Source organism: Camellia sinensis, chromosome 10 (genome assembly GCF_055761805.1).
Source record: "Camellia sinensis isolate YWXY chromosome 10, ASM5576180v1, whole genome shotgun sequence".
Classification (NCBI taxonomy): domain Eukaryota; kingdom Viridiplantae; phylum Streptophyta; class Magnoliopsida; order Ericales; family Theaceae; genus Camellia; species Camellia sinensis.
Window position 1 is genome coordinate 164,636,155 of NC_138970.1, and position 72,089 is coordinate 164,708,243.

The 72,089-nt window shown below is 35.8% G+C and overlaps 2 protein-coding genes and 1 long non-coding RNA gene across 5 annotated transcripts; 2 read left to right on the forward strand and 1 right to left on the reverse strand.

The window, feature by feature from the left end:
- Window positions 1-22,346: 22,346 nt before the first annotated feature.
- LOC114322169 (chaperone protein dnaJ 16) lies at window positions 22,347-37,657 on the forward strand. Its single transcript, XM_028269431.2, has 12 exons — window positions 22,347-22,824; window positions 26,670-26,793; window positions 27,019-27,101; window positions 27,241-27,352; window positions 27,498-27,602; window positions 30,558-30,608; window positions 32,300-32,389; window positions 32,491-32,599; window positions 36,479-36,627; window positions 36,709-36,762; window positions 36,888-37,111; window positions 37,326-37,657. Exons 1-11 carry the CDS (start codon window positions 22,688-22,690, stop codon window positions 37,104-37,106), a joined length of 1,233 nt encoding a protein of 410 aa, XP_028125232.2. The 5' UTR covers window positions 22,347-22,687; the 3' UTR covers window positions 37,107-37,111; window positions 37,326-37,657.
- On the reverse strand, window positions 33,982-35,779 carry LOC114322170 (uncharacterized). Its single transcript, XR_003650590.2, has 2 exons — window positions 35,645-35,779; window positions 33,982-34,203 (listed from the first exon to the last, which is right to left on the reverse strand). It is a non-coding gene; the product is annotated as an uncharacterized LOC114322170 (long non-coding RNA).
- Window positions 37,658-54,891: 17,234 nt separating the features above from the next.
- LOC114301244 (uncharacterized) lies at window positions 54,892-58,599 on the forward strand. Of its 3 annotated transcripts, none has more exons than XM_028246170.2 (4): window positions 54,892-55,171; window positions 55,793-55,900; window positions 56,870-56,954; window positions 58,226-58,599. In XM_028246170.2, the coding sequence occupies exons 2-4, from the start codon at window positions 55,794-55,796 to the stop codon at window positions 58,403-58,405; spliced, it is 372 nt and encodes a 123-aa protein (XP_028101971.2). In that variant the 5' UTR covers window positions 54,892-55,171; window position 55,793; the 3' UTR covers window positions 58,406-58,599. The 3 variants fall into 3 exon arrangements, 1 of the variants encoding a protein (XP_028101971.2); XR_014342852.1 differs by having other exon boundaries at window positions 54,900-55,171; window positions 58,230-58,599; XR_014342851.1 differs by lacking the exon at window positions 54,892-55,171 and having other exon boundaries at window positions 55,776-55,900; window positions 58,230-58,599.
- Window positions 58,600-72,089: the final 13,490 nt, after the last annotated feature.

The following is a 72,089-nucleotide window of genomic DNA, read 5'->3' on the forward strand; positions in this document are numbered from 1 at the left end:
GAAGTGATGAACATGAGCATGAAGAGAAGCCTACAGATCACCACCATAGGTGGTGATGGTGTAGTTGGTGGTGGTGGTGGTTTGTTGGTGAAGAAGAGAAGGAGGCCAATAAAGTATGACTCAGATGGTAACTTGAGGCTACCATCTATATCACCACCACCACCAGGTTTTTCTTTCTCACCTCCTTTTCCATCATTATTTACACCGTGCCTTCAGGCATGGGCAGACCACCTGGTTCTGGTAACTGCCAGCTGCTTGAGATGAATAGGTGAGTTCATCAAATCAATCCTTTAAATCAACCTTTTCTCTTGCTGCAATTCAAGACTTCCTTCATCAAACACATTGAAAACAGTAGGTATGGTTTAACTTGATTTTTATTTTTTTTGAAGTACATTAGATAGTGTGATTTTTATTTTTTTGAAATACATTACTTAGTGTTATTGCACATGGTTAAATCGGAATGGAAGTGTTTATTCATTCTTTTCATGGGTTTTAGGTTCATTGAAGCGTATGTTGAAATAATTCGACAACCTTATGTATGGGGTGGAGAGCCTGAGTTGCTGATGGCATCTTATGTTCTCAAGTGAGTTCTATTCACTGTTTCAGTGAAGCATTTATGTTGTTAGTATGAAGCAATTTATGTGCAAAAAACAATATCATAGTGTTCATCAAAGTGTTTTTGCATATTGCCTCATATACAATGGTATTTGTCTATTTATTAGTTTGACAGAATGGTTTGTTTCTGGAAAGTTATATTTGACACTGTTAGTTGAATTGGATGGGCATACATAGGGACATGTGAATGTGGGATTTTTGGGTTTTTTACCGTTGGTTTATCTAAATACAAATTTACCTCTTATGGTTTGTGAGATTTTGTTCGTTCTTGGGTTTGAATCACACTTCAAATTTTTAAGTGGTTTTGTTTTAACTGTTATGATGCTGAAAATTATCTCCGATGGTAGCTCCGTTTTGGTGCAAGTATGTCATATTCTGCCATTGATTAAACTCTGAGTTATTAGTTCACAATTGGTGGCTTGCTGCAACTGAAAATGCTATTTGGTGCAAGTATGTCATATTCTGCCATTGATTAAATTCTGGGAACTCTTTGAGCTACATTATTATTAAAGCATGACAGTTTTTGAAAATATTTGGCATGCTTTTATTATTTATGTTAAAACCCAAACTTCAATTGTTCTTTCAAGTTTAATGCCCTACAACTCAGCAGGATTATATTACCCATCTATTGTTCTTTTAAGTTCAATGATCTTTTTCCATTGTTGATTATGAAAACTTACAGGGCACTTAATTGCATTTGTTGATTATGCTCTTTTTTCACATGTACTGAATCAAGTAAGTTTTTACTTCTCCTGTTGGCACACATGGGCTCCAACCAATTGCAGTTTCTTCCTAGGTTTTAAGAAAGGAAAGGTGAACACGGGTTGTTTTGTCTGACCTCCCATTTGACTGTTTAAGCTTTATATATATAATCCAACCCCCAGTTGATAGACTGGAAGAAACAGTATGAATTAGGCTTGATTATATTTTATGCTGTTTGATTATTGCATTGAAGTGCATGACTGGTTTGACTTTTATCTTGCAGTATTTACCATTATATAATTTTGAAACTTGAAACACATTTTTGGCTTCTTTTGCTAAGTCCTCAAACCCAACATTTTTGGCTTCTTTGGCTAAGTCCTCTAACCCAACTTCCCAAACATAGGCTACATAATTTATATTAGATCTGCAGCTCTTTTCCAATAAGTTTGCCTTATTGTACTTAGTGCTTAATACATGCACTATTTTTGATCCATTATTTGTAGATCTCCATGATGGATTAATGAAGAAATTAATTGTTGTAAACAAAGGTAGTGCCATAGAATTTTAGTAATTCAGTAAAGGGGAAATTGCACCAATGATAGCTATTCATCATTATTTACACCGTGCCTTCAGGCACGGGCATACGCTAGTAAATAAATATTATAAAATGGGTCCGTTCACATGGTTTTCTTTGTTGCAACCAAGATTTATAAAGCGGAGGTGATGTAGTTCAAAGAAGGCCTTAGTTTTTTTTATTGAAATAGTTATATCCATAATTCATATACTAACTTCAAACAAACTGTCCAAAAACTTCTTGCAGGAAATTGGACGGTGTTAGTATTGATGTCACATCAGTGGTTAAGCCTATTCGTGAACCACGTGTTGTTGTTTAAACTGTGAGTGAGGTTGATATACTGGATGACGGTTATAGGTGGCGTAAATACGGGCAGAAAGTGGTGAGAGGCAATCCTAATCCAAGGTATGTCTCAGTTTTCCGACCAGGTGTACAATTACTAGGAATGTTTGTTTCTGTTTTTCCAATATAATCTCTAAATTTTGCCTAGATATTTTGGAATATTGATTACAATTGACTTGGTTTCTCTTATCAGTTGTCACCTTGTCAGTTTGAAGTCTCTATATCAGAATGGGCAATTCTTCTTTTAGATATGTGGATCCATATTTGACACTTGCTGATTTCTTTGGACAATCATATAGCAACTAATTGTCATAAATCAAGTAATATTTAGATAGACAATGTAGCCATGAAGCCTGTTCTTAATTTAGGTCCATTGAGCCATTTTTATGAAGTATAAAATTAAACTTTAAGACTCAATGAGTCAATTTAATTCAAGAACAAGTTGAAGTTTATAGCCTAATTCCGGTCTGAAACCTGTGAAACAGTAACTCTAACAGATGTTTGTGATTCTCCTGGATCTACTTTGCAAATGAAAAAAGAAAAATATACATGTTCAGCTCTCAAGTTTTAAGAAAAACTATAACACTCTCAACTCCATGAGTAAGCTTTATTCATGTAGTACCTTAGTGAATTGGACTACATTGTCATTTTCTATGAGCTAGAGAGCAAATTTGGGTTTATTATGGGAAGGGAAAATGGGGCAATGATAATGGAGCTTGTATCCAAGTGATTTTACAAATTAGTGATGCCTTCTTATTAATATTGTACTGGCAAACTGCTAGCATCTAAATGCAAATTTTTTATGTTTCCTCTGTGAAAATAATGCTTGCAACTGTGTGTGTCCCCCCCTCAAATCTTCTCCTTTTATGGGCACTTAAAAGTTTTGGTCTGAAAATTGGGTGTCTTGTCTACCAATATTTATAAAATGAGCAACCAAGATCTGTCGAGAGAGAGATTGATCTGATTCAGGGGGGGAAAAACGAAGAACTTAACTAATTAAAATACCTGTTTCGGATCTCCTTGAATATTGACGACGCCCCGAGTACCGATCTCCTTGGAGACGATGGTGGTCCAGTGAAATCTCCCTTTTTGTAGTGGCTCCTTTCGAAATCTCCCCTATGGCTGAAATAGGAAGTTTGGGGCCACCACTATTGATGAAGATTGGGATGGCAGAGAGAGGGAGTGAGGAAGAGAGAAAATAAAGACAGTAATAAGGGGTTCGGGGTTGGGTCTACGACAGGGAATTGAGGAGAGAGAAAGAGAGAGAGAGAGAGAGATAATCGGAGGATGGCAGATGCGAGAGAGACAGAGAGTCACAGAGTGAGAGAAGCCCCAACTCATTTGTGTGCTTGAAATCCCTCCAAAATCCCTCTAGAGTTCCTCACCAAATTAATTTAAAAATCCCTCCAAAATTTGAAGTCCAGCCTCCAAATTTTTTAATTATAATTAGCAACCGAAATTTAATAGCTAAAAATTAAATAAATAGCAATTAAATTATTTTTAGTAGTTAAAGATTGCACATTTAGGGACCAATTTTATTTTTTGTAGTCCAAAACATTATTTTCGACTACTAAAACTCAATTAGTCGTCAAAAATAAAATAAATACTGACTAAATGTGTTTTGGTTACCACAAATGTATATTTTCTGACCAAATGAGGGAGTCACCAAATATTAAAATCAAATCATACTAGATATTTGTTCGACTGAATTTCTTTTAGTCAGCAAAAGTTAGTATATGATGACTAAAATTTATTTAGTTGTTGAAAATAAATTTTTGGTGACCAAACTTTTGGTCGCTAAAGATAAAAAATAAATTTTTATTTTTCATTCAGTGACTAAATAATTTTAGTTGCCAAAACTAACTATACAGCTGGGCTCATCCTCCTTCTCCTCCACTGGTGCCTCCGCTGAATCCGAAAGATCGTCGAGATCTAAATCAGATTTGAGTCCTCGTCTCGATTCCTGATCTCTCTCAACCTTCTCTCTACCACACCCCTCGAAACAAGCCAGCTTAAAAAACATGAACCAACTTAGATTATCCAAAGTTGTAGGAATGAGCCACGTGCTTTGGGTGTTTTTCAAAAGTGTTTTCGAAAATCTTCATCTTCTTCCTCTTCATCATTAGCTAGGGTTTCCTGGTTTTTGAGCTCTTCGAAGATGTCAATGGCGTCGCAAGAGCATCTGGACAAGATGCAGCTCTACCAGAACCACCATAACCTCTGGCACACCGATCTCATGGGCACCATTCAAGTCGACACTCCATGTACTCTCTCTCTCTCTCACTTCTGTACTCTAATATGGTATTAATTTTGGTTTGTTTTCTTTGATGTAGATTGTTGCCTTGCGTTTTGGTGGCCACTAGCAGTGAGGTGGTGGTGAAGGAGAATCTGTGTGAGAGAGAGAACAATTTGATTTGTTTAAACAGAGAACAGGCAGGGGCAATTGGTTTCCCTCTAAATTTTTCACACCTTTGGCGACAAAAGTAGTTTTTGGTCGGCAAATGTTAATAATTGGTGACTAAAATTTTTTTGTAGCCAAAACTTAATTAACGGCGACTAAAATATTAGTCGCCAAAAGTATTAATTTGGCAACTAACTTTTTTTTGGTCGGAAAAAAGAAATATACGACGACTAATTTTTTTTTAGTCGCTGAAAATAAGTTTTTTGCGACCAAAATTTTGGTCGTCAAAGATAAAAAATAATTTTTTATTTTCCATTCGGCGACTAAATAGTTTTAATAGCCGAAACTCAATATACGGCGACCAAAAATAAGTTTTTTGCGACCAAAATTTTGGTCGCCAAAGATAAAATAATAATTTTTTATTTTCCATTTGGCGACTAAATAGTTTTAGTAGCCAAAACTCAATATATGGCGACTAAATATTTTTAGTCGCTAAAAATAAGTTTTTTGGAGACCAAAATTTTGGTTGCCAAAAGATAAAAAATAATTTTTTATTTTCCATTCGGCGACTACATTGTTTTAGTAACCAAAACTCAATATATGGCGACTAAAATATTTTTAGTCGCTAAAAATAAGTTTTTTGCCACCAAAATTTTGGTCGCCAAAAGATAAAAAATAATTTTTTATTTTCTATTTGGCGACTACATTGTTTTAGTAGCCAAAACTCAATATACGGCGACTAAAATATTTTTTGTCGCTAAAAATAAGTTTTTTTACGACCAAAATTTTGGTTGCCAAAAGATAAAAAATAATTTTTTATTTTCCATTCGGCGACTACACTGTTTTAATAGCCAAAACTCAATATACGACGACTAAAATATTTGTTGTCGCTAAAAATAAGTTTTTGTGCGACCAAAATTTTGGTCGCCAATTCTACAACCAACTTATTTTTTATCTTCCGCGACCAACTTATTATTTAGTTGCCAAAATGTGACCTTCCGCGACCAAATTTGTAGTTGGTCGTCAAACCATACCACTTTCTGCGACCAACTCATTTTTTGGTCGTCAAAATATGACCTTTTGTGACCAACTCATATTTGGTCGCAAAAAATAATGATCATTCGCGACTAATTAATATTTGGTCGTCAAAAGGTAACTTTTAGCTATCAACTTTTATATTGGTCGCGGAAAGTGATCGCTAAAAGTGTTTATTCTTGTAGTGACTGCTGAGAAAGTGAACAAGAGAGAGAGAGATCTGGAAAGATTTCCACATCTAGAAAAATGAAAAAAGAAGAAGAAGAGGAAGCTAAAAGGAAAGAAGGTTACATTGGTCGGACGTGGCAAGGAAGGTGGTCGTGGGTGAAAGAGGGGCTCTGGGTTGGTTACTGGATGCAACGACAGTGGTACCAAAGATAGTGGTTAGGAGTGGGAGCTAAGGTTTGGGTTTGGAATGATAGGGATAAGTTTGATATTATTGTAAGTGTAATGGGAAATAATTAAGATTTTAAATTTGTAAAAAAGATGTAAAAAGAAAGGAAGTGTCAGGAGTTAACTTTGAGTTTGAATTTCTAGCAATTTTTCTCTCAAGTTTTTCAAAAATTTCAATACACTGTTACACTTTTATGCACTTTAGGATTGGTTTGAATTTTTGACTTTTTAATTAACATATGAGGTGGAAAAAAATAGTATATTTGAGATAATTTTTAAATTTATATTAAAAAAAGTGCAAAAAATATAGTGAAAAGGGAATTTTTGACTTTTTTATATAATTATTTGACTTTTTAAATGTTTTAAACTTTTTAACTACTATTTGATGTTACAAAGGATTGTTTAAGATGTGCTATATGAGTGCACTTTTTGAATAAAAAAATAGAGCAAAAAAAATGTATGTTTAAAATAACATTTTGATTTTTTATAAAAAAAAATTGTGTAATAAAATATTATAGATGCACAATACACTAACCAAATTATTGACTTTTGGGGTGCGCATAGATTTTTTTTTTCTTCTTAATAGGAATTCGTGACTTGGGATGTGCTATGTCTTCTTACTTTGCTAAACGTATGTGCAAAGTACACTAATTGAATCCGTCGGATATAAAAAAAATAACAATAACAATAACTTCCCCCACACGCTTATAATATGAGTTTTATGACTTTTAAAATAATTTTTTGACTTTTTAATTTTTGTAATAGATCCCAAACAAGCACTTACTTTATAAAGTGCATATCATACATTTTTATCACAAATAATTATTATGTGTTTTGAAAATTTCATAATAGTGACGTAAAAAATTATATGGCCTTTCAAACAAAGAAAAAAAATAATAAAAAAGTAAGAGGATATGATTGGATTGACATCCGTGATGATAATTTTTGGGGAAATTTAACCAAAACATCCTAAGTTGTTAGTGTATAAAAAATATTCTAAAACATTCTCCTTTCTAAATCTCCTAAGCAACAAGCACTTCCTTCATGTAGGATAAACTAAGACTCTGATCGGCAGAGCTCTAGAACGTTAGTTTCAGAACTGATTTGAACATGGCCTTTGTTTACAAATTTTAAAAATTAATTTGATACTTACTTTTGAAAACGTGATCGAAGGCAGAAAAATTTAGACTAACCGGTCGTCTCACCGGACGTCGTACCAGTTGTCCAGTCGGTTGATCGGAACAATGCAAATTTTTTTTTTTTTTTTGTAATTGACACATGTTAATTTTTATATATTCAATAAAACATAGTTACTGAATTTTTAAAAAAAATTTATGAGTTTTAATAGAATTTTGAGTTGTGTATTTGGTTATAAGTTGTAAGTTTTTGTATCAAATATCATATGTCACATCAAAAATTTCTCATTCAATTCAAAACTCTTTTTAAAACTCATTCACCAAATAAATTTTCCACGCTCAAATCATAATTCTAAAACTCACAAACTCAAAATACAACTCTATTCTTTAATCATATTTAGAAAACTCTACCAAACACAACCTAATAATTTTTTTTCATTTTTTTGGACAATCTTACCCTTAATATATATCTCAGAAATTTGTATCAAACATGTTACAATTGGCGTTGAAATTTCGTTTAATGATCATTATTAACCATTGTTTAATGATCAAATCTGGACCACAAGTAATAACTTTATCTTTGAGAATACTACTCCAAACTGTTTGGCCATTGTTGAAAACATCAAAGTGAAAGCTATTCTTTGGACCAAATCCAAAGTTCAAGATATTCATTATTGGGTTGATGATTTCCTCCACCATTTACAGTATATTGGGAATATTTAGCATCTTTCTAAGAAAATTTTTCTGATTTGTCCGCTGAATCTGTTTCTCTTGGATTGTTCTAGTTTTTTGTTTTTCCTTTTTCTAGGTGGTACTTTGTCGACTAGTTGCTCAACTTCTCTATATCTTTTGTTTTTTTGGGCTGGGCTATGTTTGTTTTTTTGTGTGTGGTTAATTATTGAATTTGTTGTTTATTGTTTGTAGAGCTTTCTTCAAATATGTTAAATTATTGTTGATTTATTTGTGAACTTGTAGTGAATGAATTCGTAGAATTTCCTTCAAATCATACTTTGTCTTTTTTACTAATGCTCTATTTAAGAAGACAGTAAAATTTTATGTGAAACAGAGTAAAATATTATTGTTTACATTAATTTTAGCTGTAATTTTTTTTATTTAAAAAATTTCATAGTCAAGATAGATCTTGTTTAATATATCTTAATGAAAGAATTCTAAAAATACCAATTTTATTAAAAATTGACATTTAGATCAAAAGTTATATCATTTTAAAGTTTAAAATATTAAGGCTTGGTCTGGAAACTTTTAAAAAATCAAAAAAATTACCAAAAAAGTTAAAAGGTTATCACTATTCACAAAAAAATATATATATATAAAAAATTAATATACATAATATTAAAATACAAATCATTTTCACGCCACTCTAGGTACTAATGTCAAAACAAATGCAGTGACAGGGAAAAAAAAATTACATGTGTATATTCACTAAGTTGGACGGTAAAGTTGGGTCTGTGGGGCCCTACCATGGGTTCGATGAGTTCGACGAGATCGACGAGAAAAACGGGACCCGTGGTGGGCTCCCACGGGTCGAACAACACCTTCCAATCAAAGCCTGAAAAGGAGGCAATCTTTTCCCATCTCCTACCCAGCTGACTGCAATGTCCAACCCGTACGGCATACTTCACTATCTTTTCCTACACACTTATTTATACAATTTTTTAATATACATTTTGCCATAAAAAGTCAAAAAATTAATCCAAACATCCGTATTTTTTTCCTCAACTTTTTAGTCCAAAAAGATAAAAAGTACACTTATTTAAGACACCCTAAACTTTATTAATCCAAACATCCATTTTTTGTACTTTAATGTATTAAAATTTTATTAGAAGGAAATTTTGACCAAAATTTTCAAATTTCTGTACTTGCACCGACTCAAGTTATGCCAAGTAGATTGCATTTTTTACCAAACACTCATACAGGTATGGGGTCTACACTCATGTAAGTCCCACACCCTGTGATTGTACAGTAAAAAAAAATTGATAAAAATCTTGGGATCTAACATTTTTCATTTGAATTTTAGGAGATGCATAAACTAATTGTGGGGACGTATTTTCTGAATACCAACACGTGGCATGGTGACGCCGACGTGTCAGCCGAGGTGCCACGTGCCCTGGTAGTTAAGCCGAGGTAATCTCGGAGAAGCCGAGGTCGTCTCCGAAGATATCGGAATCCGAAGATAAGGGACAAGAGTCCTGAAGCAAAGAGGGGATTTAAATAAGATAAGGATAAAGCTCTTAGGGAGTTTATCTCTATCTTCTAAAGAGTCCAGAGTAAGCACTAAGATTGGGGTTCATAGAAGTCATACTTCCAGTTGGACTTGGATTGAGTATATTATAAAAGAGAGGCACCCCCGTGGGTCTAAGGTATGCAATTCATACTTTGAGTATTCAGTTTAGTACTTGATTATCCTTGAGAAACATACTGACTTGATCGTCGGAGTGCCCCCGGGTGGAAGAACCACCGCTGGAGCTTTTTCTTTCTGTTACAGGTTGCTAAAGCCATCTATTCTGCCGGTGCTTTGCTGCTGATCACTAAACGGGCAGTGTGGTCAGATTTTTACCCACACAATTTGGCGCCGTCTGTGGGAACGAAGGAAGAATAGATGGCCAGTAACGGACAGCAGGGAAATATTGGGGATGATGCTCCTTCTGGGAGCAGCAGACCAATTAACCTTGACACTGAAGGAGACAATCACAATACAGAAGCCCGTGACCAGGGTCACAGGGAGAACGACGACATCCAGGAAGGCGACACAGCAAAGAGATCAAACCAAGGAAAATACTACAATGAAGACAACCTCCAGGTATGGAGGGACAGGTGCCTACGCAGAGACGAGAAAGTAAAAGAATTAGCAAACAAGTTGGCGGACCTCCAGTCGGTCGTCAACTTCATGATGTAGAATAATGTTATGCAACCACCATACCCGCTACAAGATACGCCGATACCAGCAACCAACACCCAGAAAGGTGGAGGAAAAACAATCCCCGAGGTCCCTCAACACACCAGGAGCAGAAGGCATTCTCACCGGTCTTCCAGGGAAGTCGGACGAGAAAGGCCGAGACAAGAAGAGTCCCGAAGGACGCAACACATGAAGCATCCAGACCCCAAAGAACATCGACATGTTCAGGGGCAAGTACTCCACTTTGACACAACCCATGAAGAAAGACCCAAACGGACCCACCTCGAGGCCGAAAGCAGTATACCAAAAAGACTAAAATCTAAAGACAGCCGAGCTCCAGGGAGGAGCAAAGAAGACTTAAGGGACTACCTCAAGAGGAGGCAGCAGAATGCAGAAGCCGAGGTAAACTCTCCAGTAAAACCGAAGACAGCCTTCTCGGTGGAACTGGACAAATTCGAACCGCCCAAGAGGTTCAGTATGCCGAGGTTTCAAATCTATGATGGTAAGTCAGATCCAAACTTTCATGTTGGGCTATACCTAAATTCAATGGCACTATATAGCGGGAACGAACCATTGCTCTGCAAGGTATTCCCCTCATCCTTTGGGGAAATTGCATCTGACTGGTTCCACAAGTTACCGAAAGGAAGTATAAAGACATGGGAAGGCTTGGCCGAGATGTTTGTGGCCAGGTTCGTGACCAACAAGCTGCAACCCCTGAGGGTTGATGCTTTGATGGCTCTAAGAATCACCAAGGAAGAAGGCCTTAGGGCCTATGTGAAGAGGTACTACGAGGTGTTCAACCGAATACCTGAATGCAACCAGGAAGTAGCAGTCGTGTCTTTCAAAAACGGCCTGAAAGATGACTGCCCACTACGGAAGTCTCTGGCAAAAACATTGCCAAAAAGCATGGAGGAACTCATGGCAAGAATTGAGAAATACGCCAGGGCCGAGGAAGATACATCGTGAAACAAAGAGGTAAAACAAGAAAAGGGAAACGGCTCGCCGAAGCGAGGCCGCGTGAACAATGGGCCGACCAAATAGGAAATAGAATTGAGAAATAAACAGGCGGTAACAACGGTATTTCGGATCCCAATCCATAAAATCTTGGATCGGATTCGAAATCAACCTTACTTCAGGGCTCCGGCAAGAGCACCGGGGGAATTCATGGGAAGGAACGTTGATAGACGTTGTGCCTACCACAATGAAGAAGGGCACCCAACTCAAGGTTGCAGGGCCTTAAAAGCACACTTGGAGGACCTAGTCAGACAAGGCCTTCTGAGGGACCTGGTCGATGAGGCCAGAACAAGGGAAGAGCAGGCAAGGCTGCCTCAAGCACCAGCAGCACCCCCTCCCCCAGCACAGCTACCACAAGCAGGAGAACCAAGGGTGGTTAATGTGATCCACTCAAGGGTCAACGAAAACGAAGTCAGAGGAGAAACCCAGAGGGTAAGACATTTACAGCATATCTACCAAGTTGGGGAAAAGAGACATCGGCCAGATGAATGCCAAGGGCCAATGATAGCCTTTACTGAAGCCGACCTAGAACTGGTCCAACGTCCGCATAATGATGCCTTGGTAGTATCCCTCCAGGTTGGGGAGTGCCAGGTAAAGCGCATCCTAATAGACCAAGGCAGCTCCTGTGACATCATGTACATCAGATGTTACAAAGAGCTAGGCCTTCACCCCGATGACCTAGAACAATCCAGCGGCCCGATGGTCGGCTTTAATGGAACGCCGACATGGCCACTGGGTGCAACAAGTTTAGAAGTACAAGCCGGCACTAAGAAGATCAGGACAGAATTCCTGGTAATTGACACACCCTCACCCTACAACATCATCTTGGGAAGGCCGTGGTTACATGCAATGGGGGCAGTTCCCTCGACATTGCATCAACTACTCCGGTTCCCAACAGAGAATGGGATTGAAGAAGTCAGAGGGGATCAACTACAAGCTAAAAATTGCTCCATGGCAGCAATAAAGTCCACCTGTAGTATACAGGAGCCAAAGAAAGCAGAAGTTGAAGATGGAGACATGGAAGTCCTGGAAGACGTCGGGAAAGAACCGACCGAAAAAAGCGAAGAAGCGCTAAAGAAAATCCTCGTCCAGGAGGGCGACCAAGAACGATTTTTTCTTCTCGGCTCTGGCTTAGCTAAAGAAGAAGAAAAGGAACTGGAAGATTTTTTAAGGGCAAACATAGAGGCGTTCGCCTGGACGCCCTATGAAATGCCTGGCATTGACCCCGAGGTCACTTGCCACAGTCTGAATGTCGACAGATCGGCAAAACCAGTGATTCAACGAGCCAGAAGGCCGACGTTATTGCACGTCGAAGCAGTGGAGGAAGAGGTAGACAGACTCCTTGAAGCCAGGGCCATCCGAGAAGTTCAGTACCCAACGTGGCTGTCCAACACAGTAGTAGTAAAAAAGAAGAATGGCAAGTGGAGGGTTTGTGTGGATTTTACCAGCCTCAACAAAGCTTGCCCCAAGGACAGCTTCCCTCTGCCCAAAATCGACCAACTGGTAGACGCCACTTCGGGACACGAAAGGATGAGTTTTTTAGACGCATACAGAGGGTACCACCAGATTGCTATGTACCCTCCAGATGAGGAGAAGACCGCGTTCATCACGCCGAAAGGCCTGTACTGTTACAAGGTAATGCCTTTTGGGCTGAAAAACGCAGAAGCAACCTATCAGAGGTTAGTAACAAAAATGTTTAAACATCTGATTGGCAAAACAGTAGAAGTTTACATCGATGACATGGTCGTAAAGACCAAGGAATCAAAAGGCCATCTTGCCGACCTAAAACAGGTCTTTGACATACTCAAAAGATATCGGCTCCGACTCAACGCCGTAAAGTGTGCCTTCGGAGTTGGGTCAGGTAAATTTCTAGGCTACCTGGTAACGAGAAAGGGCATTGAGGCCAGCCCAGACCAAATCAAGGCCATCCTTGAATTACAGAGTCCAACATCGGCAAAGCAAGTCCAAATGCTCACTGGAAGGGCCGCAGCCCTAAACCGATTCATCAGCAGAAGCTCAGACAAGTGCAGACCCTTCTTTAACCTGGTGAAAAAAAGCCACAGACTTCCTATGGACAGAAGAATGTGAAGCTGCCTTAGCCGACCTAAAAAAGTACCTGACCACAACCCCGGTCCTTTCTAACCCAGTCCCAGGGGAGGAATTATTTTTGTACTTAGCAGTCTCTGAACACGCAGTCAGTGCAGTGCTAATCCGAGAGGAAAAAGGAGAGCAAAAGGCTGTCTACTATGTAAGTAAGACTTTGGCAAATGCAGAAACAAGATACCTACCACTGGAAAAATTAATGCTAGCCCTGGTAATGGCTTCAAAGAAATTAAGCCATTACTTTCAGGCACACAAGATTGTGGTTCTAACAGAGCACCCACTGAAGTCCTTATTGCATCAAGGAGACTTAACAGGAAGGATAGCAAGATGGGCAGTGACACTGGGCCAGTTTGACCTGGAATTTAGACCGAGAACAGCAATAAAGGGCCAAGTTTTGGCCGACTTCGTCGCAGAACTCACACCTGAAGCCATCACACCTCGGGCTCCGTCGAGCCAAGATGAGCACCACCCCAACAAGCAAAAAGAATCCCAGTCAAAGGCAAAAAAACAAGAGGAAGAAAAACTCAGACCGTGCAGCATCTACATCGGCGATTCATTCAGACTATTCGTCGATGGAAGTTCAAACCGCCAGGGGGCAGGAGCAGGAGTACTGCTGATATCTCCAGATGGGGAAATATTAGAACAGTCCATCCGTTTGGGGTTCAAAGCCTCCAATAATGAAGCAGAATATGAAGCATTAATTGCAGGACTAAAGCTAGCAGCAGCAGCAGAGGCAGACGAGGTAATTATTTTTTGTGATTCACAATTAATTGTTAACCAGTCAACAGGAGAATTTACAGCCAGAGACGAAAGAATGTCGGCATATGCAAAGGAAGTCATCCGACTGGCAACCCTATTCCAGAACTGCAGATTACTCCAAGTTAGCCGAGATGACAACACCCACGCCGACGCGTTAGCCAACCTGGCCAGCTCAATTCAAACTGGAAAAACAAGGACAATTATGATCGACTACATGTCGGCCCCGAGTATAGACAAACAGAGCACCGAACAAGAAACAATGTGCGTGGGCCTTGGACCAAGCTGGATGGATGCAATCATTGCATTCCTAAAAGAGGGGAAGCTGCCAGAAGACCATAAAGAAGCACATAAAATTAGGCTGAAATTGGCCAGATTCAGTCTAACAGCGGAAGGCCATCTCTACAGGAGGTCCTTCACTGGACCGCTCTTAAGGTGCGTACACCCTTTGCAGGTTGAAGATTTTCTTTATGAGATTCATGAAGGAATTTGTGGAAGCCATGCTGGGGGCAGATCATTAGCCCATAGGGCCATTACCCAAGGGTATTGGTGGCCCTACATGCAAAAGGATGCCGAAGCCTATGTAAAGAAGTGTGAGCAATGTCAAAGGTTTGCACCTTTGATACATCAGCCAGCTGCCGACCTAAATCCAGTATCCAGCCCCTGGCCGTTTGCCCAATGGGGCATGGATCTGGTTGGACAACTTCCCCAAGCAACTGGACAAAGAAAATATTTACTGGTAGCAACAGACTACTTCACAAAATGGATAGAGGCAGAACCTCTTGCCAAAATCCGAGATGTGGATGTCAAGAATTTTATTTGGAGAAACATAATTACCAGATTTGGGATTCCAAGAGCAATAGTTGCCGACAACGGAACACAGTTCGACAGCAAACTTATCAAAAACTTTTGTGCGAAATTCAAGATCAAGAACTATTTCTCAACTCCAAGTTTTCCTCAAAGCAATGGGCAAGCAGAGGCGTCCAACAAAGTAATCCTGGATGGAATAAAGAAGAGGCTCCAGGCAGCAAAAGGGAAGTGGGTAGACGAACTGCCCAACGTACTTTGGGCATATCGGACTACGCCGAGAAGATCAACAGGAGAATCCCCCTTTGCCATGGCCTATGGCACAGAAGCAGTCATCCCATTGGAGATCGGCATCCCAGGGATCAGAACCCACGGAGTAGAGAATGGCACCAATGACATACTCTTAGCCCGAGACCTGGATTTACTAGAAGAACGAAGAGAGAAGGCTGCAATTCAGCTTGCAGTATACCAACAACAACTTGCCAGAGCTTACAACAAGAGAGTCAATCCAAGAGATTTTCAAGTTGGCGACCTAGTCCTAAGAAAAGTCGTCGGGAACAAGAAGGATCCCAGGGAGGGCAAGCTTGGCCCAAACTGGGAAGGACCTTACAGAATTACTTCAGTATTAGGCAATGGAGCATATCGGCTTGAGGACAATGAGGGCAAAGCATTGCCCAGACCTTGGAATACTTGTAATTTGAAATTCTTCTATCATTAGATAAACATCATTGTTTGGCCGATATCATCAATAAAGTCTTTTCAGAATTCTTTCAACAAATATGATTGATAAAGTTATGCATGGATGTTTATTGAAGACATATCAAACTCAGGCAAAGCTAGGCCGATGTTATTCCTTATCTTCACTTGTTGAAATTTGTAGCAATTTACAAGTTGAAGTTAAGCCGATGTTATTCCTTAATTCACTTGTTGAAATTTGTAGCAATTTACAAGTTGGAATTAAGCTGATTCCTTACCTTCACTTGTTGAAATTTGTAGCAATTTACAAGTTGAAGTTAAGCCGATGTTATTCCTTAATTCACTTGTTGAAATTTGTAGCAATTTACAAGTTGGAATTAAGCTGATTCCTTATCTTCACTTGTTGAAATTTGTAGCAATTTACAAGTTGAAGTTAAGCCGATGTTATTCCTTAATTCACTTGTTGAAATTTGTAGCAATTTACAAGTTGGAATTAAGCTGATTCCTTATCTTCACTTGTTGAAATTTGCAGCAATTTACAAGTTGAAGTTAAGCCGATGTTATTCCTTAATTCACTTGTTGAAATTTGTAGCAACTTACAAGTTGGAATTAAGCTGATTCCTTATCTTCACTTGTTGAAATTTGTAGCAATTTACAAGCTGAAGTTAAGCCGATGTTATTCCTTAATTCACTTGTTGAAATTTGTAGCAATTTACAAGTTGGAATTAAGCTGATTCCTTATCTCCACTTGTTAAAATTTGTAGCAATTTACAAGTCGAAGATAGGCCGATGTTGTTACTGAAGCCCTCATAGCAATATGTGGGTTGTTTAAACCCCAATAAAGATGCTTAACACTTGTTGAAATTTGTAGCAATTTACAAGTTTATGTTAAGCCGACATATGATCACCCGCAGAGGTATACAGAAAGACACAGGTTAAAATAAGGGCTAAGTATATTGTTCTTTACTTGTTGAAATTTGTAGCAATTTACATGTAGGTTAGGTTAAGCTTACAATTTAGTACTGGTTAAGAATCGAGAAGAAGCCCGCAAAGTTTACACTCCGAAATATATGTTCTATACTTGTTGAAATTTATGAAAAGTTTGCAGGTTAGTATCTTGCCGAAGTAAAAGTTTTATGGTTATACCCGAGGTATGAAACTCCGAGGAGATTGCACAAAGAAGGCAACATGAAGAAACATGCAAAAAATTTTCTAAGTACAAGACTATGCAAAAGCAGTCAACAAAATATAGCAAGATTAAAACATCCAGAGAAAGAAGTGTTGCAATTACACATTGAAGAAACCGTGTCGGCCAAAAGAAAGAATTTTTACATTACCCAGAAAGTAAGAAAGTACAAAGAAAGAAAAACAGTAAAAAGAAGGAAAAAACTACAAAGGACAATTTTTTCAAGACTCTTGAGCATCAGCCACAGCAAGAACTGGGACCTCGGACGATTCAGGTGGAATCTCCTCGGCCACCTTCTCCGCTTGTATTTCGGCATCTATCTCTGCCAATGTTGTGTTAAGACTTCTTTCAGTCAGAAGGAGGTCAGATGATGGACACCCTTGAACGGACTCCTTGGACACTTCCACAGCCTCATCACCCCCTTCATCTTGAGTTAAATCCAAAACTTGTTCAGCTGGAAGAGGGGACTTGGCCCCAGCAGCATCCTTGGGTTTCCTCACCAAGGCTTCCTCATCATTTTTCTCCTCGTCCTCACCCTCAGCCTCTACCTCGGTCTCTGATTCGTCTTCAGTCTGACTTGGAGGAGGAAATGGTAAAGGAATAGCGTCGGCCTGGCGCAATGGCGAGTCAGCAGGAAGATCAAGCTTCTTTACCAAGGACATCCAACCAAGGGAAAATCCCCTGTTGCATGCCTGCCTGACTTGAAGCTTGTAGTCTTCTGCGACGTCGGCCATGCCTTGAGCATAGGCCTTTTCATCGGCCTCTTTGACTTCGGCCTCCTTGGTGGCCAGAGCTTGTTGAAGTTCTTTTTACGCTTGGACCTTCTGAGCCTCGGCCTCCCTTTTCTCGGCTTCAGCTACTTTTTTAACGGCTTCAGCAGCTTCGGCCTTCTCAAGAGCTAAAGTTTGGACTTTCGTTGCAGCCTCAGCCTGGTCCTCCAGTTTTTTCATTTTTGCTTCAAGGGCCCTTATCTCTCTCTTCATTGAGGAAGCTTCCCTCTTCATGTCAACCAACCTTTGACGATTTTCAAAGGATTGCATTGAAAATGAATGGGCATGTTGGATAGCCTGAATAAAAACAGCAGTGTCAGAAAATTTTCTCAGAAAGAAACAGAAGGAAAAAACACAAATGTAAACAGAAATACTTACTTGAGCAGAGTGTTGGAGCATAAGAGCATAATTTTCATACTCACTAAGCTTGCCATTTCGCTCCAAGTCATTCGGCAGAAGGAGGGCAGTGCTAAGAGCGACAGCAACATTAATGTCGTCAGCACTCTCACTAGCCATAATGGGCCTATCCTCTAGGGATAGATCAGGGGCCCAGGGAACGTCGGGCTTCTTCGAAGCCGAGGTCGTCGCAGACGATGACCTTGGCCTCTTTGTTTGTGTAGATCCTGAGGGTTGACCCTTAGCAGACCTCTTGGTGGAGACAGAGGCTGATTTCCTGCTTTCTGCCAGCTTTGAAATAGGCACAGTATCCTCAGCTTCGGCATCTGTAGCCTTGGCCTTAGGCTGAGCCTTTTTAACTCTCTTTTGTTTGGGTGGGAGCATTGATTGCACTGGCGCGGCCTCGGCATCAGTTGGAAGATCGGCAAGCAGGTCTTGAACGACAGGCCGTGGACGTACCATCTCGGCAGTTTTTATTAGTCTACGTCGGCGTTTTCGTTCAGGAACTGGTATCAGGAAGGGGGCCGAGGTTGATGGAAGATCGGCAGGGTCAGATGTAGACTCTTGATCTGTTCGGGATGTAGAAGCAGTTAAGGTTGTGGCTGTGGGTGGAGAAAGACTCTTCTTCCTTTTTCTTGGGACGTCAGGTAAGGTAGATTTGTATGTAGGGACGAAGTTTAATAATACTGGGGCTTTTCGTTTAAGGATTGGAAGGCCAAGAAGTGTTCTCAAATCTGGTCCTGGGAAGAAGGATTGACGAAAATTTTTCGGTGGTTGATGAAGATCTGCAAAGAAACAGACGTCAGAAACAAAAAGTATTCAAGTCTGAAATAAAAAACTAAGTGTTGACTCAGGGCTCTTACTCTTGCCCTCTGTAAGTGTTCGAGGAAGAGGGTAGAGGTGGACATCTTCATCTGGGCCAAATTCCCAATTTCCAGAAGCAATGAGAAAATCATCTCCAGCCCCTTTGTTGGAGTCTGGGAGGTCGGCTATAATTTTGTACTGAGTGGATCTCGGCTTAAGATAATAGACAAAACCCCTATCCTTCAGATCAAGAGGACACATGATATAACAATATTGAATGTCGGCTAGGGTGATTCTAAGGTTTTCTTGCCTAGCTAAGGCTATAATACCGTTAATTACCCTATAGGAATTGATAGTAAGTTGCATGGGGTTCAGCTTATAGAAATGGAGAACCTGACGAAAAAGGGGATCAAGTGGAAGCCGAAGTCCACATTCGATAAAAGCAACTACAGGAAAAGGCATTGTATGGTCTGTGGGGACGATGGTATCATTATCCCCAGCCAGCTTGAGATGAACGTCGGCTGGGATAGAGAATTCCTGCCTGAAGTATTCAAGACTTGTTGGGGTATTTACCCTATGCCTCCACATACCCATTATGACGGCCTAAACTAAGAGGAATATGTTTCAGAAGATGGGCGTTTTTCAGGTTTCCCTAAAGATTAAGGGTTCTACAGACAAATCCCAAATCTACGAACTATGAAGATAAAGATTGAGGGCACAGATCTGGGGCAGATACAAAAAAGAGAAAACAAAGACGAAGTTTCAGATTCAAGAACAGAGGTATAGTTCTCAGAAACAATAGAGATACAGAAAAAAATCAAGAACAGCGGCAAAGAGAATGATGAAAAAGCATAAAAATTCAAGGTATAGCCACAAATCCAAGACCTCGAACAAAATCAGTAATGGCAACAGACAAACAATAGCACATAAAGAGAATGAAAGAATTAAAGGAAGGGGTCTTACCAGGACAAATGAAGCCGAGGCAATACTCGTCGAGCCTAGAAACCAGTTGCGACTGCAGAAGGCTTTGCAAGAATACGGGACTAAGAACAGTTCCAGAAGAGAAATTGAAGCAATGGCGGATTCGAAGAAGAAGAACGAGCTTTCGGAAAGAGAAAGAGCAAGAAGATGGAATGAAAAAGTGAAGAGAAAATAGAGGCAAAAGAAGTTTTGTCAAAAATGTGAAACGGCGGCAAAATTAGGGCAATCATTACGCCTAGGGTAACGCACGCGTCAAACGGCGCAGACGAACGAACAGACAGCTTCCAGGCGCGTCACTGACACACTCCAATAAAGACGAAACACGTGAAAGAAACAGTTAGATATGCATGACAGCTCATGCGCGTGGGAAAGTACGACCGAAGCCTCGTTCTCCGAAGAGAACACGTCGGCTGAAAGAAGATAATCTTGGCAAAACAGTTTTTCTTGAGCCATTACTCAGAAAAGAAGTGACAAAATTTCGAAATAGGTTCCATCACCTCAGAATGCCGAGGTAATAGAACCTAGGGGGCAGTTGTGGGGACGTATTTTCTGAATACCAACACGTGGCATGGTGACGCCGACGTGTCAGCCGAGGTGCCACGTGCCCTGGTAGTTAAGCCGAGGTAATCTCGGAGAAGCCGAGGTCGTCTCCGAAGATATCGGAATCCGAAAATAAGGGACAAGAGTCCTGAAGCAAAGAGGGGACTTAAATAAGATAAGGATAAAGCTCTTAGGGAGTTTATCTCTATCTTCTAAAGAGTCCAGAGTAAGCACTAAGATTGGGGTTCATAGAAGTCATACTTCCAGTTGGACTTGGATTGAGTATATTATAAAAGAGAGGCACCCCCGTGGGTCTAAGGTATGCAATTCATACTTTGAGTATTCAGTTTAGTACTTGATTATCCTTGAGAAACATACTGACTTGATCGTCGGAGTGCCCCCGGGTGGAAGAACCACCGCCGGAGCTTTTTCTTTCTGTTACAGGTTGCTAAAGCCATCTATTCTGCCGGTGCTTTGCTGCTGATCACTAAACGGGCAGTGTGGTCAGATTTTTACCCACACACTAATAATAATAATAATAAAGAAGAGAGCAGCTTGCTCTAGTCCTTAATCAGACTGGACGATGATATTCGGTCAGTGGAGGCCTACCACGGTTCCGTTTTGATAATCCGAATCGTTCAATGTGTAGAACTCGTCGAGTATTATATGTTTGTAAAAAATCACATTTATCGGATATCGATAGCTATGTGATCTTATCAATTTTTTGTCAACCGTTAATTTGTTCACCATCCATTTTTTTATACAAAACTGATTTGATCACATAGTTATCAGTATTCAATCAACGTGATTTTTTACAAACATATAGTATTCGACGAGTTCTACATATTGCACGGTTTAGATTATTAAAACAGGACCTGTGGTGGGCCTCCATAGGCCGAACAACACCGTCTAGTCCGATTAAGGACTAGAGACAAGCTGCTCCCATAATAAATACACTCCTTAAAGTTGGCTTAAAATTCAAATTACATTTTGTCTTTGGAAGTTTATAATTTTATAATAAATAACCCATTTTATTAATAAATCATTAAATCAATCAATAAATTTTTATGATGTTAGAAATTTATTTCATTTAAAATTAGATAATTTTATTATTGTATAAAAAAATATTTATAAATTTTATTTTTTTAATTAATTTTGTTCAATAAATTTTTTTTGACAAGAAGATAAAAAAATAAGTGATTGTTTGAGATAATTTAAATAAATGTGCTTTTTAATTTTTTTAAAAAAAAGATGTTAAAAAAATAAAGAAATAAGAGACCCAAAAAATATAAAAAAATAAGTGTAAATTATAGTGACACCCCTTGAGGTTTCTGTTTAATACAGATCCTTCCATCTCATTTAAAAAATTATACTTATCCTCTTATCAGATTAAAATGACATATTTATCCCTTAGCCTTATATATATAAAATAATAAAATAATACGTTTATTTTGTTCATGTCATTTTAGGAAAAATAACAATCATTTTCTTTGATTTAACTCACACAAAAAATTATATATATATTTTTAATTTTCTTTAATTTTCTTTATTTTTTTAATATTTAAGCAAATTTTTTATTTTTTAGATGTACTTAATCTAAATATATTTAAGAAGAATAATATTTTTTTATTTTTTTTAAATTCACCAAATACAAAAAAATTAATAAATAAAAAATTTAGTACATTATCTTATTTTCTTGTATTCAATAGATTTTTTTTAAAAAATTTTTTGTATAAATTTTATACTTTCAAAATGTATTTAGATTAAATTGATCTAATCTAAATATAATGATGGAAATAAAAAAAAATTATAATAATATATAAAAAAATATCATAAAAAGGGTAAGAGGGTTATTTAAAAAAATTAAGGGTAAGATATTAGCAATCCATGAAGTAATTTGTAAAGAGATTACAAATCTCTGAGAGAAAAATGTAATTTTTTCAATGTGAGGAGAGAATCTATATTAAAAGAAACGTCAAAGGATGTCAGTGTAATTTATCCAAATAAATAAATAAATAAAACAAAACAAAAAAACACTTTTATAGTGCACCAAACAAGCTGAAGGGCCTTGTTTGACAATTTAAAATTTTAGTTAAAAATTTTAAAAAATCGCTATAAATGGTCATGCCTTATATTTTTTTATATACCAATTTATAAAAAATTTATAAAAAATTAAAAAAAATCATTAAAATAGCGTCTTAAAAGCCAAGCCTAAAATTCCACACCTAAATCCCCTCCAATTTATCGCGCAGCCCTCTTATTTTCTCTCTCCTTTCTTTCTCTACATCCTATCTCTATCTCTGTCTCCTCAAAGCTGGGAGCTTTGAGATCCCATGAACTCTTTGTCGAATAACTTATCATTTCAGGGTTTTTAATTTTCTTCCAAACAACAAACTTTCCCGGAAAGTTTCTGAAAAAATCGACTTTTATAGTTTGTGTCAGATTCGACAATTCATTTGAGATTTGTAACTAACTTGGTGAGTAATTTCTAGGGTTTTGGGTTCGTCAGCTGTGAAACAAAAATGCCGGCTCACCGATCGAAATCGGAACGGCACGGTTCGTCGAAGCAGCTCCTGCGAGACCCCTATGAGGTTCTCGGCGTTTCAAAGAACTCTACAGATCAGGAAATCAAAAGCGCGTATCGTAAATTGGCTCTCAAGTATGTTTTGTTCCTTGTGGAGTTTTCCAACTTTGAAAGTGTGTTTTTTTTATTTTTATTTTTGTGTTATTCAAATTTGAAATTCATGTTCAAGTTATTTGTGAAATTTGTATAAATCATAATTAGAAATTAAGGATTTTGATAAGCATCTTCACATTGTATCTGATTCTGATAGTTGGTGTCTGTAAATCAAAGTATAAAATGCAGTGGATGAAAAATTTCCTAGTCATACCTTTTAGTAGAGCCTGAAGCGAAGAATCTCATGGGTAAATCACGTACTTTCAGAATCTGAACAACGAATCCAGCAGTGGAGTGATACTACAAAATGAGTATCACCCACGCAAGTCACAGTACAAAATGACTTGACCGTTGTTTAATGGGAGAGAGTCAGAGAGAGAGAGTCTGGGAAAAAAGGTTATGGGTAAAAATCACATGATATATCAATATTTTATCTAAAATATATAATCATATATATAATCACCAATATCTATCTATCCATCTATTCATATCTATTGATATGATAGATATAAATATGCTGAATGGTTATCCAAATAAGTTTTGAATTCAAATTCAAACTTACATGGATAACGTTCAAAAGGTTCAGGTTCAAAATGTTCAAAGGGTCATGTCTCATGGGCACCCAATTTCTAACATCTTCCACTCGCACATGAGTTGGCATGACACTGTCACATCTCTATCTCAATCTCCCAAAAAATGAGCAATTTCATACTAGCCAATGCACCGTGCGACTGCTGAGAACACCTGCATGTGGGAGCTCTGCATGTGGGAGCTCTGATACCAATGTAAATCAAAGTATAAAACGCAGCAGATGAAAAATTTCATAGTCATACCTTTTAATAGGGCCTGAAGCGAAGAATCTCGTGGGTAAATCACGTACTTCCAGAATCTGAACAACGAACTCAGCAGTGGAGTGATACTACAAAATGAGTATCACCCACACAAGTCACATTGCAAAATGGCTTAATCATTGTTTAATGGGAGAGAGTTAGAGAGAGTCTGGGAAAAAAAAGTTATGGGTAAACACCACATAACGTATCTGATATACGTATTTGATATATCAATATTTTATCTAAAATATATAATCACATATATAACCACCGATATCTATCTATACATCTATCCATATCTATTGATATGATAGATATAGATATCCTGAATGGTTATCTAAATAATGGTTATCTAAATAAGTTTTGAATTTGAATTCAAATTCAAACTTACATGGATAAGGTTCAAAAGGTTCAGGTTCAAAAGGTTCAAAGGGTCATGCCTCATGGGCGCCCAATTTCTAACAGTGTCAAATTTAGTTCTTGCTATCTTTGTGAGAATATATCCAAAGAAAATAAAGAGAAAAAAGAAACTTCAAAGATTGAATTGAGGGAACAACTCCAACACTACGAGGCATTTTGTCTATCGAAACTACACGAAAAAAAAGAAAAAAGTATACATTTTTATTTTTACCTAATCACTTTAGCTGATGTGTACTCCAACGCTTAGTTGCATGAATCGTCCTAACAGGTGACGAATCTTCCTAAGAAACGCGATTCCGCGTTCTTAGAAAGAAACGTGTAGGAATCGCGTTTCCGTAAAGAGAGAAACGCGATCCTAGCCAAGATGGGATCGTTGGTGAAGAACAAAAACCCTAGCTTGTTGGTGTCAGATACGGCGAGGAGAGAGAGACAGATGCGTCGTCTTCCCCCTCCCGTTTCTAACATATAATAAATATAATAAATAATATAATTTGTTATATAATAATATAATAAATCTAATTAAATCAAATATAATAAAAAAAAATCTAATAAGATTTATAAAATAAATCATTATTTTATTATTTTTTATTATTTTACTATTTTTTAACATATTTTATTATTTTACTGTTTTTTATTTATAATATATATCAATTAAAAATTAAAAATATATATAAATAAATTAAAAATATTATCTATAAAAATAATATCTAAGATAAAAATAATAAATATATTTAAAAATAATTATTTAACTCACCTTTATATAATAAATATATTTTAGAAATAACTATTAAAAATATATATATATATATATTATCGCTTCCCGAGGCGCTCCCAACTTAAGAAACTTCTATCAGCTCACGCTTCCCCGCTCCCGCTCCCGCTCCCGCTTCGTGCAACTAAGCTCCAACGATACTCTTTATAGTTGGCCATGTAGACACTTAAAAGAGAGAAATCATTTGCCTAACCTCTCTTGGCTCTCCAATTGTAGCTGGTCCCCTTGTAGATGAGGCATAATGCCTAGTGTATTGCCTAGCCTATTGGAGCATTGAAATTGTGGTTTGATTAGGTAAAATGCCTAACAAGCACAGTATAGAGTCTGGCGGAATTGCTCTAACATTTATTGTTTGATATGGTTTTGGTTCCCAAATGAAGAACAAAGTGATGTGAGTACTGTATTGTTTGACATTATTGTGGTCTTCAAATGAAGAATAAATTAATGTGGATAGTGTATTTTTCTATTTATCTGAGCTGAAGTTTTTTGTTTCCTCACTTAAGCCCTAGATGATGTAAAAGCTAGTGTTTGAAAAACTTTTTTACTTGCCTTTTTTAATAGCTACGGAATCTTGATAGAAAAAGAACAACGAAACAGTCTCCCAGTTGTCTGACAAATTCTTTTCTAATCTAGTTAGTTTTTCAAAAAAAAAAAAAAAACTTTTGTAGAAGTTGGTGTTTACCAATGTGTTTATGTTTGTGTTTGTGTGTGGAATAAATTTCCTACAAAGAAAAATTTAACAAAGGGCCGTAAAACTGGCCCAAGAAATTTTAAGCAGGGGAATGTGTTGACTCTGATTTAGCCTCAATGAAGAAGGCTGCACATTCACGAACTGTGCTAGAAACAACAAACTTTAATGCAATTGCACAAGAAAATAAATGAATTCACTCACCTCGTGTTGTGGCAAATGAATTTCAAATGAGTTAATCTAAATTACAGTACTCCTATTCCTTTTGAAGGGAAAATATATGGTACTGCTCACTCCTACATCTACGTCTAAGGAATACAAAAAGGATAGAATTTGATGCGTGTGTGTGAGCGCGCGCGCGCACGCACACTAGCTTGCATTGCATTCATAATTAACTCCCCATTGTGTGGTAGCTCTTGTCTGCATGTATTACTTCTGTACAGAAGCACATTAAGGCATGTGAGATCACTTTAATAGTGAAACTTACATGTTTCTGCCTAGGTGGAGGTCTCAAGGAAATGAGGCACAAATAGGGGCATCAAAGCACAGTTTAAGCCAAAATGAACTGTAACAAGCTTAATTTTTTTCAATTTTGGAGTTTTATGTGAAACTAATATGCATGCACACACATGCACATACATGTAAAAATATATTTATGTTATGAGAAGGTTAAGTCATATACTTGGAAGGCGAACACAAAACCTTGCCTTATGGCTGGTTAATTATTTACTTTGAGGAAATTGTTTAACAATGAAAGTGAAAGAAAGATATCTCATGGTGAAGTTGTTTACTAAGTCGAGTTGTAGGTTTGTCTCTTTCGGTTTTTGTGTATTAACAATTGGAAAACTCCACAACATTTAGGGCAGGGCCTGTGTATTAGGAATCTAGGATGAGCCGCCCAAACCCAGCCTGTTGACCGATCAAAGCCCATGGACTTGGGCCTGAGCCTTAAATTTCAAGCTCGGCCTGTTGCTTAGGCCTACTTCACATCTTAAATTGCATTGGAGATGTTCACTCTCTCTCTATCTCTTTGCACAAGCATGCTCACATGTGGAGACTGGTTATTTTTTGGTGCGGCAGATTAATTATTGATGATGCTAATATCATACAATTTCAGGTACCATCCTGATAAGAATGCAAATGACCCTCAAGCAGCTGATATGTTTAAGGAGGCTACTTTTTCCTATAATATTTTGTCTGATCCAGACAAACGGCGTCAGTATGACACAGCTGGGTTTAAGGTAAGATATTTAGGAAGATGTTTAATTAGACCATTTGGGATTCAATATGGTCATTTTTGTTGTTCCCTCTAAATTACTTTGTTCATGCCGTAATTAAAAACTGTTTCAGTATTTTAGATATTCCGTTAATAGAAATTACTTCTGATTTTATTTTATTTGATACCTTTTTTTAATAGTTAATGCAAAGATAAAGTGCTAAATGTGACATGATTGTCCTCTGCTCAGGCTGTTGAATCAGAAAGCCAAGACTTGGAGCTAGATCTTTCTAGTTTGGGTGCTGTTAACACCATGTTTGCTGCACTTTTTAGGTAAGTTAATATTATTACTGTTTCTTTGTCATTTTCAATTTTTTTCTTTTGTTTGTAGAACCATTCTTTCATATAAGTATGAGCCCTGTGCTATGTATAGATAAAAGTTCCTGTTCTGTTCTTCTTGTACAACATTTAGCAAACTTGGCGTGCCAATCAAAACAGCAGTATCAGCAACTGTCTTAGAGGAGGCACTGAATGGTGCAGTGTTAATTCACCCGCTTCCACTGGAACAACCAGTGCGTAGAAAGGTAGGCTAGCTGCTGCTGTTTTTTTTTTTCTTTTTTTTTAATTTAATTTTTTGGGTGATGTTGGACAGGTAAGTTATTTGTTATTTATGATACACGTCCTGTTAAACGGTGTTTGCTTATATGGGTTTTTGGCATTGTTTAACAGGTTGATAAACAATGCGCTCATTTCTATTCTGTTAGCATAACAGAGGAGGAAGCACGATCTGGATTTGTGTGCCGGGTGCAATCATCAGACAAAAACAAATTTAAGGTTTGTAGAAGTGTGTGGCTCATGAGCGTTCAGGAATCTTTATATCTATCAACTGTGGAATGTGCTGCTATAGAGTTATCAATTTAGGCATGCAAGACTTGACTTATTAGCTCTACTTTCAAATCGTGAGCTACAATTGTTCTTCTATCAAACTAGAATTGGTAATTCCTCCATGTTAGTCAAAGCACAGATAGAGTGAAATAGTTGTTTTACTCTAAAATTTAGGATTATGGAAGTCATTAATATGATTTACAGACTACACTGTGGGAGTTTTGGTTTCAATTCTAAGTTCTCTTTCTCCATTTCTCCCATCCCTGGAACATGGGAAACAACCAAAGCACAAAACAGAAAATGATAAAACTGTATGATATTTGCGCTCAAAACTTATGCCTGCTGACAGTTCATTTGACCTCATACCATAAGATAGATTTTATCATCTTTATACCCTATTATTGTAGGAAACTTATAAGATGAATTAGGTAACTAGAAGAGGTATTATTTAATCCCTTCTGATGATTTCATAGTTATGTGACATGTCAATTTTTGGGGTTTGATGTGCACATGTAAAAATGAGTAAAGTTCCTCACTATGACAATCTGGTGGATGTTTTGCGCAAAGCTGCCTTAGTCATTCTCTCTTTCAGCCTCGATGCCACTGAGTGTCGAGGAATTGAAATATCCAATTCCTCAGCGAGAAATCGAGCAGTCCACCTTGTGCAATACCCGGACTGGCCCCAACATACATTGTTTGCACTCATACTAGCCTAAAAGTTTAAGCCTTTAAGGGATGAATCCATCCAATGTGTATTAAGACCCTTTCCTTTGTACCTTTTTTTTTCCTTCAATGTGAGACTCTTTTCCTTCACACATGTACCAATAATATTCCCCTCATTTGTGAACCATATCTCAAGCCAAGCTCTCCATAGAGCATGATTTACAAACTACTACTTGCCATCAATTGAGCCACCGTCTCCATCAAGAGCGACTATGTCATGGGGACTTGGATTTTTCTTGCTACATCGAGAATCACTACGCTATTGAGAGCCATTGTTTTTGTGCACTTGGAGGTTTTTTGGTCTATCAAGAGTTATTTTGCGAGCTCACAACAAAGCAATATGGCCCAATTCATTGGGAGAGAAACTAAGAAGTTCACCTTGTGCAACATCCGAGCTCAACATATGTTGTTTGGAACTCATAGCCATTTAAAAAATTAAGCTCGTAAGTTGTGAATCCATTATGTACATTATTTAAGATCCTTTCTTCTTCACTTTTCTTTTGATGTGGGACGTTTTTTCTTCACACATGTACCAACACTTAGGCTTGTTATTCTAGAACTTTTCCTTTGGCCCTACAACAAAACATTACTAAAACTTGGACATTATACATTTTTGAGTTAAGAAGCACAGACGCTTCTATTCATATGTTTGATATATAAAACATGTCCTAGTCTACTACGTGCAAGGTTTTAAAAAGCGGTTGCAACCGTTACGTAACGGTTGTGGTTGTTATTGCCACCTGTTACGGTCGCTATAGCGGTGTGACAAAAATTCACACGTGTAACAGTCATTTCGGTGTTACGTAACGGCCGTAGCAGTACCATAACGGCGCGTTACACACCGTTACACCCTTTTACAATATTCTGAATAACTTTTTTTTAAAAAAAAAAAAAAAAAAAACTTACAAAAAAGAACAAATAATCAAGTGATCCAAGACCAAAGAAAAAATCTTATATGAATTTTTTTTCTTTATAATTTTTTTTTATAAAATTTATGGCTCAAATTTTATTTTATAATCATTTCCTTTAATAATTGTGAATATTTTTTATTTAGTTAGTTTAGGCATTGGTAAAATATAATTTGTAGACATTTAAAATCAATTATTCTTAAAATCATTAACTATTGAAATAAAATGCAAAAAGTTCCTTTTATAGTGATTTAAAAATATGAAATATATTAGATCATACTTAAAAATTAACAAAATTGATCAAAATTTATTTTAAACCCCAATAAATGTGATTCTAAAAAAAAAAAGAAAAAGAAAAAGAAAAAATGTGTATCGATAAGTTTTCTTCAAATTGTGCGGGAAAAAAAAAAAATCACGGTTTCGGTTACCGCAACCGTTACACTACGGTCTTTACACCTCCGCAACCACTATCGTGTCACCGCAATCATTACGGCTAACGCAATTGCTTTTCAAAACCTTGATTTTACAGTTTTTGAAAATCGCTATGTTGGCAGGTCCGTGTTGTTTCACATGTCCATGTTTGTGCTACTTAGTTCTTGATTGTTGTTAGTTATTGCTACTATTACATGCTTTTGCTGCTTGATGTTAGGTTGTTGATTGTAACATCAGTATCAGTAGTGTATATGTTTGTTATTTGCCGTTTTGGGAACACAATAAAAAGCCACGTTTTTGGACGAAATGTCCAAAAACGCAAGTGCCAAAAACACAACAAAATTGGTTTGGCAAGTGCCAAAAACGCAAGTGTAAAATTACAAATTAGGGCCTATGACAAAAAAATAAAAAAATAAATTTCTTATATTGGGTAAGGGTATTTTGGTCATTTTAATTTGATTTGACACCATAAATAAACATTAAACTAAAAAGCAAAAAGTCAGCTTTTTATCAACTTCCCAAATAACTTTTCAAAAAGCTAAAAAGCCTGGTAAAAAGCCAAAAGCCAACTTTTTACCAACTTCCCAAAACACCTGTTCCAATTGTAATTTGAATTGATTTCAGACATTGTCATTCACAGTATTAAACATGCATCATAAATTTCTTTTTTCTTTAATTTCTTAAAAATCCAAATCTCTTACATGTCAAGTTCCTACAAACATTTTTTTCTTCTTGATTTTCTTACAGATTTCAAAATCGTGTGATGAAGCTATTGTTTTATTTTAGACATCTTAGCAAGTTGGTACCATTGATTTTACTAATAGGCTGGGGGTTTGTGCAGCTATTGTACTTTGATCAGGTAGAAAACGGTGGATACAGTCTTGCACTTCAGGTATAAAGTGTCCTTTTGGCAATTGTGGATTGTTGTTAATGTGGAAATTATTGATGTAATTTAGTTTATTCCCCTTTGATTATCTCACTAAATGTCTGACCAATATTTGGACTAGTTAAATGTTAAAAATAAAGTTAAATATTATATGCTAGATTATAGGCATCTATCATGTTAATCTTGATGATAATACACGAAAAGAGAGTTTGTAAACCAATCTTTTTTATTATAAGTGGTATAGTTACATGTTAAAAATAAAGTAAAAAATATCGTGTGCTAGATCATAGGCATCTGTCATGTTAATCTTTATGATAATGGTAGTGCATGAAAAGAGAGTTTGTAAATCAATTTCTTTTTCTGTCTTTTTATTATAAACTTGGTTTTATTTGAAACCAACTATCAAGCTACTTCTTGTTGTTGGTGACTTGGTGAGATGGCAAGTACTCTCTGGATTCAGCATTGTGGTGTGAGTTCAAGTGGCATGGGTTTGAGTAACGGAAATCAACCTCTCCACAAAAACTGGGGTTAAGTTGCTTGGCTATCACCTCTCCCAGACCTTGCTATAGGTGGGAGCCTATGATGTTGATATTATCGCGAAAAGTTTGTGAATCTCTTTAGAAGCCAAAGAGCTATCGATTGAATTTTGGCATGATGATGGATGTGCATGATGGAGCCTTGACTAGCAAAAAACGATATATGGGAAGAAGTAAGGTTTAAAAAATCAGTTGCAACTGTTAGGTAACGCCATTACGTAATAGTTTCGGTGGTTACTGCCACCCGTTATGGCTGTTATAGCGGTGTGACAGAAAAATTCACAGCCGTAATGGTTGTTATGCTTCTACTTGCTACTGATTTTTTATGCAAGTCCATTTCTCATTTTCTTTTTTTCAACTGTTAAAATCATAAAAAATGAGACACAGAATTTATGGGAAGATCTTAAATGTACATGATTTGAATGTGTAATCTTCAAACTCTCTCTTTTTTCTCCCCAAAACTTACATTAGTTTTTTTTTTTTTTTAAGACAAACTTTTATGGCTTTCTCATTTGATTCCTTGATTATTAATTTATATCTATTTGGTTTTGAGTTAAATTTGATGAACAAGACTTGGATATCATGTTCTGAACTTCTACATTAATATGAGGGTATTTTGCGTTATGAACTTATGATTATCATTTTAAATGTTAAAAATTCTTTTTGATTTTCTATTGGTTTTTTTTTTGTATACATCATGTATACATGTTCCTTTTTGTGATGTTTGATTTTTGACAAATCTTAATTATTAAAAAATAAATAATAAAGGGTTTGGTTCACGAGTGCCCTAAGGGCATTGATTAACAATGTTTAAATTGATTGTACATTGCATGTTGCACGCACTCTCATGCATTATGTACAAGCATTTCAAGCTTCTTATCAAGTGCCCTAAGGGCACTCATTAACAAAACCCATAAATAAATAAAAGAAAAAATTATGGGGTTTTCCTGTCCTATTCTTACAAGCTGTGGATGGGGAAAGCTAATGAAGCATATCTCCTAATTCTTTGGGACATTAGATGACCACATTTTGAGCCTGTTGAGGTTCTTCTCATTCAGATATGATGCAATAGGGTTCCAGAATGTAATGTATTGACATGTGATTGACTTTAGAACTGAAGCATCTGTTTCAGTAACTTATATCTAACTGCCACTGCTGTAGGAGGATAGTGCAAAAACAGGAAAGCTTACATCTTCTGGGATGTATTTTCTTGGTTTTCCTGTCTATCGATTGGATCAAGCATCTAACTCTGTGAGTTGATCATTCCATTTATGATCTTATTAATTTTTTCTTTTTTAAACTTATTTTTATTCATCCTTCTTACCTTTGGTTTCTTGCTATGATGGTTTTAGATGGCAGCAGCAAAGGATCCAGACATGGCCTTTTTCAAAAAATTGGAGGCCTTTCAGCCATGTGAAGTATCTGAATTAAAAGCTGGGACCCATGTGTTTGCAGTTTATGGTAAGCTCGTTGACTTGCATCAAGTTATGGCCGTGTTTGGTTTGAATTTGTGAAACAATTTTGAAAAATAATTTTCTGGAAAGAGTTTACAAAATTTGAAAATTTGTTTGGTTGTATATTTTGAAAATAGTTTTGGAGTTTGGAATGATTTAATTTTTTTATTTTTTATTTTTTTATTTTTTTGTAGTTGAATAGATGGGTGTAAGAGAAAAAGTGATTGATTGATGTGTAAGATGTGAGAGATGGAGAGATGGAGAGAAGGAGAGAGGAGAGAGAAAAAGTGATTGATTGATGTATAGTAGAGAAAAAAGTGATTTTGGATTTTTTTTTTCAAAAATTTTCAACTAAACAAATTTTTGAAATTTTTTCTCAAAAGACAAACCAAATATATTTCTTAAATTCTTGACAAGGCAGTTGGATGCATAGATGTCAATGTTGTACCATACCGGCAAGAAAATGGTAAAGGGCTTGATTTTTATCGTGCTTATGTTTTTAGGCTATACCGAATTGTAGTGATTGGGTTACACTTGGCTATATCGGGCTGCACCAGCCAAGAGAATTAATATTTAGTCGGTTGTGATTTTTTTTTTTCAAACACAAAAAGAAGTAGTTAAAGTTTAAAAATATTAAAATTCAAGTAAACGTTTGAAAAATAAAAAATGATTGATATCTTTGAATATCTTAACTTATGTCACTTGGAATGCAGATCATTCCAATAAAAATAACAAAATTGTGAACATGGTAAGTCCATATACTCTAATATGTGGTATGATGAGGGCAGACTTGTATAGTTACACTGTTGCAATTTAAATTACTTCTAAATGTGAGAGCTATTTCTATTTTACAAATGGATAGTTATTGAATAAAATAGTCTATTATTCTTTTAATTGATTATGTAATAACACATTTTTTGGGAGCATTATGGCCCATTTTTTACATTTTGTCCCATCAAAACTCTACTCTATTATTTAGTTCATTTATATTGTCTTTTGTTTTCCTCCTAAAGAAAAATTGAATGAAACAAATTAGTAAAAAATTGGGATCACTAAAATCACCATTTTGGAATGAAAGTGTACTATATGTTTCAGAACTTGCATTCCAAAACATAAACGCTGGGGTCTTAGCATTTTTTGGTAACACTAGCCTTGACCATTTATTCAAAATGTACCAAGTGTACAAATTGTATTTGTTCTATGTTGAGTACTAAAAGCTATTAATTCTATATTATGTTAAAAATTATATTATCTTTTGCATGTATGTTTATTTTTCTAGGAGTGTTGCATTTTGTAAAAATTGGTAAATTGCACTTAATAGGTAACTAATTGTCACGCCCCAAAATTCATGACCGTGAAAAAAAAAAAATACAACTAAAACATGATAGATAACCAAAACATCTTAATATACACATATAAGCATAGTTAATACCATAGTTAATTCATTTGTGTTCTGCACTAGGATTACAAAATACTGTCACACCAAAAGTCAAAGAAAAAAAACTACTAGTCTAAGTCTTCAAGTGAACCACGGCTCCAACACTTTATCTTGGTTGCCTTCGAGATAACCTTCACCATTGTAAACTTCTTCCTTGTAAACTGCTTCCTCACCTGGCATGACACGCCATGAGTTTGGAATGCCCAGTAAAAACACACGCACTCTCATACATTCTATCAATCAATCAACCATACACAGAACAAACTGGGTAACATAGCATATAACAATACAATTAGGTTCTGTGAATTAGTAGTTTGACTAAACATCTAAAATCCCCCAAAGAGATCCTTCTATCCAACCATAAGGTTGAACACTGGATTATTCAGAACTCCCCCTTTTGCTGCTTTGCTGACCTTACCACCTATGTCCACCTCCCAGTTGTTTACCAGTCAACAACATTGGTGGATCTCAAAAGGGACGGCCAAACAAGTGGGCTCGCTTACACACAAATCGTGCCTAGGTTTCGCTTACGCCCTGCACATACCAAATCGTGCCTAGGGCTCGCTTACACCCTGAAACCACCGCATAGAGTCTGAATACATTTGTGTCAACCTAGGGGCTCGCTTAGACCACTTGCTCAAGACTTAGGTCATTTGGTATTAATCCCACTACAATTCATCCCATTCACATGCATATTACATAAATCATTCTGAAACACGAGTGAACGTCATCTATTGCCAACCCCTTATCATTTCCCGTTTATTAGTTCTTTTAGTAAATAAGTTAATCACATTTGGTAATATAAAAGAGCATGAGCCAACGTAAGAGAGGAAATATAACCCATGATAAGCATACATAAGTATGGTAAAGCAAGCAAACAACATTAGGAATGCTTTGAAACACTTAGAGACAAGTAACCCAATAAAACATCATTTCCAGCACTGTTCTGTTCTGCAGGGCTAACAATACCGCTTTGGTAAAAATGCTTCTAGGTCAAATTAGGGGCTGAAATTGCACAGAAACAATAATCAATCTGTCTAGTTTCAGTTCTAATTCTCAGAATTTGCACAGCACCTCTAGAAATTTATCTACAAGCTATATTAGAAAATCTATCCAGATTTTTCACCCTTTGGGAAAACTAGCTTTCCTCTCAATCTACCTGATGATTTTCACCCAAATAAATTCTATTGGAAAGTGGACTCAGAATTCTAAATTTTGACGGAAGAACCAACAATTTAATGATTTTTCTGGGATTTTATAAAATTGTAAGAAGTGGACTGTTTTTCAGAAACTCAGGACCAGATTTTAAAACAAAATATCCAAGTCTTAAAAACACACAATGAGGGGCTAATAAAATTATCACAAGCTCTAAACACACCAAATATTCTACATTAAATTCAAATTTGAGAAATAAATAGGTTTGATATTTCTTTTAAATTAGAGAAGTTGCAGCAGTGCATAATTTGACAAATTTGTAAGGCAAAGTCACTAAATCAAATCTACACTTTCACACACTTCAAAAACCCTATTTACCATTAATATACAAGGGCATCTAGACAATAGGATGAGATGGGTGAAAGAATTGGAGAAGACATGGGAGGGGTGTGTTCTTACCTTCTTGAGTCACCTTTTCTTCCTTTTTTTTTTTTTTTTTTTTCTTTTTTTTTTTTTACCCTAATCACACTTTCCCTCTCTCACTCTCTCCTTGGGCTGGTGAAATGTGAGAGTGGAAATTGAGACAATGCTTCTCAATTTATAGGCCAAGATTTGGGTTAAAAAGACCATTCTACCATTCTAGCTTAATGACTAAGAAAACTTATAAATATCTAGATATTTTATTTATTTTCTTTTCAACCAATTTTCCACCAATATATATATATATATATTTATAATACCTATGTACATATCCAAATAAATAATGATATTCAATTCAAATAATGATTAAATATTCAAATAAATAATAAATGAAGGAATAACAAAACTAAAATAGAAATAAAAATAAAATGTATGAATTAATTTATAAACTACAAGGTAAATAAATAAAAATCAAGTTTTAGGGTATTTCCAATTATAAAGTGGTGTTCTAGGATTTAATTATGATAATATATAGGAAAATTATTCTTTATTGGGCCATTTTGCAGACTTTTACGAAACTAGGGGCTAAAATGCTATTAATCTAAGGCTCAGGGTTTCATGTGTAATTACCAAAAATTAGGATCTCTACACTAATAGGTTTGGAAATGTTGATTTTATCAAATAGTTACAAGTACAGAGCAATTGTTAAATTTGTAACATTTTATAGCAATAAGTCCAAAATGGCAAGATAAAATGTACTGGTATGTATTATAATGATGGCAAAAATAGTGTGCTGATCTGTATGGGATTGGCTTCTATGTTTTGGTGGCCTTAACTGCCATTTTCTGACGATGTTCTGGCACATTTCTTTAGGCGACAATTTTTTCAAAAGGGCAAGCTACACCATAGAGGCTCTTTGTGCTTCACAGTTTACAGCGGAGAAGGAGAATCTTAGAGCTGTGGAAACTCAGATTTTGTCTAAGAGGGTGGAACTCTCAAAGTTTGAAACTGAATACAGAGAGGTTTAGATATCAATATTTGCAGTATGCATCAGCTTTACAAATTGCTTTCCTTTTGTTTATTTTTCTTGTGGATGTTAACAGGTCCTCCAACAGTTTACAGAGATGACCAGTAGATACGCACAAGAAATGCGAGCAGTGAGTTAAATGCTTACCGAACTAGATTATGAACTTTATAGGGGGTGTTATTGTTGGAGCGCGTTGGTAGTTCTAAAACTCACTGAATTGTATGTTTGACCCTTGTTCTATGTTTGATTTTGCAGATTGATGAACTTCTCAAGCAAAGGAATGAAATTCATGCTTCTTACGCAGTTGCTCCTCCAATGAAAAGGAGTGGTAGTAGAAGCAAGAATAGAAGTGCATCCAAGGATGCCAAAGATGATGACCAAGTAAGAGAGAAGAAATCTTCAACAAGAGATAGGCCAAAGAAGAAAAAATGGTATAATATTCACTTAAAGGTGGATAAGAGGAAACCTTGCTAAAGCCGGTGAGAATTTTGAAAAATGCTCTTGGTCTATTAACATTTTGTGTTACACACAAAAACCAATCACAGAATTAGATACAAACCCTCTCACATGGGTGGTGTGAAACCCACAAAAAGGTGAAACTCACTTCATGTGATAGGTTGTGTCCAGTTCTATGATCAGTTTCTATGTTTCTAGACTTCTTCTGGTGACAATGGGTGTTATCATGCTCTGCAGGAGTTTAGTCTCTTCGAAAAAGTATGGGGAATCTTAAACTGTATATGATTGGCGTAGCGTCTGCTAAGCTCATGTGTTGCTTCACGGTCCATGTAAGCAAAAACTATTGGATATGTGAAGTGATTCCTGCAGCAGGCCATAATTTTAAATAAAACCAAACACTGGTCCTGGCAGAATGGCAGGCAGCCTGTAAAGTAATCGCGTAACTCATTGTTATTGTAAATTTTTTTCCTCTTTTTCATTTGCATTCGTCGTTCTGTTGTTCTTTTCTCAGTAATTTTCAGGCATCATAGCTGTAAAGTACATATTCTATTGATGGAGTTCTCTCTCAACCTTCGCTTGGGGTGTGCTTTGTGGGATAGACCATATTTTTGCTGCCCACAGGAATCTAGGGGATATATTGGCTGTTAATGAGGCATACTAATCTAGAATAAAACTATTTTAGTCCTTTAATATTGGCAACGAGATTCTTGGTAGCAGAAATTTCTTGTTTATATCCTTGTATAGGTTTTGAGGTTCGTAAATCCGAGGGATAATTGCTGTAATTTTGTCCTTGCAAATTATGAGCTAGTAGTAGCGTTGAGAGGAAGGTTAGGTGTTTCTTTTTTGAGCCTCGGATAAGTGACAAGTTATTTGAATGGCTGGATTTTAAGCTGCATCCATGCTTTCCTGTAGCCAATCGGTTAATCCTAAATGTTGCCTTGTGCGGTTTTTTAGTTTCATATTTAAGTTGAAGAATGGATAGATATCATTTGTCAATTATACATTTTAGTTAAAAAATTATAAAGTCATTATAAATTGTCACATTACTCTCTTTATTTTTCTATACATATTTTCATAAAAAGTAAAAAAATTATTAAAATAGTTTATTTCCAAACGAGACCTGAACTTGCAGATAATTCCGTGATAGGCTGTTACAAAGAACAGAGCAGATCTGTAGTGAGGAATTTGCTAAACAATTTGTGAGTTTATGTGGGCTTCTCTAGCGAGAAAATGAGACTAAAGTGAAATTTGATGTAAATTTTTAGTGTACAAAATATGATGACCCCAAAAAAAGTTTATTTTAATGATATGCTAAAAAAAGGGGGTTTTCGGGTTGTGTTGATAGGTTAACTTTCCACATAGAATAATCTATTCACATTTTGTCTGTAACTTCATCCACAGTTTGTGTACTTATGTTGGTTTCTCTCTCTCTCTCTCTCTCTCTCTCTCTCTCCATTTCTTGTCAATTTTACACTATTCATTGAACAAGAAAATGTGACAGAACATGGATGAAATGAACCTTAGTATTCCTCAGTCAAAATTGGATTTGTTTAAACATAGCACCAGCTTGAGCCTTAAAATCAAGTCAAATTATGCTACCAAAAGATTATATACAGATTAGGAAATGTTATTGTTGTTGTTCTTGTTGTCCTTCATTAAGTAGGTTTGAAAGCATCACAATTTTGTGTAACCTCTCCCTTCTTTCCCGTCCTGATCTTATAAACACTAACCTTCTCCATTGCTCGAGCAAAATCATTAAAAAACGTAGCCTGGTTCGCCGCATACAAATCAACGTACTGCTTTGTTGACATGAGCATATGGTCTGATGCCAACAGTCCTAACCCTTTTTGCAAATTCTGACGATCAGACACCAGCACCTAGTCTGATACCAACAATCCTAAACCTTTTTGCAAGTTCAAGTAGAACATGTTCTCGAACTTTCCCAGAGTTATCAGGTCATTGAAAGCCAAAATTGCTGGGTTTTTAGTGTAGTTAGTACGTACTCTTTGTAATTCTAGGGCATATTTATGGTTATATGATGGATCATATTGTGAAGTCTGTCTAAAGTTGAAGATTCTTTTGGCAAATTGTCACAATGAGAGAAACCAATGGTATGTGCACCACCCAATGCTACCATGTCTTGTACTGAGAGCCCTTTGGCCTTAAACATGGAGATTATTTGTGTTGATGACATGTTTGGCCTTGCAACGTTGCCTTCAACCTCTGAGGCTTTGGAGATCAAACTGTCTTTTGACCCTGCCAGACTTTGTAAAATGGGTCACCGACTACCTTCACTAAGTTGCAGGCAGTGATGGCAAGGATATCGGCGCAAGATACGATGCTAGGGCATGTGAGCTTGAGAGCGGTCTTGGCACCGGTGGTGACTTTGAACTCGTCGCTGTGGAGGGATAGGTTGATGCAGCGTCATGCTTGGCCTTATTGAAGGAATCGGAGGCGATAAGGATGGATGAGTCACACCCTTCCACCATGTAATCGTGGAAGAAGAGACAGTGGCGGTAGTGGTGGTTGGGGTGTAGAGTTGCTTTTCGAGGACAACTTTCTGTATGATATCAAGCAAGTTTGGACACGTTTTGCTGTAGTAGTCAAGGGTGAGTATTGATAGGGCTGATGGAAGGAATGTGAGAAATGGAAGGAGAAGTAGAATATAAGGTAATGCCATGGTTGGGTGGGGGAGAAGAATAGGAGTCTAGAGGAGAAAAATGGAGGGTTGTTTTTGGCATCTTGAGGAAATTGGTGGCTGTGAAATACATTACAGAGGGGGTGAAGTGAAGTGTAGGATTATGGAATGAGGAATTGAAGAGAGAGAGAGAGTTTGTGTTCACGACTAAATAAAATTTTTTTTTTTTCATGACTAGGTAACTGGGTAATTTACGCGCACCTTAACTAATTTCGGGACTCATGCAAAGCGTCTATCCATGTGTGTCGGGCAGATCTCGGGCAGAATTCGTGAGTGTGGTTTCAAGAAGTTGATAACACCTAATGGGAGTTGAACTTGAGACCTAGAAGAATCACACTCTCATAACCCAAGTTGCACCCATTAGACCAATCCCTTGAAGTTAATTTTCTTTGTGCGTCCTTCTTTGTGTGTCCTAAAAATTATCTAATAGGCGTGACACGTAATTTTCAATATTAGAGAGACACATTTAATCTTTATTTATTTTATTTTTAAGATAAAATGATTACGTATCTTTTTATTGTTAGGTGGCCACGAGGCCATACATTTATAAGGGTTTCAAATAAGCTAAATAAATAAATAAACTATAAATTATAAATTAAGAAATTCTTACTTTTTTTGGGGGGTCAAATAATCTACAATTTAAAATTGCAACTAAAGCTCCGTTTGGGATGCCCATTTGGGCTAAATTAGCCATAAGACAAAATAGACTATTTTAGCCAAATAGAATAAAATGTCACATTTAACCCATAATCATTTTATTTTTTCTCTTACAAAAGTTAAAAAAATCAAAAAACCTATACCATACGATACTTTTTAACCCCAAATTGAAATAGTTAAAAAGCCAACTCACATCCCAAACGAATTCTAAACACTATTAATCAATCCCTTTTAAGCCAATAAACTTAAGTAAGAGTGCAAATTTATCAAGTATGTTGATTTAGAGTGTTAGATCATTCCTTCTATGAAAGTTGTTTATTTCTTTTGAAATCTTGTGATACCGCTGTATTAAATTGATCTGATCTTTTATCAGTTTTGCAATGAAGATTTTCTTCCTGATCTAAATATATATATATATATATATATATGAGGCCATATTTGGGTTAATCAAAAATAAGTGGTGTCCATTTAATTTTATTTGTGACTTTAATTAAACTAAGTCAATAGTTTTTGATAGAATGAAATGACCAAAAAAAATCATATGATCAATCCTATTTAATTAGGAGAAATTGCACTTCAGTGTAAGTTTTAAAAAAAAATTTGTATATCAATGATAAACTTTATCAATTTTAATAATTAAAGTTATAAACTTTTTCATGAATTTAAATACTTTGTAAAAGTATCATTGATTTGAAAATTTTTCATTTATTATAACAGAAGACTTAATTTAATTTGATTTTTAGCATTACACTCATTTTTAATTCGGTTGGAAGGACCATTATATGTACATTGTGTGAAGGGTGGAAGTGGGCACTTGGAAGTGAGCACTTTGTAGTACTTCATAAGTCATTTTATTGACTTTATTTTATCTTTATTTATTATATTTATTTTTAAATTGTTTCAAAAATTTTTACTCTTTAAAATTCTTAGGATCGTCTAATCTAGGTAGACTTAAAAAATAAAAAATTTTAACTTCAAATTGACAAAAGTTTATTAAATACAAAATGTCAAATTATATCTTTAATCTTTTCATTTTGCCATTTATATCATTTTGGTAACTATAATTTCAATTCACTTGATTTTAATCCTTAATGCTGTGTCAATTTGATCTAATTGATAATATCTATTAGGATTTTTAACGAAAAATAATAATTGAGTCGGTTAATGTTAACTTACTAAATTGAACAAATTTATAATTTTGCCTATAAAAACATGATACATGCTATTCATATTGGCAGTTTTAATCAAAAAAATACTCACAGTTGTAATCAACTGGATTAAATTGAGATAAAATTATAAATTTATGATCAAAATTAAACTAATTAAAATAATACAAAATCAAAATATAAGAACAACTGATATAATCGTCCAATACAAAAATAACCGCAAAAAACAAGCAAGCTTATTCTTTTCTTTTCTTTTTTTTGTTTTTTTGGGGGGACGGGGTGTGTGTGTATGTGAATTTCTTATAATTTAGAATATATTTTTATTTTTATTGTTTCTATTATTATTATTATTATTATTACCTTTTAGATCTGTTCATACTAGATGATATTAAATTTTTTTTGAAAAGTCTACTGGATGAAATTTGTCGAAAAGCTTCTTTTTTTTTCTTTTTTTTTTATACTTCAGTTTTAAATAAATTTTGGACTTTAGTGGATTTTTTTCAAAATTATCCAACAAATAAGCAAACTTATTAAACTTCAGCCAAAAAATTATTTCTTCTTTTTTTTTTTTGGTACATTGGAAAGTAAAACAACAAAAGGGACTACGCCCTCTCCCTAGACATTCATATCATGTCTGCTACAAGTAGACTCTTGATCTCAGCTGGTGGGTCATTCACCACCAAGATGTCTTCTGGTTGCTTAGCTCTCACTTTTGTTAATACATCTGCACATAAATTCCCTTCCTTATAGGTATGTTGCACTGTGCACTCACAACCTCTAAGTATGATCTTAGCTATGAAGTATGGGTGAGGATACGAGTACGGTGCGGGTACGCTGATACGGCAAAACTCAAAAAAAGTATGATACGGGTACAGTGGTAGTAAGTCGATTTTTTTTTTATTTATTATTTATAATCATGGTTAAAGGATTCAACCTACAAATTAAAATTAAATATCAAAACTAAAAAACAAATCATATTTCAATTCAACAATGCCAACACCAAAACAAAATCCATGAGTTGTTTTAATGCCATTACATAGGAGAATTACAAAATAAACTTTCAATCCATAATGCAAGCAAAAGAAAAACAAAAGAAAGAAAATCCTATGTATCTAAACTTGACACTTCAAAGTTCACTTCTATTAACTTCATCATTGAATAAAACAGCTTCCATCTCTGGCTCATCAAGTGAAAGATTTGCAATTTCAAGAAAACCAGAACCCTCCAATGAATCAAATGCATTTCCTCCAATGTCCCATAACTTGGTCTCTCCTTCTGTGTATAGTCGACTCCTCCTTGATAAGAGGCGAAGATTTGAGTGCACAAAAACCAAATCCTCGCACTGTTGTGGTGTCATTTTATTCCTCCTCATAGAGTGAATGAAAGAGTAGATGCTCCAATTCCTTTCACAACATGATGAGCGACATGGTTGGCCAAGTAATTCTATTGCCAAGGATTGGAGCATAGGTGTAGAAGACCCATGTGCTAACCACCAAACCACTAGTTCCATTACTCCCCTATCACATATTGAGTCAGAGTCTCCAAAACTTTCTAAACAACCTGAAAACTTAGCATATTATGTATTAACAACCCTTCTCTCATCTGAATCAGGAAAGTATCTCTTAAAACACTTGATTCTCATCTCAGAAATTTCAACATCTTTGTGAGGAGGAACACGAATGGGATTTTTATGAAGCCACTCCCACTATAATACCTAGATTTCATAATTAGAAAAAAAAAAAAAGTAAATTATGCAATGAAAAAAAATAAAAGTATAAACTATGAGTTTAATGTGAATTATACCTTGGATTCAAAGAATGAGCAAGACAATGAAGAGGTGTGCTATTTTTTGTCCACCTTTCCACTAATATTTGATGCACTACAGAGTAAAAGGCTGACTCTTCATTTTCTGACTTCCCTTCACGCCTATAGATAGATGCTTTCACCCATTCAATCATTGAATCCCACATCTCATAAACCAAATGTAGACATGGCTTATCGGTGGCACAAAATCTGAGCATCTCATAAATAGGCAATGTGAATGAGAGTACATATTCAATCTTGTCCCATCAAATATCATTCAACACATTTTCCTTTACAACAGCTGCTTTCCCAACATCATCTTCCTTGTAGGAAGCTCATTTCTCACTTATCACCATTGCTTGGAGACCACGATATATAAGTTTAAACTTTTTTAGCATAGCAATTGCAGATGCAAAGCGTGTGTCTGCAACCAAAAGTAGCTTCAAAGGTACAAACTCATTAAAAATAGCTAATCTCTTAGAATGATTCATGATGAAAATTTTCACAAACATTACATCATCAAGCACAGTGGTAATCCAATGGCATTCATCATAAGCATATGCAGCAACTCTAATTTCCTTCGCAGCACAAATATTCTTAAAAGCAAGATTAAGAGTGTGCACTACACAAGGTGTCCATAAGATCTTCAGATAATTACCTTGAATGATTAATCCAACTGCACTATAAACAAGAGCATTGTAAGTAATTACTTGAATCACATTATGAGGGCCCACTTCATCAATCACTTCACTAATTAATTTGGCAATATGATACTTGTCCTTGGTCTCAACATCACAATTAACAGCTTTTATCTATGAAGCACGGGTACTCCAAAAATGGTGTCGTATGAGTACCGGGTACGGCAAAAGGGGGTATGATGTATTTTTTCAATCGGGTACCTCGTGAGTACGACATGGGTACGCTATTGGTACGTTTCGGGTACGCCAAGGCAAAAAATCAAATTTGTAAGAGAATTAGGGGTACCGGAGCAATTTATTTATGTTCTTTATTATAAAAAATACAATGTTATTTTGTAATATTAAGAATATATAACACCTAGGTTTTGTCCTTTGTTGCATCTTTTCACTTCAGCAACAACAAAGAGAAACGGCGCAGTCTTCTTCAGTAGCATCACTTCACTTTGAAGCCCTCTGGCGACAACGATGGCGACGCAACGAGATGAAGCCCTCCGGTGAGTGTTCTTCATCTTCTTCTTCATTTCTTCTTCTTTTTCTTTTTCATTTTTACATTTTTTTTCTGCAGATCAGCAACTAGTCTTCGTCTTCTTTGTTCCTTTCTTCGTCTTCCCTCCGATGAGTGTTCTTCATCTTTTTTTTTTTTGGTGCCCCTGCAGATCAGCAATTTTGTTCTGTTATCTTTTTTTTTGCAAATATCAGCATTGTTCTTTTCAACCAAGACCTCCCTGTTTTCTCTTTTGCAGATATCAACGTTGTTCTCTTGAGCCCAATATTGATTTCACTTATGACCTTTCAATTTCTCTTTTCAATTCTTAGCTAAGCTTGTATTGATGGATGAGATTATTGATCTATGTAAATGTAGTAAAGTATTATCTTGATTTTGACTTAATTCAATTCTTTTTTTGTGTAATGTTAATTGCTGTTGTTCTTCATCTGCTGTCTTTATGAAATCTTTCTTTGGTCTCCTGTTATTTCTTTGGTCTCACCCTATAAAAATAGCAAATTAATGAGCAAAAATAAAGATTTTAAAAATAAATTATGATCACAGTGCATAACATGTCAAAGTGAGAGATTTCACAAATATTATTTTTAATGCTTAATGGTTTTATATTATAGGAAAATGAGTTCATCAAACAGTTTAGGTTCATCTGCAAGTGCTTCTTCTGCTCTTTCCATTGATCAATCTGGAAATGAAAATGCTCCCCTTTGGAGCTACATTACAAAATTAGTCAAAAGGGGGGAAGGAGGAAGTGGTAATACAAAATTTAAGTGTAATTTTTGTAACATTGAGTACCAAGGGTCATATTTTAGAGTTAGAGCCCATTTGTTGCTACTTACTAGCCATGGAATTAGAGTGTGTGCAATTGTGAAGGACAAGAGTGATCTTCTTTCTGAAATTCAAAGGGCAGATCAAGAAACTAAGAACCGAAAAAAGATGGCAAAGCCTAAAAACGTTCCTTTACCACCTCAATTTTCTCAAATTAGTACTAGCCATGGTGGGGTAAGAGATGTTGGAACATTTAGAATGAAAGGTTATGAACCAAGAAAGAGAAAGGCAATTGGGAGTTGTCCTTCGAATAAGCCATTCAATCAAAGTGCCAGAGAACATCTACATTCTTTAATTGCTCGTATGTTCTATTCAGCTAGTTTGCCTTTCTATTTGGCTAGGAATCCATACTTTGTGGGTGCTTTCAATATACTGCTGAGAATCAAATTATTGGGTATGTTCCTCATGGATATAATTTGTTGAGGACTACCTTACCTAAAAAAGAAAGGGTAAATATTGAAAGGTTATTGGAACCAACTAAAAGGTCATAGGATGAGAAGGGATTGAGTATAGTATCTGATAGATGGACTGATGCACAAGGAGGCTCTTATTAATTTTATTGCAACATCTAATGATTGAGCTATGTCTATAAGAGCTGTTAATTGTGAGAGTGAGACCAAGGATAATTATCATATTGCCAAATTAATTAGTGAAGTGATTGATGAAGTGGGCTCTCATAATGTGATTCAAGTAATTACTAGCAATGCTCCTGTTTGTAGTGCAGCTGGATCAATCATTCAAGGTAATTATCCGAAGATCTTTTGGACACCTTGTGTAGTGGACACTCTTAATCTTGCTCTTAAGAACATTTGTGCTGCGAAGGAAATTGGAGTTGCTGCATATGCTTATAACGAATGCCATTGGATCACTACTGTGATTGATGATGTAATATTTGTGAAAAATTTCATCATGAATCATTCTATGAGATTAGCTATTTTTAATGAGTTTGTACCTTTGAAGCTACTTTCTGTTGCAGATACACGCTTTGCACCTACAATTGTTATGCTAAAAAGGATTAAACTTATATATTGTGGTCTCCAAGTAATGGTGATAAGTGAGAAATGGGCTTCCTATAGGGAAGATGATGTTGGGAAAACAATTGTTGTAAAGGAAAAGTTGTTGAATGATATTTGATGGGACAAGATTGAATGCGTACTCTCATTCACATTGCCTATTTATGAGATGCTCAAATTTTGTGACACCGATAAGCCATGTCTACATTTGGTTTATGAGATGTGGGATTCAATGATTAAATGGGTGAAAACATCCATTTATAGGCATGAAGGGAAGTCAAAAAATGAAGAGTCATCCTTTTACTTTGTAGTGCATCAAATATTAGTGGAAAGGTGGACAAAAAGTAGCACACCTCTTCATTGTCTTGCTCATTCTTTGAATCCAAGGTATAATTCACATTAGACTCATAGTTTATACTTTTATTTTTTTTCATTGCATAATTTACTTATTATTTTTTTTTTCTAATTATGAAATCTAGGTATCATAGTGGAATGTGGCTTCATGAAAATCCCATTCGTGTTCCTCCTCACAAAGATGTTGAAATTTCTGAGATGAGAATCAAGTGTTTTAAGAGATACTTTGTCACGACCCGCTCCCCGTACCTAAGGTTAAGTATCGTGATGACCAGTAATTGAAGTTACCTCCAGCCAATTCTCGAACAAATAAATAAACGCGAGCGGAAATAATATTTAAGTGAGGGTACCAAAATAATCATTGGAGCTTCTATTTAATTAAATTGTCAAAGCTGAACAATGTCTAACAAGTGTTTTGTGCCTATCCCACGCGCCGACCCTGACATATCACCTGAAAGTGGTAAACAACTATAAGCACATTGCATAGTGAGAAATATTATACTAAGAGCAAAAGGGCATAAAATTCACCATGAATAATTATGAGGCCAAACAGAACTTGATATTAAAATACATAATATATATAGTACAAAAATCATATGATATATAATATAGAAATTACGTAAATAACTATAACCACAGTACAAAACGAAACGTAACAGATGTATGGACTCAAGAGGTGGCTTGTACGAACTTTAGAGGTGGCTCCCATGATAGTGTACCACTTAGCTCCGTACAGCACTTTGCTTCACACCAGAAATCAGAGTGTCAATGGATCCATGACAAACAGAGGGTCACAAAGTGACTAATCAAAGGGCCAATGATTATTTAAGTCTCCCAAGGTATGGGACCTCCGTGGTGGTACTTATAAAATAATTATTCAAAACACATTTTAATAAATAGTTATATCCATGGATTTTCCTTAGTATAAATGAATAAGGTTCATAAATAAATAACTTAATTAAAAATGCTAACATAATATATAAAACATAATTAATGTAAAATATATTATGGTGACTCAAGGTATAATATAACTCACCTTAGGATTAATACCTTACTCTTTCTTTCCACTATCAAAAACCTTCTTGACTTCTTGTATTTTCTTCCTCTTTCTTAGTTTGTTTTCCTTCTTTTTCCCTTCACTCTAGCAAATCCTCCCTTTTATAGAGAGATAGTGGTGGCCACCAAGCCACCAGCTTGCCACGTGTCATTCTTTGCACCAAGCCACAAGGCTACCTGTCCCAAACCATTAATTTATACTTATCTAACATATTTAACTTTAGGTTTAATTCTACTTTGGCCCAAATCTTAAATTAATTATATGCCCCTTTTTTTCCGATAATATATAATCCCTAATTTAATTACACTTTATCTCATATACCCATAATATTTAATATTTTATTTTACTCTTATGAAATATTTAATTAAACATTTAGGGTTTTTTCTCATTTATAATTAAATAATACTAAAATAAAATTTAAGGGACAACTTATATTTTCGGGTTGTTATAATCTTCTCTCTTTTTAAAAATTTTGTCCTCGAAATTTGCCATATGTATAAGCTATCCGCTGCGCACTCTGATAAATACATATATATCAAGAATAAATTTTTGATGATTAATCTGATATAAAATATTGTTAATCATTACCTCAAAAAAAATTATCAGAAATAACTCACTGTTTATTTGTCAAAAACTATGTTGGGTCAAAATGAGAAACAATGAGTGACTTAAAAAACTTTTCATCGGTCTTGTTTTTGAAAAGAAAAAAAAAATAAATAAATAAAATGAGACACAATTAAACAAGTGACTAGAAATGAAATAACAGAATCATATGCAAGAGTTGAAGAAATTGGAGATGGACTTCCATTTCTTTTATCCATGAATCTTCCATTGATAGGAAATAGTTTCAAAATTAGTATCTTTAAAATTTGAACCCACTTGTAAAAAGTCGAAACGAATTTTTTTTTTTTGAAATACTAAACTAGAAATTATATGTATTTAATTATATTATAATTTTGGTGGGTGCTTGAACCTGACACCCTTTTTTTTCCTTCTTTTGTTATAACAAATATAAATTATATCTAATATCCTTCACAAATTATGCACACAAAAAAAAAAAATTTAATATATATAATCATATAAAATTATAATATAATTAAATCAACTATCAAAATATAATATTTAGGTACTAATTACCCGCTATCTTACTTGTTAAATGTGCGTGTGTCCTATGCTCCAATGATAATTTTATTTTATTTTTTTTATTTTTTTTATAAACCATTGCTCTAATACCACTTGTCACAACCCGCTCACTGTACCCAAAGGTTAAGTATCGTGATAGCCAGTAACTGGAGTTACCTCCGGCCAATTTATTAAACAAATAAATAAACGCGAGCGAAAATAATATTTAAGTGAGAGTACCAAAATAATCATTGAAGCTTCTATTTAATTAAATTGTCAAAGCTGAACAATGTCTAACAAGTGTTTTGTGCCTACCCCACGCGCCGGCCCTGACATGTCACCTGAAAGTGGTAAACAACTATAAGGACATGGCAGAGTGAGAAATATTATACTAAAAGCAAAAGGGCATAAAATTCACCATGGATAATTATGGGGCTAAACAGAACTTGATATTAAAATACAAAATTTATATAGTACGGAAATCATTTGATAGATAATAGAAATTACGTAAATAACTATAACAATGGTACAGAACGGAACGTAACAGATTTATGGACTCAAGAGGTGGCTCGTACGAACTCTAGAGGTGGATCCCACAATAGTGTAATACTTAGCTCCGTACAACACTTTGCTCCACACCAGAAATCAGAGTGTCAGTGGATCCATGACAGACAGAGAGTCACAAAGTGACTAATCAGAGAACCAATGGTTATTTAAGTCTCCCAAAACATGGGACCTCCGTGGTGGTACTTATAAAATAATTACTCAAAACACATTTTAATAAACAGTTATATCCATGGATTTTCCTTAGTATATCAAATAAGGTTCATAAATAAATAACATAATTAAAAATGCTAATATAATATATAAAACATAATTTACGTAAAATAAATTATGATAACTCAAAACATACGTAAAATATATTATGGTGACTCAAGGTATAATATAACTCACCTTAGGATTAATACCTTACTCTTTCTTTCCACTATCAAAAACCTTCTTGACTTCCACTATTTTCTTCCTCTTTCTTAGTTTGTTTTCCTTCTTTTTCCCTTCACCCCAACAAATCCTCCCCTTTATAGAGAGATAGTCGTGACCACCAAGCCACCAGCTTGCCACGTGTCATTCTTTGCACCAAGCCACAAGGCTACATGTCCCAAACCATTAATTCATACTTATCTAACATATTTAACTTTAGGTTTAATTCTACTTTGGCCCAAATCTTGAATTACTTATATACCCCTTTTTTCCAATAATATATAATCCCTAATTTAATTACGCTTTATCTCATATACCCATAACATTTAATATTTTATTTTACTCTTACGAAATATTTAATTAAACATTTAGGGTTTTTTCTCATTTATAATTAAATAATACCAAACTAAAATTTAAGGGACAACTTAAATTTTCGGGTTGTTACATACTTTCCTAATTCAGATGAGAGAAGGGTTGTTAATACAGAATATGCTAAGTTTTCAGGTTGTTTAGAAAGTTTTGGAGACTCTGACTCAATATGTGATAGAGAAGTAATGAAACCAGTAGTTTGGTGGTTGGCACATGGCTCTTCTACACCTATGCTTCAATCCTTGGCAGTGAAATTACTAGGCCAACCGTGTTCCTCATCATGTTGTGAAAGGAATTGGCGCACCTACTCTTTCATTCACTCTATGAGGAGGAATAAAATGACACCACAACAGTGCAAGGAGTTGGTTTTTGTGCACTCAAATATTCGCCTCTTATCAAGGAAAAGTCGACTATACATAGAAGGAGAGACCAAGTTATGGGACATTGGGGGAGATGCATTTGATTCATTGGAGGGTTCTGGTTTCCTTGAAATTGTAAATCTTTCACTTGATGAGCCAGAGATGGAAGCTGTTTTATTCAATGATGAAGTTGATGGAAGTGAACTTTGAAGTGTCAAGTTTAGATACATAGGGCTTTCTTTCTTTTGTTTTTCCTTTGCTTGCATTATGGACTGAAAGTTTATTTTGTAATTCTCCTATGTAATGGCATTAAAACAACTCATGGATTATGCTTTAGTGTTGACATTGTTGAATTGAAATATGATTTGTCTTTTAGTTTTGTAATTCTCTTTTTAGTTTTGATATTTAATTTTAATTTGTAGGTTGGATCCTTTAACCATAATTATAAATAATTAAAAAAAATATCAGCGTACAGCAACCGTACCCGTATCATACTTTTTTTGAGTTTTGCCGTATCAGCGTACCCGCACTCATGCTTCATAGGCTCTTATAAACATAGCTCCACCATCAGATGCTGTCATAAAATTAATAAGAGGCCTCATTTGTGCATCAATCCATCCATCAGATACTATAATTGGGGGTGTGCATGGTGCGGTTTGAGAGTAAAATTGCAAATCGAATGGCGGGTTGGCGGATTAGCGGATTGATAAATTGCAATTTTTGACGGATTGGAGGATTGAAGAATATTCTAACTAATTATCATACATTTGCATAATATATAACACTAATTTGTATAATATTTTTTAGATATATAACAAAAATTAATTCTACATAATATATTCCATATATATAATTACTAATTTGTAATAAATTTTATATCTTAAACATCTCCCACACTTTTTTTTACATTGATATTTCAGTGAAGTTTAAAATATATATATATATATATATATATATATGTTAACTATAACGGAGCAGAGCGATTCAGTTGGCGAATTATAAATTTTAAAGTTTAAACCGCGGTTAGTGGTTAGAGCGGTGTGGATTGATGCAGATCAGTGCGGTTTTAGCAGATTGGGCGATATTTTGCACAGGCCTAACTATACTCAACCCCTTCTCATCTCATGACCTTTTAGTTTGTTCCAATAACCTTTTAATATTTGCCCTTTCTTTTTTAAGTAAGGTAGTCTTTAACAAATTATATTCATGAGGGACATCCCAATAATTTGATTCTCAGCAGCATATTGAAAAGCACCCACAAAATATAGATTCCTAGCCAAATGGAAAGGCAAACCAGCTGAATAGAACATACGAGCAATTAAAGAATATAAATGTTCTCTAACACTTTAATTGAATGCCTTATTCAAAGGACTACTCCCAATTGTCTTTCTTTTTCTTGGTTCATAACCTTCTATTGTAAATGTTCCAACATCTCTTACCCTGTCGTGGCTAGTACTAATTTGGAAAGATGGAGGTCGTAAAGGAACATTTTTAGGCTTTGCCATCTTTTTCAGATTCTCAACTTCTTGATCTGCCTTTCGAATTCCAGAAAGAAGATCACTCTTGTCCTTCACAATTGCAAACACTCTAATTCCATGGCTAGTAAGTAGCAACAAATGGTCTTTAACTCTAGAATATGACCCTTGGTACTCAATGTTACAAAAATTATACTTAAATTTTGTATTACCACTTCCTCCTTCCCCCCTCTTGACTAATTTTGTAACGTAGCCCCAAAGAGGAGCATTCATCTCCAGATTGATCGATGAAAGGAGCAAAAAAAGCACTTGCAGATGAACTTAAACTGCTTGATGAACTCATTTTCCTATAATGTAAAACCATTAAGCATTAAACATAATATTTGTAAAATCTCTCACTTTGACATGTTATGCACTGTGATCATAATTTATTTTTAAAATCTTTCTTTTTGCTCATCAACTTGCTATTTTTATAGGGTGAGACCAAAGAAATAATAGGAGACCAAAGAAAGATTTCATAAAGACAGCAGATGAAGAACAACATCAATTAACATTACACAAAAAAGCACTTGAATTAAGTCAAAATCAAGATAATACTCTACTACATTTACACAGATCAATAATCTCATCCATCAATGCAAGCTTAACTAAGAATTGAAGAGAGAAATTGAAAGGTCTTACATGAAATCAATATTGGGCTCAAGAGAACAACGCTGATATCTGCAAAAGAGAAAATAGAGGGGTCTTGGCTGAAGAGAACAACGCTGATATCTACAAAAGAAATAACAGAACAAAATTGCTGATCCGCAGGGGCACCAAAAAAAAAAAAAAAAAAAAAAGAGATGAAGAACACTCATCGAAAGGAAAACGAAGAAAGGAACAAAGAAGATGAAGACCAGTTGCTGATCTGTAGAAAAAAAAAATGTAAAAACGAAGAAGAAGAAGAAGAAGAATAAACGAATAAGACGAAGACGAAAAAGAAGATGAAGAACACTCGCCGGAGGGCTTCGTCTCGTTGCGTCGCCATCACTGGAGGGCTTCGAAGTGAAGAGATGTTGCTGAAGAAGACTGCGCCGTTTTCTCTTCGCTGTTGCTAAAGTGAAGAGACGCAAGAAGGGACAAAATCTAGGTGTTATATATTCTTAATATTACAAAATAACACTGTATTTTTTGTTTTTATTTTTGATAAAGAACATAAATAAATTGCTCCCGTACCCTAATTGTCTTACAAATTAGATTTTTTGCCCCCGCGTACCCGAAACGTACCAATGGCATACCTATGTCGTGCCCATCACGCACCTGATTGAACCAAATGTACCAAACCCCCTTTTGCCTTACCCAGTATGCGTGCAACCGTACCAGTACGCGTACCCACACCCGGGAAGTACCTGGTACTCGTACGACACTATTTTTGGAGTACCCGTGCTTCATAGGATCTTAGCATCCTCCACAAGTCCTTTGAATGGAAATTTGTCATCTGGATCTGCATCCATCAACTGCACCACTTGCTCTGCATCTATCTCAATAATCACATTGTGCATGCCTTTTTGAAGATGATTGTTAACCCCTTGTAGAGAGCCATTATGAAATTTGCCATAGTAACCATACACCCAAGCTTCTCTTTGATCTCTGAAGAGTCCTCCAAATCCCCCTCCACCTCCAAGCTTCCTGTTGCCATCAATGTTAAGCTTGATTTTCCCTTCAGGTGGCAAATTCCATTTAGTTAGTGTAAAAGTTGGTTTATGCATTAAAATAGTCATGTTAAACGCTTGATTGATCTCTCTAGAATAATCCAAAATATAATTAACACTTTCTTGGCAACTAGTCACAAAGTTTTCAAAAATAAAGAGATTTCTATTTTTCCAAATTTTCCACAAAGCCACAATCACTACACCAAAATGTACTTTTGGCTACTAAATTTGGCGGTCAAAAAAAATTTTGTCACCAAAAGTTGTGGAATTGGTGACCAAATTTTTTTTTTAGTCGGCAAAAGTGTAATATTTAGCTTCTAATTTTTTTTAATTGGGGTATATTGATTATTGGCAACTAAAAAAAATGTAGTCGCCAAAAATGCTACAATTGGCAACTAAAAAATGTTTTAGTCGTTGTATGATTTGTTTTGGCTACTAAAATTAGTTAGTTGCCGAATAAAAAATAAAAATTTAATTTTTATCTTTGGCGACTAAATTTTTGGTCCCCAAAAGTGTGTTTTCAGCAACTAAAATTTTTTTTAGTCGCTGTATGATTAGTTTTGGTTACTAAAATTATTTAGTCACTAAATGTAAAGTAAAATTTTAATTTTTATCTTTCACGACCAAACTTTTGGTAGGCAAAAGTGTGTTTTCAGCGACTAAAAAATTTTTTTAATCGCCAAAAAACTAAAATATTTAGAGGGAGATATTTCAAAATTTGGAGGGATTCATCAAATTAGGCCTCGTTTGGGAACAGGCTAATTTAGTAACTTTTTGGCTATTTGGCTAAAAAGGTAGGTAAAAAAAACTTGTATGTTTGGGATGACTTTTTGGCTAATTACGAAAAGATGTGCAAAAAGTAGAGAGAAAAGAGAATCTTTGACTTTTTGGGATAGGTTGTTGGCTTTTTAGCTAATTTAGTAACTTTTTGGCTAATTGGCTAAAATAGCCTCTTGCCAAACGAGGCCTTAATTGGCGACTAAAAAATTTTTGGTCGCTAATTGTGTAAAATGATGTATATTTTGAGCGCCTGTCTCTCTCTTTATTTCCACCCTCTCTCTCTCTCTCTCTCTCTTCTCTTCACCTATGGTGGACCTCTCTCATCACCCATAATCTTCTTGAAGGTGTTGTAGTACAGAGAAAGAGATGGGTGTTGTGTTCACCACCCATAATCTTCAACATCAGTCTGCTGCCATAGCAACTCCGCGACTGTCCCCCACCATTGAAGAGGAAGATCAGCAAACAGCAAAAACCCAATGCAACATCGACACCCACCCTCGCTCTTCGCTACCGACGCTGAATTCCCTAAATTAGAGGTATTTTTCTTCAGTTCTTTGTACTCTGAATTCCCCAAATCAGAGCTTTTTTGGACTTGCAATTCAGTAACGATTGAACTGTATTGTTGTATACGTACATACACAGATTGATGAGATATATATCTATGATGTGAAAAAGCAAAGGGAGTGGTCTGATTTTTTGTTCTATTGTGTTTGCTTGATGGGAAATTGTCTTTGCCTCCCTGTTTTTGAGTTTGGTTTGTGCTGATGCATGTGTGGTTTGGCATGAATTTCTGCTTCTGCTCACCAACTGTTTGATGCAATGCCTAAATGAAAAATTCATCACAGACCAAATTATCTGTCCTCTTTTATTTTGATTAGTGATATCTGTCCTTTGTTTTCTGTCTTCATGAACTAATTTAAATTCTGGTACAAATCTCTATGACAAGGTCATAATCTCCTTTGGTTTCTAATATTTTTTAAGGATCAAAATTCACAATTCGTCATGATAGTCAGCGTGAAATACACTTAAACACCTAGCTGGTAACATATATATGTTTTATTAAAAAAAAAAAATTATTTTCCTTTTAAGATTTGTAAAAACAGTTTCATTATGAAATTCTGTTCATGCATGTCTTTGTAACATGTTTACTGATTTAGGATGGAGAAATTGGGGCATCAGAGGCTAACATGTTTTCTTGTGGCATGGTTGACATTGCTTGTTCAAATCTTCTTCATTCACGCTGCAGATTGTAGTCAACATAATGGGTGAGAAACTAAAAGAAGCTTTTTATTGTGAATTTTCGTTCACTGCTTTTCTATTGGGTTTATTATGATAATCTCTTATATTGTTTCCTAACATCAGTTACAATGTTTGACCATTAAAACCGTAGATTAATTGTTGCAAAGTTTACAAGTGAAACTGCTACAAGTGGTTTATGAAGCCTGGCTGTGTTAAATGTAACCGAAGGTGTTGCCTTTGCTCGTTCACTTTGATGCCACTTATGGTGAACCATAAGTGTCTTCTTTTTTTTTTTTTTTTGGTTTGATCGGCAAAAAAAATCCTTTATTGATGAATAAAGAAATCATTACACTTATTGATGAACCATAAGTGTCTTGATGCATTAAGAATTGATACACCTAATAAACAGGATTAGTGAGAACACAAAACACAAACATGAATAAGAATAAGAAACAAAGATCAAATATAAATGAACACAAAAAATTTACATGATTCTTTCCAAAAACTAGTTGTGGTTTGTAATATGACCAGAAAGTTATAATATCTAGAGCTAGTCTTTTCTCCCCTCAATTATAAGTACATAGAAATTAGGGCAACATGTGTGTAAAAATATCAAAATATCCTTACTCTAAAATTCGGGATCAAATGGTTAGTATTCAATCCTTATCAGGATCCACACCACCCTAAAATGATGCTCCAGCTAGTTGCAGCTTACCCTTTAATGAACCTTATCATTATTTTTATAGCTGGTTATTATATGCTAACGTCTGGATAATATGAATGCATTTGACCAAAAAAATTATTCTCAAATTTGTTATAGGACCCTTACATACTTTGCTGGGACATACGCAAACATAGTTCTACAGTTTCCAGTGTGTGTTGCTTTAAATGGCTTGTTCTTTCTGTTCATGCAAATTTTGGATTACCCTCTTTAATCACTAAATTTAAAGAAAGGCTTTGACTGATTGTTTTGCCTGTGTGCATCTTGTAATTAGGCTGTATCGATCTTCAGAAAATATCAATCAGCAGATACTGTTTGATATTGATCCTTTTGGTCAGCATCTTGGTATAGGCAGTGAGGTATTATTCTTGTGTTCATCCTCATCCCTTTTCCAAGTATGATGCTAATAAGTTCAATGCCTTAATGTTCTTGCATTCTTTGCCTTAATTTTCTGGCTTATGGTATGATGGAAATAGGGATAGCAAAAATGGAGATCATTAAAATGCAGGGAAACAATATATGTGAGTATAGGGTCACAGTAGCTAAACAAAAAGTAGATTACAGCAAGTCATTCAAAAGCAGGGGGGGAAAAAACAAAGAGTGTACTTCCTCCAAATTAATCTTGGTATAGTTCCAACTGGTGAATGTAGAATTAGAAGGGGAGAGAGAGAGAGAGAGAAGTCTAAAAGATGAAATTGTGAGTGGAAAAAACTAACATAGGATGGTAACTTAAATTCTAGAATTCGGGGAATAGATCAAGTCCTCAAAAAGAATGGTAACATAATATAAGGTCATTATCATAGAAACATGATACATTTCTGTCATTATACCCATGAATCTTCACAAGGACCACAGCCATTTGTTCGGAAGTGCTGAGAAGTTGTTGGCCTATAGATCCAAGGTTAGTGTTGAATATATTTTTAATTTAATAGGTTGAGTTCTCTATGAGTTTTGGCAGCATTTACAGATTTTAGAGTTAAGATCCAAGCTACTTCTAGGTTTTGATGTTGATCTTTGCAATGAAGAAAATACATATTGAATTTGTAGTGAATCATACTTCTCAACCCGTTGATGCCATCTTATAAAAGCATATGTAGACAACATGCAAAATCATTTGTTCTCTTATCATGGAGATACTTAAGTTGTGCCTCTAGTGGTTGCCAACCACAGTAAAGTTGTAACCAAAATCCTACTATGAGATGCATTGTCGAGTTAATCTTTTGGATGTCAATGTTGCTTGTGTCAATATCATTGAGGCGTCTTTATTAATTTTTTTTAGATACCAGTATTTAGAATTTCATTCACGGTCACAAGTAAACGATAATTTTTAAATCACTTGCTGCTGATATGTCTGATTCATCTACAAAATATTTGGAGTCATGCATGTTGTTGGTCTTTTTAAGGGTGGGTCTTCTTGTTTCATTTCATCCTCCTCTTCCTCGTATATAAATATAAACTTATTTCTGTATTTATATTTATACCTTCTTGGAGAGACACTTATGCATAGTTAACTGCTTTAAAAATGACTAGGTTCAGATACGTGCATAGTTAACTGCTTTAAAAACCTAGAATTCTGCAAGAGTTAAGTTTTAATGACTAGGACCTAACATTCCCTTTGCCAACATGCAAGACAGCTGATCTCTCCACTCACGTATCTCGCAAGAAAAACTTGTTTTTGCAAAGTTTATACAAAGAGGAGCAAGAGAAATCATATATGACAAATGATAACAACAACGGGAAGCATGCTTTTCATGGTGACATTCAAGATAAGAATATAGTTGAAGCTCTAGAAAATGAGGTTCAATATTAGACAGACTTTTCAAAAGTTCACTATCATCTCCAGAGTCTATACGAATATAATGGTTTTCGTATGATTCTCTATTTTGTATGGAATTATTATTTTAGATTGGAATATACTTAGTTTGTATGGAATTTGACATTAAAAGTTATTCCTTTTTGGATGGTTGAAAGTGAAATGGATGTAAATTGCGAAATGATTGATAATATATATTGTTTTTTTCTATACATGGTATAGGTTGCATGGAATACGTACAGGTTATGGACAAATTCAAAAAAAATAATATCATGTTTTTGGCTACTAAATAATTGGTAGCCAAAAAAGAAGTAAATATTTTTAACGACTAACTAGTTAGTAGCTAAAAAAAGAATAAATTGAAAAAAAATACTTTTGGCTACTAAAATTTTAGTAGCAAAATAAAAAAATAGACTTTAGGCGACTAAATTTTTAGTAGTTAAAAAGAATTACACTTTAGGCAACTAAAACATTTAGTAGCTAAAAAAAATAAGATGAACAAAAAAATTTTTGGCTACTAAATAAATTAGTCGTGGAAAATAAATTTAGTTTTGGCAACCAAATGTTTTAGTCGCTGAAAATGCAATATAAATTTTTTTTGAAAGCTTTTGGCGACTAAAAGATTGGTCGCCAATTTAGCCTATCAATGACCAAAGTTTTTTTTGTCGCCAACACCTTTACTTTTAGCGACTACTTGTTTAGTCGCCAATTTAGGACTTTCAGCGACTAAAATTTTTTTGTCGCTAATACCTTCGCTAACCATCTTTCCGCAATCAAGTTGGTGACCAAATTATTTTGTCGGGAAAACCTTTTGGCGACAAAAAATATGACTTTTGGCGACAAAAAATATGACTTTTGGCGACTAAAAATTTAGTCGCCAAAAGTGCAATTTCTTGTAATGAGTAAACCAAGTGATATGTTGATTAAAATGTTTTTTTATTTTTTGAGTCGAACATGATCCATTACAGCCAAGGTTTTCTAAGCATGTCGAGGTACCATTGTTTGCCACATAAGGCCAACCACACCTCTTTAGCTTTATAACAATCTCTAAAAAGGTGGTTCAAGTCCTCTACCCCACTACATCTGGGACAACTAGGGTCAATGGGCAAACCTCTTTTCATTCTCATCTTATTTGTTAATAGTTTTCCATGAAGCACAACCCACATGAACCTTTTAATTTTCTAAGGAAGTCTCAGTTTCCAAAGCCAATTCCAGTCCTCATCAGTCCTGATTACCTATGGCAATCTCATGGGCCACTACAACAAAATGCACAATTGGCGACTACAATTGGCGACCAAAAACAATTTTAGTCACCAAAAGCACCATATTGGGCGACAACCAACCTGATTTAGTCGGCATTCGTTTAATATTTTTAGCTACTAAATTAATTTAGTCGCCATATGTTAATATTGCCGGCAGAGGATCTAGAAAAGTTACCAATATGAGACCCCTTCCACTGAGGACTGTCCAAATCTCTGTTGGGAGGGGGGTTATTATTCAAAATAATTGAAGTGATGTTATGGGGCATCATATAGCTAATTTTTCTTGCATCCCAATCCCCATTTTCATTCAAAAAATCACTCACATTGCCAATATTGGCATGATGGCATCCATACATGGATGTGTGTTAGACATAATGTTCTCAAATGATGTGTCTCCACACCACCAATCCTTCACTATAGTGCCAGCACTAACTTTCTATTTAACCCATTTCCTGAGAATAAGTCTTGTATGAAGAACGCTTCTCCACACACGGGATGCTTTATTTCCTTTAGGCCAATTATAGAAAGAATTATAGCCCTTATACTTGCATCTGAGCATATCACACTACGGACCTTTCATATTATCTCTGAGTTTCCAACCCAGTGCAGTGGGCAAGGCTAGGTTTTGATTCCTAGCTTTCTTTATACTAGGGGTGGGCGCGGGTCGGTTGCAGCCACGGGACCTCCAATCCGTCATCCGTCCGCCAGAGTGGCAGATTAGAGAAAATCAATCCGCATCCGTCTGCCAATCCGGCGGATGTGGATTGAGCGGATTGGTGGTTTGGCGGATGGATGCGAATCGGTTTGGCGGTTTAAAATTTTATAAATTTTCAACATAATTCAATATGTGCATTTTCTCAAAAAAAAAAAAAAAAAAAAAAAAAAAATATTACAGTCAATGACTTAAAAAAATATTACAATCACTGTATGCCTTATCTAAAGAAAGAAAGTTTAAAACTTTAGAATATCACGATCACTGCATGCCCCATCCACATATTACAATCACAGCATGATTGATCCACATAAGGTATTACAATCTGTGGTTCTTAAAATATAATAACAATTCAAACCACCAAAACCATGAACAGAGCAGTAATAGAGATTGTATGTTTCTGTATTGTTATATCTATATATGTTTTTGAAAACAAAAACCAACCAGCATATATCATATTTTCTATTTATTATTTTTAAAGTTAGATTTAAAAATCAAAAAATATAGATAAATAATACGTTTATTTTTTTCAATTCAAAAATATATTCAAGTTGAAAACTTTTTTTCAATAGAATATATAAACTCTTTTTCAATTGAAAATACAAACATAATATTTAAACAAATTGAAAACATAAGCTCTTATAAATTACTAGGGGTGCTCGCGGTTTGGCGGTTCGGTTGCTGCCAAACAAATCTCAAATCCGCCATCCGTCCGCCAAATTGGCGGATTGGAGAAAATCAATCAGCAACCGTCCACGCATCATCACGCATCCATCCAAAATGCGATGGATCGGTTCGGTTCGATCGGTTTTGGCGAATCAGTATATCCGCTGCTCACCCCCACTTTATACCCAAACCACCATTCTTTTTCAGATTGCAAACCAAATCCCAATTCACAAGATACACCTTCCTTCTTTCCTAGGTGTTACCCAAAGAAAGTTTCTGTTCAGTCTATTAATATCCTCACAAACTTTTTTTGGAAATTAAATTGTTTGCATGGTGTAGGCAAATATGGCAGAACTTACGGCTTGAAGAAGTATAGTTCTACCTTCCATGGATAGCACCCTAGCCTTCTAACTAGGAGTTTGTTTTGCATTATTTCCAAAATGCTGTTGAACTCCAAGAAATTTTCCTAACTCAGAAGTTAGGGGAATACACATTTGGAACTCAACTCTCTAGATATCCTCCTATCAACATTGGGAGACACATACAATTGGATTTAAGAGCATTAATTTTGAGTCCAAAACGTCTCACAAAACTCATTCATGACCTTCATGATTGTGTTGCAGTTATCCATTTCAGCTTTTCCAAAAAGCATGAGATCATCTGCAAAAAAGAGGTGGGTAGACAAGGACCCCTTTAGAAATTCTGACCCCTTTCCACTTCTTGTCAGCTTTGTGACTCATCATGTTGGACAATCTCTCCATACATAACACAAACAAATTTGGAGAGAGAGGGTCTGCCTGCCTCGGTCCCTTTTTAGGTTTAAACTTTTGCAGAGATTCATTCCATAAAATGACAATTCTCACAGTAGTGACACAACTCATGATAAGATTAATTAGATTCTCCTCAAAACCAAACTCCTCCAAAATTTGCTTTAAGAATTCCCATGAGATATTATCATAGGCCTTCTCCAAGTCAACCTTCAAGATCATACCTCTAATTTTTCCTTTTTTAGAATTCGGTGCCCAAAAATTATGACTAGTAAATTCACCACACTAAGCAAAAGTGGTGGTCGTTCTCATCACAAACTCAAGCAACATCATCTGTCTTTTTTTTTGTTTTATTGTGGTAGTAGTTCTTTTTATGCTTATCACTTCCTGAGAGATGTGACACAAAAAGCCATCTCATTGTGCTTTCTTTGACTTTGGATCTTATTAGTGATTTGTTTTATAAATTGTTTTTAAAAAATAGGGAATGTCAAAATTATTTATCTTCTTTTAATTTTTTTTTTTTTTTTTTTTCACTTTCAATCATGCTATTTTTCCAACACACTTGAAATTTGTCGTCAAAGTGAGCAGACAACAAATTATATGACCAAAATTTTTAAATTTCTTTTGGCATAATCTTAATTTAGTTTTGAGACTCAAATTTTATTTTTTAGTTTTTGTTTTGTAATTTTTTATTTTTTGTGAACTTTTTATAATTTAATATATATATTTATTTCATAGATCCATTAATCTAGATGCAAGTAACTTATTTGTCAACAAATCTAAAAAACCATATTCCTAAGTAAAAATATATATAAATTCTATACCTTTTAGTGTTTTTTATATTTAGTAATTTTAAAAAAAATTCTCACAAATATTTCACTTTTTAATTATATTTAGATTAAGTATATCTAAAAAGTAAAAAAATAATAATAATTAAAATATAAAATTATTTTATTGAAGACCAAAAAATATGAAAATCAAAAATCACAAAACATTTTGAAAACTAAACTAAATATTTTGGTAGAATTATATAGAATGTATTATGTAGAATTTTTTATAATTTTTTTGAGATCCCTTGTTCTTTTCTTTCTCTACAAAAATGTTAATAATTCTAAAAATTTTACACAATAATCACATAAATATAAATCTTACACCCATGTAAGTATTAAATATTTGATAATTTTTTTAGACCCATTGGTCTTTTTCTCTATCACTTGATTTGAGAGGCAAGGACATCTGCATGATTTGGACTATAGCCAAGTAATAGCTGGAGGTTACTCTTGTCGGATTTGAATGAAGGAGGGGAAATTACACCGCACTTCAGCTGGTACTGCCTAAAATAATTACAATTTTATAAAAATATATAATATTTTAATTATTAAATTTATAAATTTTACCAATCATCTGAAATTTTTTTATTTATTTTTTTTCAAACTTCCCTTTAGAGAAATATCTTTATGTCAATTTCATTGGTGAGAAATGTCAGAGATAAGACATTTTGACACAAGAAAAATGTGTGAATAAAGAAAGTAATACACCACTGGGGTTGGTGGCCCAGTGGAGAATGCATTTGCCTCCACCAGTCCGAGTCAAGTTCGACTTTTAGGGGGGTGCGAAAAATCTTGGCTTTGTCAGGGGCTCTCTTTGAGACCTCGCGCCGTATTTCGATCGAAACTTGTCCGTGACTGGGGCGGTTGATGAGCTCCGCTGGTGCCTCAATGGTGGGTCCCCCACTTGGTGGGGGGTTAATTCCTGGCTGACAACCGGCTACCCCGGGGTCTGGGCTCGCAGGCACTGTGATGACATCACAGAGCCCTTTTTTTCTCGATCAAAAAAAAAAGAAGAAAGAAAGTAATACATATCCTTATCTTAAAATAAAGATAAATTACAAACACATCAATTGAGTTTTATTTAAATTATAAATTATTTTTTATAATTTTAAAAATTAAATTATGTCTTTTAAAGTTTTTAATTTTATAACAAATAAGTCATTTTATTAATAAATTATTAAATTAATTAACAATTTTTAATAATATTAAAATTTTATTTCAATTAATAATTTAGATAATTTTATTATTGTACATGTGAACAGTTAGAAATTTTAATTTTTCAATTAATTTTGTTAAATAAAAAATTCTGACAATGAGGTATTTGTAATTTTTCAAATTACAGAAAATATTTTGTATTTTAAGTAAATTTTAAGGGATATATTTGTAATTTATTCTAAAATAAATAAATAAAAGTACTATAAGTTTTAAAATAAAATAAAAAATGTTTAACTACCTTCCATTTTTATAATAGTAGGGTTGATCACAAAGGTAAATAATATATGAGCAGGGGAACAAAACTATAAATATCAAACATCATTGTCCCCACAAAATGTTTTGGACTTTTCATTTCCCTCCAAACCCATCCTACCTCCAACAGAAACCCATACTCTCAGCTTATCCCCTTCTATTGGGCACCACCCAATTGTCCCTTTCTCCAACACGTTACCGAGAGAGAAATTTATATCGTGACTGAAAACATTGAGGCTATATTTGATTAAGAGATTTGAACATGAATTTAAAAAATAAAAGGAAAAAAATATGTAAAATTAAGTAAAATATAAATATGTTTTATTCACGTTTTATTTATTTATTTTATTTTATTTTTCTAAATTATTCCTTAAATTCCCTAAAGCTACGAATGGTGTCCAGAACCAAAGAACACTATAAAATTTCAGTTTTTTGTGACGGTAAAATACCGTTGCAAACACTCATAATGCCGTCTTAAAAATCCTTTTGCGACGGCAAATGACTTTTAGCGACGGCAAACGGGGGGTCACAACAGAGGGCGTTGCCAAAATGTTTTAGCGACGGCACCATGTCGTCGCCTTTTTTTTGGGATGGCAAATGTGGCCTTTTGGGACGGCATTCTGCTATCGCCTATAATATGTAAAAAATTAAGACTTTTTGCGACGACACTATTTTACTGTCGCTAAAAATGTTATGTGAGGCAGCAAAAAATGCAGTCGCGAATTTTTTTTTCTTGTGATGAAATACGTGTTGTCACCAATTTCTTTTGTGACGGCATCGCCTATGTCGCAAAAAAAAAAAAAAACTACAATAAAATGATTAAAAATATGAAAATTACCTGTATTAAATGAAAAATAATTGAAAAAGAAACCAATAATTACATAATAATATAAAATTTTCAGTATAAAAATAATAATTTACCCATAATAAAAATATTCTTACATTAATAACTACACATCAACAAAATTACCTCATATATAATGTTTAAATACATAATGTTGTTCACAATTCAAAATAACATAAATAAAAAACTAAAGTTTTCCTCATAATTCTTTCTTGGGTAACAAAAACAAAAGTTAGTTGCATTCTTCACATGCATGCATTCCACAAGTAGCAAACTCCTACTCGAGAAATATCTGAAAACAAAAAATAAAAATAATCAATGACAATATAATTATATGTTAATATGTTAATTACCAAAAAACATAAAAACTTAACTACTATATAATTACAAAGATAATTAAGTAAATAATTTTGGCTAGACCGAAATTCAGCTCTAACTCCTAAACCAGGAACCCGATTCAAGTCCCGTCTTCCCCCACAAGTCTCTCGTGCCTAGGCGGTCGTGTGTGCCAAGTTTTGTACTAATCCGACACCGTTTGGTGTTTTTAGGACGTCAATATCTCGAATTCAAGTTTTTTAAAAAACTAGTTTGCCTAAACTGAAATTCGGCTCTAACTTCCAAACCGAGAGCCCAATTTGAGCCCCGTCTTCTCCCACAAGTCTCTCATGCCTAGGCGGTCGTGTGTGCCAAGTTTTGTGCTAATTCGACGCCGTTTGGTGATTTTGGGACTTCAACACCTTGAATTCAAGTTTCTTAAGGAACTAGTTTGCCTAGACCGAAATCTGGCTCTAACTCCTAAACCGGGAACCCGATTCGAGTCCCGTCTTCACCCACAAGTCTCTCATGTCTAGGCAATCGTGTGTGCCAAGTTTCGTGCTAATCCGATGCCGTTTGGTGATTTTTAGGAGTCAACACCTCAAATTCAAGTTTCTTAAGGAACTAGTTTGCCTAGACCGAAATCTGGCTCTAACTCCCAAACCAGGAACCCGATTCCAGCCCCATCATCTCCCACAAGTCTCTCATGCCTAGGCGGTCGTGTGCCAAGTTTCGTTCTAATTCGACGCCGTTTGGTGATTTTGGGGCGTCAGCACCTCGAATTCAAGTTTCTTAAGGAACTAGTTTGCCTAGAGTGAAATTCGGCTCTAACTCTCAAAATAGGGAACCCAATTCGAGTCCTGTTTTCTCCCACAAGTCTCTTGTGCCTAAGCGGTCGTGTATATCAAGTTTCGTGCTAATTCGATGTCGTTTGGTGATTTTGGGGTGTCAACAGTTCGAATTCAAGTTTCTTAAGGAACTAGTTTGCATAGAGTGAAATCCGACTCTAACTCCTAAACTAAGAACCCAATTCAAGCCTTATCTTCTCCCACAAGTCTCTCGTACCTAGGCGGTCGTGTGTGCCAAGTTTTGTGCTAATCCGACGCTGTTTGGTGATTTTGGGGCGTCAACACCTCGAATTCAAGTTTCTTAAGGAACTAGTTTGCCTATAGTGAAATCTGGCTCTAACTCCCAAAACGGGGAACCCAATTCGAGTCCTGTCTTCTCCCACAAGCCTCTCGTGCCTAGGCGGTCATGTATACCAAGTTTCGTTCTAATCCGATGCCGTTTGGTGATTTTGGGGCGTCAACAGCTCGAATTCAAGTTTCTTAAGGAACTAGTTTGCATAGAGTGAAATCCAGCTCTAACTCCTAAACTAGGAACCCAATTCAAGCCTTATCTTCTCCCACAATTCTCTCGTGCCTAGGCGGTCGTGTGTGCCAAGTTTCGTGCTAATCCGACGCCGTTTGGTGATTTTGGAGCGTCAACACTTCGAATTCAAGTTTCTTAAGGAACTAGTTTGCCTAGACCAAAATCCGGCTCTAACTCCCAAACCGAGAACCCGATTCAAGCCTCGTCTTCTGCCATAAGTCTCTCGTGCCTAGGCAGTCGTGTGTGCCATGTTTTGTGTTAATCTGACGCCGTTTGGTGATTTTGGGACGTCAACACCTCGAATTTAAGTTTCTTAAGGAACTATTTTGCGTAGATGAAAATCTGACTTTAATTCCCAAACTGGGAACTTGATTCGAGTCTCGCCTTCTCCTACAAGTCTCTCATGCCTAGGAGGTCGTATGTGCCAAGTTTCGTGCTAATCCAACGCCGTTTGGTGATTTTAGGGCGTCAACACCTCGAATTCAAGTTTTTTAAGGAACTAGTTTGTCTAAACAGAAACCCAGCTTTAACTCTCAAACCGGGAACTCGATTCGAGCCCCGTCATCTCCCACAAGTTTCTCGTGCCTAGGCGGTCGTGTGTGCCAAGTTTCGGTCTAATCTGACGCTATTTGGTGATTTTGGGTCGTCAACACCTCTAATTCAAGTTTCTTAAGGAACTAGTTTGCCTAGACCGAAATCTGGGTCTAACCCTCAAACCAGAAACCCGATTTGAGCCCCGTCTTCTCTCACAAGTCTCTCATTTCTAGGTAGTCGAGTGTGACAAGTTTTGTTCTAAATTGATATCGTTTGGTGATTTTGGAGTGTCAACACCTTGAATTCAAGTTTCTTAAGGAACTAATTTGCCTAGATCGAAATTCAACTCTAACTCCCAAACCGAGAACCCGATTCAAGCCTCGTCTTCTCCCACAAGTCTCTCGTACCTAGGCGGTCGTGTGTGCTAAGTTTCGAGCTAATCCGACGCCGTTTGGCGATTTTGGGATATCAACACCTCGAATTTAAGTTTCTCAAGGAACTAGTTTGCCTAGACCAAAATCCGGCTCTAACTCCCAAACCGGGAACCCAATTCGAGCCCCGTCATCTCCCACGAGTCTCTCGTGCCTAGGCGGTCGTGTGTGCCAAGTTTCGTTCTAATCTGACGCCGTTTGGTGATTTTGGGGCGTCAACACCTCTAATTCAAATTTCTTAAGGAACCAGTTTGCCTAGACTGAAATCTGGCTCTAACTCCCAAACCGAGAACCCGGTTTGAGCCCCGTCTTCTCTCACAAGTCTCTCATTCTGAGGCAGTCGTGTGTGCCAATTTTCGTTCTAAACCGATGCCGTTTGGTGATTTTGGGGTGTCAACACTTTGAATTCAAGTTTCTTAATGAACTAATTTGTCTAATCCGAAATCCGGCTCTAACTCCCAAATCAATAACCCGATTCGAGCCCCGTCTTCTCCCACAAGTCTGTCATGCTTAGCCGGTCGTGTGTGCTAAGTTTCGTGCTAATCCAGTGCCGTTTGGTGATTTTGGAGTGTCAATACCTCAAATTCAAGTTTCTCAATGAACTAGTTTGCCTAGACTGAAATCCAGCTCTAACTCCCAAATCGGGAACCTGATTCGAGCCCTGTCTTCTCCCACAAGTCTCTCATGCCTAGGCGGTCTTGTGTGCCAAGTTTCGTGCTAATCCGACGCCGTTTGGTGATTTTGGGGCGTCAACACCTCGAATTCAAGTTTCTTAAAGAACTAGTTTGCCTAGAGTGAAATCCAACTCTAACTCCCAAACCGGGAACTTGATTCGAGTCCTGTCTTCTCCCACAAGTCTCTCGTGGCTAGGCGGTCATGTGTACCAAGTTTCGTGCTAATTTGACGCCGTTTGGTGACTTTGGGGTGTTAACACCTTGAATTCAAGTTTTTTAAGGAACTAGTTTGCCTAGACCGAAATTCGGCTCTACCTCCCAAACTGGGAACCCGATTCGAGCCCCGTCTTCTCCCATAAGTCTCTCGTGCCTAGATGATCTTGTGTGCCAAGTTTCGTGCTGATTCGACAACGTTTGTTGATTTTAGGACTTCAACACCTCGAATTCAAGTTTCTTAAGGAACTAGTTTGCCTAGAGTGAAATCCAACTCTAACTCCCAAACCGGGAACTTTATTCGAGTCCCGTCTTCTCCCACAAGTCTCTCCTTCCTAGGCAATTGTATGTGCCAAGTTTCGTGCTAATCCGACGCCGTTTGGTGATTTTGGGGCGTCAACACCTCGAATTTAAGTTTTTTAAGGAACTAGTTTGCCTAGACCGAAATTTGGCTCTAACTCCCAAACCGGGAACCCGATTCGAGTCCCGTTTTCTCCCACAAGTCTCTCATGCCTAGGCGGTCGTGTGTACCAAGTTTCGTGCTAATCTGATTTCGTTTGGTGATTTTGGGGCGTCAACATCTCGAATTCAAGTTTCTTAAAGAACTAGTTTGCCTAAAGTGAAATCTAACTCTAACTCCTAAACCAGGAATCCAATTCGAGTCCTATCTTCTTCCACAAGTCTTTTGTGCCATGGCAGTCGTGTGTGCTAAGGACCAGGCTGCAATGGTGCTCCAGTCCAAATGGGAAACTTAACAACGGAAAATTCTTTGTCTTTTTTCTAATTATGTAATTAGCCACTATCCTTTTGGGTTGTGTACAATTAATTTATGGTTATTCTTAACTTATAATGCAAAGATACATTTTATACCTGATCTTCTAGTGGTGGTGTATATGGATTCTCATCTCCTATAGATTCCCTAAATGCTCGGTGGCCACTCAATGTATCAGGAACCTATGACAGTCAATACATAATGTGTTGATCATATTCAAATTTTATTATATATATATACATATATGTTGTGTGAAAATTTAACTATCAAACAATTTAATTTATATCGAACCTTTCTGTTGAGATCCACACTCGACCCCTGTGACACAAAGGCCATCATCTCATCTCTCATCTCCTGCAAATATGTAGAGAACTCTGCTCGTATCTCCTCTCTCAGCTCATCCCTTAGCTCCGTACAAACATGCTGTGACGACCCAGAATTTTTCCCTCCGCTCGAGCGGAGGAGTTTACGCTCGAGCGGACTTTTGGGGTTCTCAGCAATTTTGCAGACGGCCTGAGATTCTGGGAGTTGTGAATCTCCGCTCGAGCGGAGAAGTTGACGCTCGAGCGGACTGCTTTATTGGTCTGTGCGCGCTCGAGCGGTTGAAACGACGCTCGAGCGTGAGAAGTAAGATTTCCCTTGACATTGTAGTGGTGTATTTGGAATCTTCTTATTTAATTTTGGAGTATTGTTTGAGGTGGTAATATGATGGTGAAGTAAGATAGGACCAAAAAACTTTAATTCGAACAATTTGTTTATGTTCAACAGTCACTCTTTTGCCCTTTTCTTTTTCCACACTTTGAATTTGAATGTGAGGTTAGAACCATTGAAAAACTTATCTCCGAGGCTTCAATTTGGACACAAGAACGGCCTAAAACGGAGCCCGGATGAGAGAGTTACACATGATTAAAGTTTTGGGATCTGTGCTGGGAACAGGTACGCTCGAGCGGGAATAAGGACGCTCGGGCGGGGTTGGCGAGTACAGCAACGTAAAAACGATATTTTGAGATCTTTTTCCACATTTTCTTTTCCTAAGTCCGAAACCCTCCGAAACCCTAGCCTCAAAACCTTGATTTCCTCTATTTTGAACAACAATCCACCATGGTTTTTGCATCAAGAATGGAGAATAGGAGAAGATCAATGTTTTTACCCGATTGGAACTCGCATTTGCGAAGGCTTCTTCTCAAGCTCACTCCTTTGCTTGATTATTGAGGTAGGGGTTCTAGTTTTCTTCAATACTTACATCAAGAGATAGATTTGTAGTATTTTCATTGTGTAAATGTATGGATTTTCATTTTGAGCATATAGAGTAATTATGAGATTTGGGAATTTCGGGTTTGAAGCATGGAAGGTTCAATTGATGAGTTAAGGTGGTGAGATATGACCCATAGATGTATAATCAAGGAGAAAATTGGGATGTAAGGTCATGGTATGAGAAGTTTGTATTTTTTTTATGGAAAACTTTATATTTTTCTTGAAACCCTAGGTTAATTTGTGATGATAAATAATGATTTTTGCCCAAATTGAAAATAGAATCAGGGAGTTGGTGGGTTGAATTATGCATGTACAAGTTGAATTGGATTTTTGAGATGTTTTGAAATAATGTTAAAATTTGCGAATGAACTTTGTTATGAGCATTGTGAATCATGTTAAAATAAGAAAGGAAATTAGGGGAAATGATTTAGAAAATTAATGTGTGACCTCATATGTGTGTAGGACACGCTTCGGGAGGAATAAACGCTCTACCAGCACACTGTGAGTAATAGTACGGAGATGTACATTTTATTTATTATTGATAATTATTATCACTAACGCTCTGTTTCTTGTAAGTGTTACACGAACATGTTACATGAACAATTATGATGAGTGAAAGTCAATGTGAACGTTGAAAGATTGGCATATATCGGTATGACTTTAGAATGACTTCGTTCTATCAATAGCGAATAATAATTCTCTATTATCTATAAGCAAACTACGTCGTTTCTTAATGAATAAATAGAATCATGTTCATCTTTAAGCCAAGTATCTGTATGAAACTGAGATTATTCTATTGTGTTACTTATGGACCCGAGGTCATCAAGAACCTATGACACGCATGCAATGTTTAATATTATTATGTGGCCTCAGTTAATAATTGTTATGATTATTATTATTCAGTTATTCGCGAGACACCTGTGTTAATTTGTAATCAGGCCATGGGAAACTTATGTGCATTATTGCATACTGATACTTTAAGAAGACTGAAATCATTCTCATTACAAGGGCTTTATGCCATTACATGGGCTTTATGCCATTACAAGTTACAAGGGCTTTATGCCATTACAAGTTACAAGGGTTTTATGCCATTACATGGGCTTTATGCCATTACAAGTTACAAGGGCTTTATGCCATTACAAGGGCTTTATGCCATTACAAGAGCTTTATGCCATCACAAGTTACAAGGGCTTTATGCCATTACAAGGGCTTTGTGCCATTACATGGGCTTTATGCCAATCTATGTTCAAGGGCTTCATGCCAACTTTTCAAGGGCTATATGCCATCTTTCAAGGGCTTTTTATGCCATATGTTTCAAGGGGCTATTGTGCCAGATGTTCCAAGGGCTTTTATGCCATATGTTTCAAAGCTTTAATGCCAATGTGTTTCAAGGGTTTTATGCCGTTCTGATAAGGGCTTCATGCCATTTTGTTAAGGATTTCAAGCCGTTCTGTTAAGGGCTTAAAGCCACTGTGATTAGGCCCAAGGCCGCCCTGTAAAAGATACTTAAAGTATAAATGATTTTGATGAAATCCGTATTTGGAGTTACGAAATGTTTCATATGATAAG

Excerpts from the sequence above, each read along its gene's own strand:
- LOC114322169 (XM_028269431.2), top strand. The coding sequence starts at position 22,688 with ATGCCGGCTCACCGATCGAAATCGGAACGGCACGGTTCGTCGAAGCAG. Across the intron at positions 22,825-26,669 it reads TATCGTAAATTGGCTCTCAA|GTACCATCCTGATAAGAATG; the intron begins GTATGTTTTGTT and ends ATACAATTTCAG. Across the intron at positions 27,102-27,240 it reads ATGTTTGCTGCACTTTTTAG|CAAACTTGGCGTGCCAATCA; the intron begins GTAAGTTAATAT and ends TACAACATTTAG.
- LOC114301244 (XM_028246170.2), top strand. The coding sequence starts at position 55,794 with ATGGAGAAATTGGGGCATCAGAGGCTAACATGTTTTCTTGTGGCATGG. Across the intron at positions 55,901-56,869 it reads GATTGTAGTCAACATAATGG|GCTGTATCGATCTTCAGAAA; the intron begins GTGAGAAACTAA and ends TCTTGTAATTAG. Across the intron at positions 56,955-58,225 it reads ATCTTGGTATAGGCAGTGAG|ACAGCTGATCTCTCCACTCA; the intron begins GTATTATTCTTG and ends CCAACATGCAAG.